This window comes from Macrobrachium rosenbergii, chromosome 48, assembly GCF_040412425.1.
Source record: "Macrobrachium rosenbergii isolate ZJJX-2024 chromosome 48, ASM4041242v1, whole genome shotgun sequence".
NCBI classification, from domain to species: domain Eukaryota; kingdom Metazoa; phylum Arthropoda; class Malacostraca; order Decapoda; family Palaemonidae; genus Macrobrachium; species Macrobrachium rosenbergii.
In genome coordinates, this window is record NC_089788.1 from 59502909 (window position 1) to 59574997 (window position 72089).

Genomic DNA, 72089 nt, shown 5'->3' on the forward strand with positions numbered 1-72089 from the left:
GGTGGAAAAATATTTACTAGTTTTTAAGAGATCTTTCACTTCTGATATGGGTGAAAATTGTGATTTTCCCGTTTTGGTTATGAAGACAACAGGTGCAGCGTGTGCTCGTAAGATTTAGCTATTATCAGAAAAATGAGGCGCAGAAAACGTTGTATATGAAGTACACAGACGTATACAGATAGACGGCTGCTCAATATCTCTACCTTTATGAATGGCGTGACTCGTGAATTCACGAGAAGGAAAGTAAGAAGAAGGAGCAAAGTTGTGGGATAAGATAGCTGTGAATGAGGTGTGGAATGTTTGCAGGTGATACAGAGCTGGGATCTTTCCTAGATAGTGACCCCCAAGGGTTTTAATCCGGTATGTATCCACCTTCGCGGCGTGTTTAGTACGAGCCCGTTGGGGATTACCGTAAAAACATAAATAAAAGACTGTAAATATCATAAAGATAATGATCCCCAAGAAACATTAGTCCTAGATAACGACCCACAAACTTTGTTGGGGTCACTATCTAGGAAAGATCCCAGAGGTGACTGGGGATAGTGAAGACAAGCTGCAGTGACTAGAAAAAGGAGTTTTAAAGTGTTTGCAAAAAAAGGGGAAGTTGAGAGTAAATGTGAGTAAATGAAAACCAGGAAATTGGGGCAGTGACTTTTACGGATGATGGGATAACGGAAGCAGTTGATTTTTACAAGTATTTGGTATTAAATATAACGGATGATGGTAGGATAACAGAAAAGGTGTATCACAAACTAGGTGAAGCAAGAAAGGCAGCTGTGTGCAAGGGATTAGGAAGACCTTGAATTTGTGGGAGCAAAGGTTGGAATGTGTGAGAGGACTATTGAATCAATTCTTTGTAGAACCGAAGTATGGACGTTCGATGCAAATAAAAGAAAGAAATTAAAGCTGTTAGGATGCAGTGTTTGCATAGTATATATGGCATCAGAAGAACTAAAAAAATATGCAGAAGGAGGGATCAGGGAGTTTTGAGATGGTATGGCCATGTGGAAGGAATAAAGGATAACAGGCTGCTAAAATGTGTGTATACTTCGGAAGCGTTAGGTGATGGACAGGAAGACCTAGCTATGGTTAGACACAGCGTGAAAGAGGTACTAGAACAGAAGGGTCTTAATATCTAGAACGCGTGAGTGTGCAAGAGAGGAATGAATGACGCATTGTAGTGGGGTTAGATGCACTGCTGATGAGCCTTCTGCGTAGAGAAATGAATCGATTGTTATGGAAGTTTTACTGGGCACGGGTTTATATATATTTGGTAATCGTTGCCTTACACACCAAAGAATCAGGCTTCTATACAGATTAGTGGAAACAACTTGCAAAATCCATTTTGCTTCTATTGACTTATCAGTAAATTAGGTGCCTGGTAGTCATTAGGTTATCGTGGGTCGCAGCCATGGTGGGAAAGGACAAAGGGCTAGCAACCTAATAAAAAAAGAACTGCTAAAAACCGAAAGATTTTAACTTCTAAGTCACCGTTTGCAAAGGGAAAAGACCTATAATTATAGAATATATTACATAACGAATGAAATACCAGTCTTCAATGAACATAAATGAACCATATAAGGAGAGAGAGAGAGAGAGAGAGAGAGAGAGAGAGAGAGAGAGAGAGAGAGAGAGAGAGAGAGCTACAACAGTGGCAACTTACAATCTCTTCAAGCTACGCAAGGAAGCTAATTATTTAACCCCTGGCAGCAAGGTCTGAAACGCCGTTTATTTTCGGAGAGGGAGAGAGTAGGGAGTCATAGATCATTTACCGAATGCCCCATTCACCCTTTTCATGCTCCAGCGGCTGCAACAGACATTACCAATAACGTCGAAGGCAAAGTATGCTCCGATTCCCTTCTCCATCCAAACCCCCTTTTCCCGTCTGTTCGCTGGAAGCCTCCAGCCCCTATCGTTGTCTCAACCACTTCAACCAATGAAATTTAGGCCAGGGGTAAGGGGTAGGTGACGGAGGGGGACCTTGGGGGTAGGGGAACGGTATGAGGACCACCATGATCGTCGTGCATTGTGTATACACATTTGGTTCATTAAAGAAGGTTCCTGTTTCACACGAGAAATTTAAAGCATTTCGCCGCTGAGGGCAATCGCTTTCCGATGGAGGTCGTGAGTTGCCAGTGCGTCTTATTTTCTGTTTTGCTCTTTCCCCTTCCCATCGGTAAATTTGTCAATGAAACTTGATTAATATTAGCAAATGGTGTGAGCTAAATATATTGCTTGACTTTTCTTTGTTAAAAAATAACGTGTAAATCACTGGAATGTTTGAATGAACTGACAAAACAAAATGTGGGTCGAACCGTTTCCTTTGCGGTAGAATGAGTGAGGCCAGATTCCGCTTTCTGTGATTGTTTCCTAAAGGAAATTACATCTCGAAAGCTATTCAGTAAAACTCAGCTGACTAAAAGTATTTAGCATGCTAAAAAAAATTATTTGTAGCCGAAATTTACATGAAAAATGTGTGCATCTCCATGATTTACATATATGTACTTACGTGCATACATAAGTACATACACAGTACACACACACACACACGCACGCACATACACACACCCACACACACATTATATATATATATATATATATATATATATATATATATATATATATATATATATATATATATATATATATATATATATATATATAATGGTAGCTGTTAGCGATGTGTTAATGGAGAATTGAATTTCATTCATTGCAAAAATAAAACTAATTAGAAATACCAGTTATTAACGCTATCAATAACCGATAAAATCGAATCATCAGAAAATCAGATACAACGAAATTCTTCCAGCAAAAGTAAATATTATTATCGTTATTATTATTGCTAGTATTAGTATTATCATTATTGTTGTTACATTCCATGTGTAACTACTGCATAAACTTTTAGCTCTGGTATAGAAGGTTAAATAAGTATACCTTAGTTTAACCAGACCACTGAGCTGATTAACACCTCTCCTAGGGCTGGCCCGAAGGATTAGACTTATTTTACGTGGCTAAGAACCAATTGGTTACCTAGCAACGGGACTTACAGCTTACTGTGGAATCCGAACCACATTATAGTGAGAAATGAATTTCTGTCACCAGAAATAAATTCCTTTAATTCTTCATTGGCTGGCCGGAGACTCGAACGCGGGCCCAGCAGAGTGCTAGCCGACGACGATATCGACCCATCCAATGAGGAACTGGTATAGAAGGTATTTATACATTTATACAAACGGATACAGTATAGAAGGTATTTATACATACGGATAGGCTGAGTTTGCATTGGTCTCTAAGAGCACATTCCATTTTCAATTAGTACTTTAATCGTTCAATTAAAAGAAATAAAATACAAATATAAGACTTTCGGGATCATGTCAAGATTAGCGAACCCACTCGCAGCAGGGTTCGCTCTTCTTCACAAGAAGATTATTGGGTTTGTGATTCTTTACATGGCGTAAGGGCGACAAATCGCGCCTCTCCTTTCTTGTGTTGCTCCCTTCAGATGTACATTAATCATGTCATGTATATTACCTATCTTTATTTCAGTTTCTTTATGTACCTCATCTTATGCATCATTGTACGGCCTTTCCGCCGATATGTATATCTACCTTTTACATGCCATGTAACGAATATTGTACGTATTTTTATGCTTGTCAGAAAGCACAAATTCTGTATGGACGCAGCGGGGGCCCTTGGGTCGCCCGCTACCTTTCAGTCCGCTTTTTGTTTTATAAACACCTGTCGAGAATAATAAAGAATCAGTCTCTTTTGACATTTCTCTTGAACCTCACACTGGTGACCCTGGGTCAGGGACAGGTAGCGTGGTTTTGGCCCAGCCATTAACGGACTAACTACGGCCGCACCCTACCATCTGAAAACCTTCAGCGGACTAACTACGGCGTAAAGTTTAGGCCTCTAATAGCACCCTCCCTGGCGGAAACTGCCATTAATGGACTAAATATGGCATACCCAAAAGGGCACGTTTTGGCACTTGTTTGACCTCTAGAACAAATCGGCACCATTAATGGACTCAATACGGCACATTTTCCCGTGTTGTGGTGTGTGAGAAGTAAAGATGTCAGAAGCAGAGCCTCAATGCGAACCTGGGAGCATCGTCTGTATGCCTCTCTCACCAACAAAGCCAGACACAGTCAAACTTGCCCCATTCTCACAGCAAAACATGGCATCATGGTTCCGGCGCGCAGATACACAGTTTCGCATGGCGTGCATCTCAGATGATGCTACCAAATCAGACATAGTCAAGATGGCGCTCCCGGGAGAAGTATTCAAAACACTTCAAGCACCTGCTGGAGGGAACTGAATTCACAATCCTAACAGACCACAAACCCTTGGTTCATGCATTTGCAAAGCAGGGGGATGCGTGGTCTGCAAGGCAACAGTGGCACCTGACCACCATCTCTGAATACGGTTGCACCATCAACTACGTTCCTGGCAAAAAAAAACCCAGTGGCCGATGCTCTGTCAAGAGTAGAAATCAATTCCCTTCACCTCGGCATCGACTACGGAGACCTCGCAAGGGAACAACAGCGGACCCAGAGATGTCGGACTACAGGATGGCAGTGACGGCTTTCAAATGGGAAGACATGCCCTTAGCAAGCTCAGACACAACTCTCCTCTGCGACACCAGCACAGGCCGCCCACGCCCCCTGGTGCCTGCCTCGAGGAGAAAGCGAGTCTTCGACATGGTCCACGGTCACTCCCATCCATCAGGGCACACAACAGTGCACCTCATGACTGACAAGTTTGTCTGGCACGGCACCAACAAGGACGTCCGCCGGTGGGCAAGGAGCTGCATCCCGTGCCAGACGAGCAAAACATCTTGGCACACAGAGTCCGGGATCAGCAATTTCCCCAGCCTTGTCGGCAGTTCGGCCACATCCACATCGACGTCGTTGGGCCCCTTCCGCAGTCGGGGTGAGCCAAGTACCTCCTGACAGTCACAGACCGCTCCACTCGCTGGCCCGAAGCAACTCCCATGGGTGCAACATCAACAACATCATGCGCAGAGGCCCTCCTCTCCAGTTGGATAAGCTGCTTCGGAGTGCCAGACAGCATCACTATGGACAGGGGTCCTGCCTTCCTGCCAGAGCTCTGGGTCTCCTTGGCATGCCTGATGGGTACAACTCTACACAGCACAATGGCATACAACCCCGCAGGGAGTGGCATGGTCGAGAGGCCGCACCACTCTCTTAAAGTAGTTCTCATGGCATGCTGTACCGACAAGAGGTGGAAGGAACAGCTGCCCTGTGTCCTGCTGGGTCTCTGCATTGCACTGAAAGCAAATGGCGACGCCTCCCCTGCTGAGAAAGTCTACGGGGAAACACTGGCCGTCCTCAGAGAATTCTTCCCGCCATCGGCTGACAGTGCTGACACCCCGCTCCCAAGGTTGAGGGAACTCACACAAAAGTTCACGCCCTGCCACAAGACTTTTACCGACAGAACCATCACCTACAGCCCACCCGCCTTAGACTCCTGCACCTACGTCTTCGTCAGAGGGATGCCTGCCGGCTGCCCTTAACCAGGCCCTACAGGGGGCCCCACCGAGTCATCAGGCGAGCCAGGAAAGCATTCCTCCTCGACATCCACGGGCGGGAGGACTGGATCACCATCGACAGGCTGAAACTCGCATTCCTGTTGGACAGCGAAGTATGCGAAGAAGAAGGCAGGCACCCCAGAGTCCCCCCTCAATACCTGGCTCCAGATGCACCCGCTTCCCTACCAAGGCAGGGCCTGGGGCGGTCCAGAAAACTCATCCAGCCAGCCCCAGGTGTCAGCTCCACCCCGCACCCACAGTTCTCCAGAAGCAGGGGCCCACTCCGACTGCCCCAGCACCTCCGTGATTAATGTTATTTCATTCAATAATTACTCCTCTAATTACTGTCTTGGGGGTGGAGTATTTGTAAGGGCGACAAATCGCGCCTCTCCTTTCTTGTGTTTCTCTCTTCAGATGTATATTAATCAAGTCATGTATATTACCTGTCTTTATTTCAGATTCTTTATGTACCTCACCTTATGCATCATTGTATGGCCTTTCTGCTGATATGTATATCTACCTTTTACATGCCACGTAACGAATATTGTACGTATTTTTATGCTTGTCAGAAAACACAAATTCTGTATGGATGCAGCGGGGGCCCTCGGGTCACCCATTACCTTTCCGTCTGCTTTTTGTTTTAGAAACACCTGTCGAAAATAATAGTGAATCAGTCTCTCTTGAACCTCACAATGGGAATAATCGGGTTCGCTGTTCTAGACATGAGCACTTCAGTACCAGACACTTGATCCCCAGGGGATAGTACTAAAGAAGGCGAAATACATTTGACCGCCCCAGTGGCTGGTACTAAAACACGGCGAAACAGTGTAGATGAATCACTGTTTCGCCGTGTTTAGTACTAGCCCTTATGTGGAATTGGAGTTCGGACCGGAAAGGGTTGGCCATTCTTTACATAGCCATCATTGGGTTGGCTGTTCTTGACATGGAGATGTTGGGTTCGCTAATCTTGACATGATCCGATTTTCGGAAGATCCACGACGTCATCAGTCACCATCGGAAAAATGGTAGGTAATTATGTATCTTGTCTCTCACGAATGGCGAATGTTTGGCGTTACTTCTTTTAAGCAAAACTGGCAAAAACAACTAGGACATTTTCTGTTTCACAAGACTGTCGGTCCGAATAAACCGTCTCTAATTAATTACATACTATTTTCGCTTCGCCACCTGCAAGATTACAACGAATTATGCCCGAATACCAGTGATAACGTAGGGATTACACAGGAGGAACTGTACTATCGGAGCTTATGTGATAATTTTCGAAATGAGATTATATACTCTTTATCTTTTCATGAATGTGTCAAGTTTTACTCTTTGTGACTTCTTAAGTATAGATATTTGGCAAATTATAAGTAAAGGTACACATTACAGTATGCCAAAACATATTACATCAAAATTTATATCCTCATTTGCACCTCATATCACGGTTTAAATGATATTACCGTTACATCCGGAATTATATTACATTCCAGATTATATTTTATAAATTCATTCTCAAGTCACCGGTCATTTTGTTTGCGCCGAACGCTCAAGGCTCTCAATAACTGAATGGTCCCAGTGTTATGTTTCTAAAACTAATTTTATAGAAACAGTCAATCAACACACCAAACAAATGTCATCCATAACGCGCTAATTATTGTTTTCCAAACAACGAGAACTGAGGCGGGCTAAATGCAAAACAAAAGTGCATTGATCCCTTAAGACTAAGACTAATTGGTATCTATTGACAATTTTTTTTTCGTGGGATATGGGTCAAGGAAATTTAATTAGTCGCGTACATGAATCCAGGTCCAATTGCGAACACTGGACTTTTTTTTAAATTTGATTATCCCAACACTAAAATAATACCAATCTTACGAATCACAGTAAAGTTTAGTGACTAATTTTCATCATGATTTCAGCCTCCAAAATTCGACTTGCGGTTAATTTGTTCCAGCCAGCAAGTTTTGGGAATTGATTCAAGCGTTTCTTAAGACTCGTTAGCCATTTGGCACTTATTTATGAACTTCATTACCTCGGTATTTGAGGATATGCACTTCAGTTCCACCATCTTCAAGTGACATTCATCGGCGAACTTTTGTAGAATTTTAGTTTTCTGTAAAAGAAAATTATTGTGCCCGTTTTGTTCGTCCGTCAGCACTTTTCCTGTCCGCCCTGAGATCTTAAAAACTACTGAGGCTAGAGGGCTGTAAATTGGTGCGTTGATCATCCAGTCTCCAATCGTCAGACATGTCAAATTGCAGCCCTCTAACCTGAGTAGTTTTTATTTTATTTAAGGTTAAAGTTAGCCATAATCGTGCGTCTGGTAACGCTATAAGACAGGCCACCACTGGGCCGTGATTAAAGTTTCATGAACCGCGGCTCATACAGCATTATACCGAGACCAACAAAAGATAGATCTATATTCGGTGGCCTTGATTACACGCTGTACAGAAAACTTGTTTTTTTAATTAGCCTAGATGTCTTCCCTGGAGCAAAATAAGCAGCTTTCAGTCTTCACAAAGGTCAGGACTCTAGACTCATCAGCGTGGGGAACGAGGCCAAAGAGTGGCCAAATAAAGACTCGGGTAAGTAGCCGATCTCACACCATGCTCCTATCCCATAGTACTCAATGTGCACATGCAATACTGTAAATGACAGCAGACGATACTTGATATTTTCGACCGTAAGCCTTCTATTTTGATTATATACACATATATATATAATTTATATATATATATATATAATTTATATATAATAATTTATACCAGCTTTCTTTGTAAACTTATTGTTATATTTCTATCAGTCTGCTCAATAAAGGATGATAAGTCGAAAGGCCTAGCACCACTCCGTCGTTTCTCTTTCCTTCGTGGCGTTGCCTTTATTTATATATTCATCACAGTCCATACTTTCGTGAGTCAGTTATACATACATACATATATATATACTGTATATATATGTGTGTGTGTATATATATATATATATATATATATATATATATATATATATATATGTATATATGTATGTATTTATATACAAACAAACACTGCCTCTGAACCACTGATATACTGTAACGTTTTATATATTTATGAAAAGATGATAACACGGCTGCCAACTGCTTCAGATCTTGTATTCCAAAACGAAAGAATCTCACATCACTCTTCTGTCTTGACGTCAGGAACACCCCATGACCTTCACCTTTTAGACGGAATGGCTCAAAGTGGTGGCTTCCTTTTCCCCATAGTGATTGTCATCTGAAGATTTCCTGCTTGGCTATCGTACGTATAGGCTTTATTTGGAGAGGGTACTTCTATTGCTAATGGCCTGGTTATCAGTCCTTGAGTTAGTGCGTGCTACTCGTCTGGCAGTTTCATCAACACTGATGCTTGTAAGGCTATGAAAGAAGCATAAAATTATGTCCATATGATCAACATCAGAGAGAGAGAGAGAGAGAGAGAGAGAGAGAGAGAGAGAGAGAGAGAGAGAGAGAGAGAGAGAGAGAGATTTGGTTTGTACTACTCCCTGAATCTCCTGGCAACTTTAACCTTTTCTGCTATTCATTATTTATGAATGAAGTGACATTTTACAGGCCTATATATGTGTTCTCTCTCTCTCTCTCTCTCTCTCTCTCTCTCTCTCTCTCTCTCTCTCTCTCTCTCTCTCTCTCTCTCTATATATATATATATATATATATATATATATATATATATATATATATATATATATATATGTATATATATGTGTGTGTATAGATATATTCTTTCTTATTCAGAGGGATAATTAGAAAAATTAGAAAAAGGAACATTTTTAATAATTGAATGAGTTAATGGTGTGATAAAGTAAGTCGTGGATAGAAGCATATATAGCCAATCAGACAAAATAAACAAAATAACCAAATTCAAAGAAAATTAAATACAATTAACGCCAGAGGGATTTCTGTCAGTAACAAACTATAAAGGCTTCGTCAAATTTCGAAAGAATCAGTTGATATTAACTGATAAATAGGCTGAAGTAGCATCAAACAGGGCCTTAAAAGAGCCTACGGTTACATTCTCTGGAAAATTTGGTAGACCACTTGAAAGAAATCATGTAAATGGGGAAAGTGTAGCTGGCAGACCTTTATATTGGTTACCTACCAAGGCTACCTCATAGCTAGAGGTAGCCGGTTGCGGTAAGGCCTACCAAGGAAAGACGTCACGTTTTTTCTCTTTCCCTCTCTCTCGTAGCTCTAAAAATCCGAAAATATTTTTTGCCTCTGTGTAAAAGCAGAAGGCAGACTGTTAATGAGTGTACCAAGGAATGACTGATGCCATTTGCTGGTGTCTGAGATTATCCAGAAGTCCTATAGATATTCGAAGACTCCACCACTTCCTAAAAGGCTATATATAAACATCATCAGATTTCTGTTGGTATGGCATAAAAATAAAATGAATATGCTATGACCTAATATGAGTATAATGAATAAAGGTTACAGGTCAGGTGGCAAGCAAGGCCCGGATGTCTGTTCCGCACCAGTCAACCATTTGTAAGTGTTACTTCTCATGTTGTGCAATTACTGTCTGGCCATTCTGGTAGTTTGATATCTGGGTAGGCCCACCAGGGGAACAACAAAAAACTACAAACTACGACCCTAAGTCCTTGTGAGCTAGGGATGAGGGTTTTTGGGACACCAAAAGGTCTACCTGCTGAGTCGTCAGCAGCTATGCTTGGTTTTCCCCGACCTAACTTAGTATCACATGTGTATGGTAGAGAGGAGGCTTGGGAACTCAGTGTATGTGTATGGCAGAGAGGTGAAAGGAACTTGGGCGCTGATCTTATCTGTCAGATAGGGAAGGGCTTAGGTGCTGATCTTTTTTGCATGAGTTCGGTTTCTAGTACAGTTTGCCAGTGCAACATCCTGTCTCATTTCTCTGCGGCTCAAGAACAACGTTGAAAACGGGTGCACTTTTTTTTTATTAGTCATCCTTTAACGATTTCACTTCCATAAAGGAGAGCTGGATTAACCAGCAAACTCTTCTTACAGTCTCATTCAAATCTCTTCCCAATCATTTTTATACACCCTGCTACATTCCTAACAATACTGTAGCATCTGAAAACATCAATCATTCCTCATTCCCTTCATGACAGACACACAAACACAAACATACATACACACACTAAGTATAAGTGTGTGTGTGTTCTCCAGGATTAAACTGCATCCCACACAAGATGTTGGTTCCAGAGAAAAAACAACATAATGGTCACTGCCACATTCATACTTTAGCTGCTGAACTGCCAAGTCAGTGAATTAAAACTGAGTGCAACTGTTCTGGTAATGAAGAGAGAAGCAACAGAGGGGTCCCTAGTGCATAGGGCTCCCTATCTTAAGACAAATACCAACCACACATGGTAAGAAGTACCAGTAGTCTCACGTACAGATATAATGCATCTCAAGTAAGAGGAGCGACTAGAAACAGACTGTGGACCCAATGGCGCAAGAAAACTCCCCCCTATTTTACATACGAGCCTTTTGTCCTAAGGCCAACGGCAGTAACTTTTTCCACGCCTGTGGGATACCTGAAAAAGAAAATAATTCACGTCTTGCTACTTTGGAAAGTGTGAAAGCCATTAGGTTGGCAGGAACATCGGGTTTACAACCATGGATCCTGTATCCAAATTGCAAAACTACATGGTAACCAAAAATAGCTTTAACCAACATTTTGTTTTTAATGAATGGCTGTAATCCGTCTAAAAAGAATTAAATAAGACACGGGTGAAAAGGATGTAAACAGAAAATTGAAAACAGAAATAAAATGAATGGATAATCGCAATGATTCCAAATATTTTTTGACAGTCAAAGAGAAGAAGAAGAAGAAGCGAGTCAAAGATCCTGTAGCTTTAAGAGTAAAATGAAGAAAACAACGAGAACCCTTCACTAAAGGAGACTATTCATATGCAGTATGGAAATGTCGATTAACTAGCAAGGCTGACTGACTAGCCCATTATTCTCTGGCGTTTAAATAGTTATTTTAAACATTATCTACGATTGTCTCTTTTGGTCGAAAGAGAAATGAACCGACAAAATATAAAATTTGACTTAATGTGGAAATATATTTTAGTCGAAGCCGAGTTGGTCTGCTGGAATATATACGGGAAGAGAGAGAGAGAGAGAGAGAGAGAGAGAGAGAGAGAGAGAGAGAGAGAGAGAGAGACTGCAAGTAACCTTGAATACAAGAATTGGGAGCCATGAAATGCGTACGGCAACACTGTTCCCCCCAAGTATTCCTGACTGTCAAGAGACAAGAATGACGACTTTCGAATTATTTAGGGGATGAAAAACTTAATTTCAGATTAGTAAGAATTTTATCTTTTCTTATTTCCTAAGATACGATCTGGTTTATTTGCGAAGCTGAGGAATTCGTCTGAAAATAAACAAAAAAGTATATGAAAGTAGATATTTCAATAAAAAAAAAAAAAAAAATATATATATATATATATATATATATATATATATATATATATATATACTGGTCTGCCACCCGCCCACCAGTCCAATGGTTATCAACTACTACTGTGAGTTAAGCAAAAATTGCATGGGGCTAGCAACCCCACCTTACATCTGTAGATTCGTTGAGAAACCTGTGGGTTGTATTTTCCCAGCACCACCCCATCCACCTGTAAGGACATGAGGCATTACACACACACACACACACACACACACATATATATATATATATATATATATATATATATATATATATATATATATATATGTGTGTGTGTGTGTGTGTGTGTGTATAACTGAATCACGAAGATATGGAACGTGATGAATATATAAATAAAAGCAATGCCATTAAGGAAAGTGAAACGACAGAGTAGTACTAGGCCTTTCGACTTGCTGTCCTTTACTTAGCAGGCATTGCCTTTATATATATATATATATATATATATATATATATATATATATATATGTATATATATATATATATATATATTGTGTCTTTTGTGTAATGGAAAACACACACACACACACACACACACACACACACACATACATATATATATATATATATATATATATATATATATATATATATATATATATATATATATATATATATATATATATATATATGTCTTTTTCTTTACACACCACACACACACACACACACACACACACATATATATATATATATATATATATATATATATATATATATATATATATTTTCCCTCATATATATATATACACACACACACACACACACACACACACACATATATATATATATATATATATATATATATATATATATATATATATATATAAAGGCAATGCCTGCAAGGTAAAGGATTAGCATTACACACACACATATAATATATATGTATATATATAATTATATATATATGTGTGTGTGTATGTGTATGCGCGCGCGCGCCAATGTTATTTTTATGACGTCTGTGCGTTGTCGAAATCACTTCTAATCTCTGGTAATTCCGAACAGAGGAAAAAGAACCCTCCAATCCGGTTTCCATTGTGTGGTACATCCTATGATCCGTTATGGCCGAGTCGATTTTGGGTACGAAGGAAATTCTGACCTTGACAGCTATTTCCTCTTTGCATTTTGCTCTTTGTGTCCGGACAAAAATAAATCCCCACTTTTTATTGGATTTTCTCTCTTTAAAATGCCTCACATATTTCTCGTGGTGTGAAAGGCAGATTCGACCCTGCACACGTGTTGGTAAATCTTAACAATGTCTTGTGATCGTTTTCGTTGAGACTCGCACATTTCTGTTATGTTTTCGCAGTTCTTCGATCACAGAAGTGATCAGCTTTTCCTTAAAAAGTGGTAGCTATGCGTTGGGACTTGACATTTACGGGAGGCGTGATTATCGAACTAATTTTACAAAATTCATTCCTGGCTGACTCAAGACGGAAACAAAGGAAATCAATCATTACCGGCAGAATCAATTTCATATAAGATGTGAGTCATTGCCAACTTGTTCAAAAACTGATTTCAGATAACAACGCCTACTACCCAAGCATACCAACAATATCTAAGCAAGGATTAGTTTAATATAAGTGTAATTTCTCTAGCCATTTTCTTGGGCGAGAGCGGTTTAACGCAGACAACATAAAGGATTTTTATGATCATGGGCTGGCAACGCTATCGAAGTGCCCTTGAAGAAGAGGCTGACGTTTACGCATTTTGCATAACTAAGATCAAATGCCGTTCGGTCATGTGAGAGACGTGGAATCCTGCTGAATTATTTCCGTATCTCTTTATGCTTCATCACAAGAACGTATTTCCTTTGTGCGATTAATAAAAATCGCCTAAAGATAAGGAATGATCCGAGTGGTTTGAACTGAGCGGGTGGTTGTAGGTGGTTGGATGCCGCTGCCCCCAGATGGCAGCAGCTGTGGCTGTAGTAGGCATACAGCGTGGGCCACAGCGACGTACACTCTGTTTCAATGAGCAAATCTCGTCCCTCCGGTTGAAACGCCACTTCCAATGGGACAACTCCATTGAAATATGAGTCTGGAAGGATGCGTTCATCTTTCCGAGTTCAAGTCGTCGAGAGGGACGCAGCCATTTCGTGTGATTTACAGTTTCTTTGTCTTTTGCACGAGTAAAGCGGCGAGGCGGCAGAAGGTGAGGAAAGAGAGAGAGAGATCTCTCTCTCACTCCGTCAGCTGATCGGCGGCACCCCCGCTAGCGGGGCCTGTCCTGAGACGCCGCCTTCCCCTATTTTCATGCGAATTGTGAAACAAGTATGCCCTGTGGCCTCGCTCCCTGCCTTTCCGCCCTTCGCGGGGGTGTGTGAGAAGGCGGAGGCGGTGGTTTGATGTTTGTCAAACAAATCGTTTGTGTGTGAGAGAGTGGAATTGGCGTTTGACAAGATGCTTTGTTTTGGGGTGTTGGTTTGACCCGATCAGCTGAGTGTGTGTGTGTGTGTATGCGAGGGGGAGGAGGAGGAGGAGAGCGAGGAAATGTTGCCATGTACCGAATTTCCCTTCTGTCCCGTGTTTGTCTTTTAAATTAGGACTACCCTTTTTCATTTTGACCCATCTCAATTGTTGCTAGGTTATGTAATGACCAGCTTGCTGTGACAACTAGCCTGAAGGCGTAATTATGACGGCCGATGTCACTCGTCGTCCATGTGTTTTGCGAAAAGGCCACGGTTTTTTTTAAAGAAATTTAATGTTTTGTACTGAGGCTACTTTATGGCCATTCATTCGTGTTTTATTCTCTTAGGAAATTCTTTCGAGTGACATAAATGAAAAGTGTACTCTCACGCCCTCTGTCAGGAATTTGGCGGAAGTTTGAAAGTGTATGTTAGGACATAGACAGTCTTATTATGGAAGTAAAACGGCGTGTTTAGTTTTTTGTTCACGCATACCTTATCAAACTAGTGTAATTTATCGACATCGAAATTCACTTGAATGGTACTTGGTGAAATGGCCGTCATTGTCTTTGTCTGCTGTTCACTAGGCCAGGTTATTTGTGGTATTTGGTCCCGGGTCTTAGGTGCAGCCTAACTAGACTGCCGGGAATCTACCTTAACCTATGAAAGGTAGACAACTGAGGCTATTGGTTAACACAGTAGGATCTGTGTTTGTGTTACCGTGGAATAGTATATTTTATGGGGATGCTAATATCAACATGGAGTACTGGAATAATCCAATATTGCATACAGTGTATACTCCACACTGTGAGCGAAATGTTAGTTCTCTCCCGTTTTTCACAGTAAATTAATTTTGGCTTTGCTGCTCTTAAACTAGTAGATAAAGCCTACTCTGACTGCAGTAAGTCCTTTGTTCCCCTGTGTTTATTATATTGTATGCAGCAAAATATTTAGGTGAATTTATAAACTAAGCTATTTGCAGATTTAACAAGAGCCTAGAATGTAGGTAGTTTTATACTGGATTGTAAATTTGTTTGCAAAATGTTTATCAGGAAATGTGTTTTTTTTTGCAAAAAAATTACAGGATTAGAAAAGTGCAGACAAAGACTTTAAGGCAGTCTAATTACCACATACATTTTCTACGAGAGGCTTATGAGTAACTGAGGCCCGCGTTTGTGCCGAGCACTGAAAGACTGAAAAAGGCTCATGTTATGTATGGTATATTATGAAGACAGGATGTGCCCATTTTTATCACAAGTTTGTACAGACTTAGACCATTTCCTTTGTCTTACTATAGCTTGTTTGCATATACATAATTTCAAGAGTGCAGGGAAGTGAATGAACTTGAAATTAATCTTTTCCTTTTTTTCCAGGCAAAATGGTGTGTGTGTTCAATATGTGGATCCCCTGGCCCCCGCGTTCACGCCTGTTTGCACTGCATCCATTTTGCATGTTACCAGGATCACGTTCATGATCATTCCTCTTCGATGCAACATAATTTGGGTGAGATGGTCATTGCTGGTTACATTGCATAGTAACTTGAGTTATTGTGTATCGTACAGCCAAGGCTATATTTGTCTGCCGGCATAGCCTACTTTACTTTATTAGTATGTAATGTTGAGAATTGTGTACAGTGTTCTGTATTAATTTCTTGCTAGCACTGAATTTAACACTGCTGATGATCATTTTGGATATTTTTCTTTATGGAACATGAGGGTCATGTAATTAATGAGTACTATGTTTATTGATTATTGCAGCAAGGTTGGACTTTTGCTAATCCCTAATTTAATGTGTATGCATTCTTACTGACCCTCTACTACTACTTGAGAGTTGAACAGAGTTGCATGGTTTTTTCAGTTTTTATCCCTGGAGATAGTAATTCTGTTATGCTTAAAAGGTCTGTCGCTTTTTATTATCCAGTTAAAGTTAAATTTGCATGGGTAAGTCCCTGAATGTTTTCAGACTCCCTAGTTTTCACTACCTGTTACATTCAGTTTAACAGTGACTGCAAGTGTAATAGCTCCCAAGTTTATTAATTGAAGTTAGTATTTAAAATAATTTGTTCCCACAGGAATACGAACATATGCTTTCTTAATGAAGTTGCGCTTGCAAGGCGCGCTTCGGCTGTTAGTGATTTGACTAGAAAAACAATAACCTATTGAGTAGGTCTATGAGTCACTTGTCACATGAGCCAGCCTATTCTTCCATTTTGTCTCGGCTCTTTATGCATGTACTCGCCACTGTGTTCATCTCCCGTTTATGTAGCTGAGATTTGTCTCTGTGTCACATGTTCATGCCCTTTTGTGTTTTCCTCTGCAGGGTTTTGCTCTCCTAGTGTCCTGTGTGACTCCAGTAGCCCAATGTGTTATTCCTCGAAGTTTTACCAAGGTTTTTGTTTCAGTTGGAAGCATTTCTGTTATTTCTTTGTGCTTTTGTGAGTCATGCAGTCAACTTCCTTTGTGTGACCTAGTGCATAGTGTGGCACCCACGTGTGTGTGTTTTCCACGGTTACCATGGAGGACATGAAACTCGATTTCTGTCGTTTTGTGGGGAAGGCCAAGCCCCTAGTAAGTTTATGTCCCAGATAGCAGTAGATCCACACACTGTATTTAGTGTCAGGGATGAGAATGCATGAGAGAGGCCACTTGTGAAGATTGTGTGGGTGGTAATCACCCCAGTGGTTGATGAGCTAAATCTTGTAGAAAGCAAAATGAAAATTTATATACAGTACTGTACAGTATATGTAACATGGCAGGGGTTGGACTAAGATGATTAGGAAGGCCCAGAAAAATTACGGAGAAACAGCTTACATGAAGGCCTTCGAGATGAGAGACTGGAGAAAACTCTCTTCATGTTTAATCCTCTATAAGATGATTTATTAAATAGCTTTAGTTGATGGTGAAGAATGCAGATAAATGCAAAACATTCTTTTGCATTTTAAATGATCTTAGAGCTCTTAATATGGTAGCAGCATAAGGCTGACTAAATCTATAACTAAAAGAGAATTGAACAATTCAACAGATTCTGTTCTATATATGAGTCTGACCAACAAAGTTATTGAACTTGTTTCCCCCAAATTGAATTCTTACCCATGTTAGCCTGGCCTGTTGTGGCTTAACCTCAAGGAAGGCATGTCACCAAAGCCCAAAGCTTGTGTCATAATACTGTGTGATACTGAATTGTACAAGATTGTGGACTAGCAGTCTTTTTATGCAATACTTTTTGAAGCCATCAGCTTGTGTAGAACAAGCCTTCATAAAATACAGTATACAAGTCATTGAGAGGGCTGTCTTGCCTGAATGATTGAGTAACGGTATTAATAACAAAGAGGCCAGGTGAAACACGGACTGATTATTATGATGAAAAGTACAGATGGCATGAAAGAAAAGGTTTTCACTTTTTTTTTTTTTACGAGGTGATCCTTGCCTAACACAACATACTTGAGGTTTCTGCAAGAAACTTTTAACAGAGGAACACAAGGATGAAGAAGGGCCGGTCGAGAATACAAAAACAAGGAGAATGAAAGTGAAGTAAAAAAAAAAAATTAAGAACAAGCGACAGCAAAAACCACTGCAAGAAGGCTTACAAAAGGCAGAATAAATAGTGATACCAGGGAGGGATACAGAGAGAGAGACCAGAAGAATGTAAAATAGCCCTGCAATAATTGTATTCAAAGGAAAGAGTGATACACTACAATGTTGAAATTATAGAAGAATAAGATTACTTTAGCATGCTTTGAGAAGGTTGGAAAATGTGCTGGAGGAAATGCTGTGAAAAATTTTCATGAGTTTGGCACCATGCCAGGGATTTCAAAAACAGAAACAGTCTTTTTAATGAGAGAGACAAGAAAAGTACCACGGGAGAGGAAGAGGTAGCACATTTGTTGATCTTAGAGGGCATTTGGCAGAGTACCTAGACAGATAATTGAATGGTCATTAGGAATGCAGTTGGTACCAAAAGAGAGGCATTTTATAATGATGTTACTTTACCTTAACACCAGATTTAGTGATGAGAGTGGTATATGCACCAGAAGAATATGAGATCAGTGTTAGTGTCAATCAAGGATCAGCTCTGAACCTTTTGCTGTTTATCATAGTAATGGAAGAAGCTGCTATGGAATGGAGATACAGAGTTCTCTGGGAGTTGCTTTGTGCAAATGATCTACTGCAAACAGATCATGAAAAAAAAAACAGGTTGAAATGTTTAAAAGGTGGAAGAGTGGAATGGAGATATAACTGAAAATCAGCATAAACAAAACAAAGCTTGGTGACTGGAAAGGAGTTAAAGGAAAATGTACAATCATCAAAGTAACCATGTCATTGTTGTGGGAAGGTTCTGTAGGGTAAATTCTTCACTTTGTACAGAATGTAAGAAAATATACTTGGAGTAAGAGAGATTTTTCATGGTTAAAATGCATTACAAAAGCATAAGGGGAAGAGAGGGGAGTTCAGAACACTGTTGTGATAGTCTGTTACCTTGGGGGGACACTGGATGTGAAAACAGTAAGAGCATAGCTGCAGCATGGATGGAATAAGGAGGGAGAACTAGATTGCTGGAAAAAGCAAGCTTTCCATTAGTAGAGAGCAAAGGCTTATACTGCTATTTGCAGTACAATTATAATCGCACGGGGAAGGAATTGGGGGGGAATTTCAACATTCTAAGTTCATGCATTTTGAAAATGTATGACCCTAGAATGTTAAAATTTACGGCCTGAATACAATGGGGAATTGCATTATGAAAAGAATTGGTGGAGAGAGATGTTATTAAGAGGCAAAAAAAAATGACAGATCTCAAAGAATGAGTTGGTTTAGACATGTTAAGAAGGGATCAGGAACATTTGGTCAGAAAAAGCAGGGAATATCAAATCAGCAGTCCAAGAAATCATGGAGAGAGAGAGAATGTTTATGACTGTAATTTAGTTAGGGTATGTGGAACATGAAGGGTGATGTCTGCTGATTGACTAAGAGTGGACATATCTTAGATATGGGTAATATTCCTCTGTATACATTCCAGATGACTGTCAGAAAAACTTGTTCATGATGGTGCCTTACAGAAGCTCTATTTCAGCTAGGAATTTTGCTGCTGACATATTCCCTTGAGGTACCTGTATGTCTCTGTGCTTAGTAGCAGTTTTTTTTAACTATAAAACTAATTAAACTATTGAACATTGTTCATTTCATTGTTATCGCAAGTAAATTTGATAGGTTGTTAATGTTACTGTTAAACATTACAGTAATTTGTTGTAATTCTTAAAATTTGTCAGCAGTGGTTCATTGTCATTTTTTTTTTCTACTTCCAGCTGTTTAAGAGTTTTACAGTTCATTACATCTTTTGTATGTTTTCCTAATTTTTATTTGGAAACAATAGTTTATGAAAACTTCCCATGACTGCTATATGAATTGGATCCTTACATACTGTATTTAAAATTCAAGGTGCATAATTATGTTGCAAGTCACCAAAAGGGAAAACACTGGAAATGAGGAAATGTATGTGCATTAAGCACCTCCTAAGGCACAAAGTGTACATATAAAAGGTTTGTGATTGACCAAGTCAAAGTAACTGGTAAACTAAAATTTACACAAGTCTGTACTTGCCCATACTCCGATTCAAGAGGTAGTCTTAAGTGTAGCAATGTACCCAATTTGTTATTGATGGATACTTGTTTATGCCCTTCTGAGTGTAACTAGTTTGAAAATGGTTGTGAGGCTTTGTGATCAATTGTATTGTCTCAAATGGTTAACCATTACATACAGTACACTTCATGATGTAGATATTGTTGGCTAAGTACAGGTAGTGGTGGTTTTAGCTAGACTGATGTTCCACAGGTTACTGACCTGGGACTTCTGTTGTCTTCTGGACTAGCAAAATTGGAGATGAAGTGGCTGCTGACCTTCATGAGATCTGAAGCTAATCAGTATGTTGTATCATTAGGCTGAGACTGCATTAGTCTGTCATCTGCTTTGGTTAGCATTTACAGTACATGATTTTAATATTGGACAATACTTTCATTTTTGCTGTATCCAGCAATAATGGTATTAATACTTTTTTTTATTGTTTGACAGCTGCATCAGTGAATCTTACATTCCAGGAAACAAATTGCACAAATAGGTAGTTTATAAAATTAATTTAAACATCTTTAACCTGAAATTATGTTTTGTCACCTTCCATAAGAGTCATTATGATAGGGAACATCTACTCTTACCAGCATCTGCATTCTGTAGAGTTGCCACTTTCTTTTATTGCTTTGAGGTTGACTCATTTTTAAGAGGCCCTCAGATCTTAAACTGTCATGTTATTTTACATGAAATTTGTATGATTTTCCAACATCCTGATAACCACCAAACATGAAATAATACAGTATAATGAGACCACCAAGTTACATTTCCAAACTCACATATATATGGCATACCTTAATAATTGTCATTTGTTATTAAATGAGAGGTGAAAATTGAAGGGAGGTAACATTAAAGAATTAGACAACTTAGCAGGAAAAGACCAAAGGGGATAATTTATAAGTAAAAGGTAGAAACCACTCAAGAACCCTAGTGTCCTTCTGAGGCTGATTTTCCAGCTGCTGTGTTCTAAAGTTAATTTGTTGATATAACTTCTGTCATTATCATGACCATTTTTCTGTAAGTGTCTCTGTGCAGTTTCTCCTCTTTCCCTCATGGTCATTCTAGTCTTTGACAGCTTTTTTGGGTAGTCAATGGACCTTTTGGCCTGTTATGTATGAATGTTTGCACATTCAGTGTTGCATGATAAAACAGGCCAGTACATTCCATGTTATGGCATGTTGCATAAATGCAGGTACATTTTGCATAACAACTGCCAGGTTAATGGGTTTGTTTCAGTGAAATTTTTATCCATTTTGAAAAATCATTGATAGTAATGGTGGTTCTATTTCAGCTAGACCATAGTTTTTTTTTCTAATTTATTAACATGGATGGTATTCTTGTGACATACTTCTTTTATTTTTTGTGGCTCCTAAGTGTTTCAGTTTAAGTGACACTGAACTGAATAACTACAGTAAATCCTACTAACATAACTGAAATGTTGGAACAGCGTCCAGTCTGAGCTTAAATGATTCCTATCTCAAAACACTTAAATTAGACTAGAGAGGCCATAGCTAAGTGTGCAAATAGGGTAAGAGAGAATGATTATGTTTAAGGCAGAAAAGGAGTAAACATTCCTCTTTGGATCATTAGCATATGTTTGAAAGAAAAGCCTGATATACTTTACAATATTACTGATGATGAAAAGGGATGATGTTTGTGTTAGCACTGCCCCCCCTCCATTGCCCATTACTAGTTAGGTAGAGGTAGTCATTCTTACTTGTGGGTCATGGGAAAGTATGAAGAAAAGCATTTATTTCTTCACACTTTCATGCCAGTAATTTTAAAATATGAGAAGAGACAGTCCTCAGACAAAGTTAGACCATTGTTTAGACTTATGTTAATTAGCAACACAAATAAATTTCAATACATATACTATAAATTGTGATCTACAAACTAAAAATCATGAGATGACAAGAAAATAGTTTACTTGAAAGTATCCTGATATTTTCCACAATTGCATCATTTTATATTCATGTAAACTATAATGATTAAAATCAAGTATTTTATAAACAGTGGTGTACAGTTGTACAATTAGTTTTTTATTATGTTAATGGGATTACCACAACCTAAGTGATGTGCAGTTGTAGAATTTGTTTTAAAATACCATGTCAGAATGGTAAGGTTACTGCAAATTTTGATGTTAATGTAGATGGATTTTGCAGCTGCTGATGTTGAACAAGGCCAGATATTGTGCATGGCTTGTGGAGATTATGTCTATGACTCGGAGGTTGGGAGGATTGCCAAGGCTTGCCGTGAAAAATCCCGCCGATCGCTTGGTCTTGACACTGAATACAGGTCATGGCAGCCAGATGAAATGGAAATGACACTCTTGCAGACCCATCCGAAAAGGAGGAGACCAACTGCAAATTCAACTATTGGTATGATTTTTTACAGTGTATGGACACTGGTTTTTTTCAGATGACATGTGCATGTTAGATTACATATGACATTTAAATTTATAAGAGGGAGTTTTACATCATTTGCATTGAAAGACTTGCATTCTTTGCTTTTACAAGATTTTTCTTATAAACTTGAATTCTCTATTTGTATTATGAACCAGTCTTTTATATACTGTTTAGTAATTGTACACAGTGTGAGTTTTAAAAAGTTGATGCTTTATTTTTCATTGCAAAACTGAAGGGAAATACTATATAGAAAATACTGGTCATTGGAAAGAACTAATTGTAACCAATAAGATATTGAATTTTTCCTTTATCATTTGGCACAAATAGTGGCAAACTTCCTTCTTTACAGGTCTTCGAGGTTTAATCAATTTAGGAAATACTTGCTTTATGAGCTGCATAGTGCAGGCATTGACGCACACCCCTTTACTTAGAGACTATTTTCTCTCGGACAAGCATGTTTGCCAGTTCAACAATGATGCTTCACGTTGCTTGGTTTGCGAAATCTCCAGATTATTTCAAGAGGTATGTGTTTAACCAGTTTTTATATTTGATGCTGCCTGGTTTTTATTTCATTAAGCAGTGGTCTAGTAGTATATCAGTATTATCATTATTGAAAACAGTTACTCTTTCAATGGGATTGAGATGATACAAATTTTTCTAAATTTTGTGTTGTGTTACTCTCTTCAACAGGTAGATGATAACTAAAGAACATAGTAAAATATACTGGTGCTGCTGTTTATTAACTCTTATTACATACAATGCACACACAGGCAGTCATCTACAGAGGGAGTGAATAGAATACAAAGTTGTACAGGTATACATAGCAGTGAGGAGGTTTTAAGGTTAGCAGAAGTCTGGGCAGGTCAAATTGTCATTTGTCAGTTGTGGTACCATATTTTCTCAGTTTATAGCTCATATCTCAAGGCAGTGGGACCCTCTTGGTTATATTGATCAGGGAAGTTGGCAGGTTTCTGCTGGTGTGTCCTTCTCTGGTGTACTGTGGTGGTTATTTGTTTTATATCTCCATTTTTCTGGTTGGGCATTTGGTGCTGTTTGTTACAAACATTTCTTTCTTGTCTGTCTGTAGTTGGTGTTTGGCATCACTTCTATGTTCCTTCTTATATTATTTTATTTTTACTATGGGAATGGCACACTGTTCAAGTAATGGTATTTTGTTGCAGAATTCTTCAAGGATATGCAAGGCTTCGAGAATAAGCAGGTGTCGATGGTCTGGTGCCATGTTTATAATTTTCATGGCCTTAACTCTATCTCTTTCTGGTTGTCTTCAGTGCACATAATTGAAGTTATGGAATTTGGCATCTTTTACTAGATGACATTGGTAGGAACTTAGTGGATGTCATCCCAATGTATAAGTGGTGGTGTCCATCCATCAGGCATGTAAATTCATAATGACTGTAAGTTTCTACACCAAGTTTTTTATGATGATGTGGCTGGTTTTCATATTTTTATAGTTGATGATCAGCTGGATTTTTAACTTTTGGTTCCAGAGTGAAATTTGATTCTTTTCGTGGCCTTTTCATCTTCCAGGTGTTTTGATTGTACCATTTTTGCCCTTTGTTAGTTTTCACTGGTATGCCATTTACTGTAATTCTGCTTGCTGTTCTGCTGTTTAACTATTTTATTCAAGAAGCTGTAATTACTGAGTGTGTGAGCTGATGTCTTGATCTCCTTAGTACCGTCCCTCCAAGTGGAACAGTGCATAAAGCCCCTGCCTTAGTGGATTAAGCAAGTTCTCACACATACAAAAATCTGGCTCGGTGGATACTCTGTCTGTTGCACACTTGCTCACTACACTTGGAGTGACAGTACTAGAGAGATTGAGGTGACAACCCAAATATTCATCAATAATGGCTTCTTAAACAAAATGTATGAACAGCCAGCCAGATTTGCAATAATAACAAGAGACAAGAAGGAACATGGAAAATTGGTTGACACCACTCACCAACAAAAGAGAGGGTGAAATTGGGCAAATAACCATGCCCACACTGGAGTGAGCCATTACACCAGTGGGGCAACAACAGCAGAAACCCCCACCCTTCCCAATCAGTGCAACCGAGCCACTGAGAAGGCTTCAGTGCCTTTGGATGTGAGGCTTACAGCAAAAATATCCAACATCACAACTGAACAAAGACAATTCAACCTGCCTGGAATTTTACTAACCTTAAACCTGCTGTTCTGTTATATTCTATTCATTCTCTCTGTAGATAACCACCTGTGTGTGTGCGTCAAAATACAAGCATTAATAAATCAGAAATGACAGCAGTATATTTTCTCATGTCTGATGAGGAAAATACAGTTAGAATAGTATAGAAGACCTTGTAAGCTGAATGCTGTGGAAACCAATTGTTTTCACTGACATTGTCCTTAAAGAGGGACTTCTCTATTATTATTATTATTATTATTATTATTATTATTATTATTATATTATATTATATTATTATTATTATTATTATTATTATTACAATGTTAAATCAGTTCACTAAGGTAATGATTTAATGTGTTTTCATTTTTCTATTGGGTGTTTGTTATGCATATTCTGTTATGTCCAATCTGTCTGCTTAGTAGGGTTTTCCTCTGTTCCATATCTGGATTGCGTGAAGAAACCTGTTAGGAGAGTAATCATGAGTTTTTTCATGTACAGCAGTACTAATTTTCTGCAGTGAGATGTCTCAAATTATGTTGAACTTTCTTACAGTGTTTATCAGATATTGGTTGACATAACCTGCCAACATGACTGAATGAAAACTAAACATTTGAGAAATCTAATATTTGCCAGAATTAATGATAATTTCTTTTTTCATAGTTTTACAGTGGTAACAAAGCGCCTTTAATTCTCCATAAACTACTTCACCTTATCTGGACGCATGCAAGACACTTGGCAGGTTACGAGCAGCAGGATGCACACGAGTTTTTTATTGCTGCCCTTGATGTGTTACATCGTCATTGTCAGGTAATCTTTTTATTTTTCTTGTGAACACAAATGTTGTGGTCATCTGTTTGAATTGGATACTGCATTATGGCAGATCATTTCAGGTTTCATAACTTTTTGTAGTGAATGTGTTATTGTTATGATTATTTCGACTTGGTTGCATAAGACCATCGAGTTTTATTTCATATTTTTTTAAGTTGGAGGATGAGTGTTTCGCCTTTTATCATGTCTTCTTGCTATTGCTTCAGTCATTTAAATCCTTATTTTATTATGCGTTACACTACAGTTGACAAAAAAATGATTATATTTTTTTTACTGAAATTCATTTTCATTTAGATACCAATCTAGCACTTCACTTATTACCATTTTTTTTTACTGAAATTCATTTAAATTTAGATACCAATACAACACTTTAGTTATTACAGTTATTTTTTTTTTTACTGAAATTCATTTTCATTTAGATACCAATCCAACACTTTACTTATTACCATTTTTTTTTTTTTTACTGATATTCATTTATGTTTAGAGACCAATCCAACACTTTACTTATTACAGTTATTTTTTTTACTGAAATTCATTTTCATTTAGTTACCAATCCAACACTTTACTTATTACAGTTATTTTTTTTTACTGAAATTCATTTTCATTTAGATACCAATCCAACACTTTACTTACTACCATACTGCTCTCGAGACATTATTCATGCTAACTCTTAATTCTGTGGTAAACTGTTGTTGATAAATGTGTTTTCTAACAAGTTGTTATCATGTTGTCTTTGTATGATTGTTGCTTATTCACAGAATTTAAATTTATTTTTATCTTTTCTCTGGAAAGAAGACAAGGAGAAAATTTATTGCAAAGCAAATTACTTTTGCCTGATGGTCTCACTTTTTTTTTTTTTTTTCAGGGTAATCCTCCATCCAATGGAGATTCCACACACACATGTTCCTGTATTATAGACCAAATTTTTACTGGCGGATTGCAGTCTGATGTTGTATGCCAAGCATGCAAGTGAGTACTTAATTAGCTCGATCTCTAAATCTTTTGTACTTTGATAAGATGGTACTTTAAGAAAGGCCATCATATTACGAGATTGTGACAAAGATTGTGACAAAAGTTTAGTATTGCAATGAGTAGGATAACACCAGACTTTGCCATTTTTATAGTGTATTAAGTATGCAAAAGCCAAAGGGACTGCTAACCTTCGGTACCATTTACTTTATTCCACATGAGACACACTTGCAGTGATATCTCCATATTTGTTCTGTGGAGTTAAGAATAAAACTAGATCATATAGGTGATGTAATTGTTTTGGTTTTTTTAATGGCTCAACCTGACTGATGCCATAAGCATGGCTGATTATGAAAACTGCAGTAGTATGACAGTCAAATTACACTCTATTGCTTAAAGTTACTGGGTAAGAAAATAAACCATCGCCAGCATTGCTTATGATTTTGGAAGTTGCTAAAAAACTTATATAACCATGAGAACCTTTCCCCAAATGAAACACAATAAACCTAAAGAGTCACAAATAAGTTCATTTGATGCTAGATATATAATTCAGATGTGTACACTAAATTCAGATATATACGCTACAGTAGTCCTGTAATACTGTATACCAGATTACTTCATGCCAATCATCTGCATCCCATTAACCTTGAGATTAAAGTCGATACAAAATATGAATGCCCAAGCAAGAGTTAATTTTGGGGAAGGATGAAATTAAATTGCAATACAGTACTATAAAATCCAAACACAACCTGAATTATTGCGTACTTGTGAAAGAAACTCCACAAGTCCACCTGCTGGATATTGGTATCTCTCAGCCACAAGAACTAAATAGTGAATAAGCCCATATTGTTTTTAACATATACTGCTCTGCTAGACCAGAGGTGTATATCTGACTCAAAGGCTGGCATGATGTATTTGTTTTTAAGTGCTGTAAAAATTGGTCCAAACAATTGTGTAAGTTGGATATCTTGGTAGCAAAACGTGAAACGGGACACAAGAAGTAAACAAATGAAAAGCAATGTAATTTCAGTACACCATACCAGGCCTAATGTTGGCAATTGCAACCCTCCTATCCCTATGGATCAGTACTTACTGTTCATCAGTGCAGCAAACTGGCAAATATTTCTGTGTCTGCTGAAGACAGCAAAATTACAGGTTTCTTGTGAAGTACATGCCAGTTTTATAAGAATGAAAGGAATAGTCTTATCAGCCTTGCAAGTATTGTAAGAATGAATAGTAGTAATTAATCACCCTTCAAGTTTGGAATAGGGAAATTTGTTCTTTTGCAAATCTCCTTTAGATTTATATACCAAACTGATAGCTAATTCTTGAGGTTTACTAATAACTGATGCTTGATTTATCAGGTTAAGAACCTCAAGAGCTATTGGTACTATATTTGGCAGTACTGTACTATTTGATGTGAATAAAAAATGTTAAAAAATTGTTTCTAGTAAAAACTGATATTTTTATGAAATACAACAGAACTCAGGACCTCGACGCTAATCTGTTTAGAAGAAGCGTCAAGATGCGATGCAGTCAAGATCCGAATAAATTTTTCCCATAAGAAATAGCTGAAAATGGATTAATCTGTTCTGGATTGCCAGGTTATTACCCTAACCTTGCCTATTTATACAAAACATTACACAAAAATTACAGTTAAATAAGTTCAGAGTTAAATAACATAATTTAAACAAGAAACAAAATATTAAAAAGTTTTTAACATTGATGACGATCTGGACCTGTGGACATGGATGTGGGGAGGATGTATGGAGAGAGTCTTTGTTAGGAAGGGGAATCCCCTTCCATAAAAACAACTGTTTTCTATATGGGTTAACTAAATTACCATCAACAATATCAGTAACACTGTTAACCAGTTCCTTATCACGATGATTCTTTTCAAAATACTCTTGGACTTTCTCCCAGTGAAGAAGCATTTCTAAGATTTCTGAAGAAGTTCACTCCCTCTTGCTTTCCTCCTCTTCAGACATCTCCTCAGCCAAAATCTTCTGCTGCTGCTCTTGAAGTTCTTGGAGTTCCTCTGTTGTGAGTTCAGTGCTGTGTTCTTCAACCAATTCCTCAACGTCATCAGCACTGACCTCCAGCCCATGGACTTGGCCACAGAATCAATTTCGTCAACATCTGGGTCAGGGAGAAGAAAGGCCTCGGCTTCAGGCCAAAGGTTTCTCTAAGCTGCTCTTAGAGTCCTCTTAGAGGCATCAGCCCATGCTTTGTTTATTAGCCTAACACAACTCAAAATATGGAAATGTTCCTTCCAGAATTTGGCCAAGATTAGGCTGGTTTTACTGGTCACTTCGAAATGCGTATGGAACAGTGCCTTAGAAAACAGTTTTTTGAAATTAGAAATGACCTGCTGGTCCATGGGCTGTGTTAGTGAGGTGGTTCTGGTTGACAAAAATTTTATTTTTAGCCAGCTAAATTCGTCTGCTAATTCATATTCCACGTCTTGGGGGTGGGCAGGGGCATTGTCTAAAATGAGAATTGCCTTGAGTGGCAAATGTTTTCCTCAGGGTATTTTTTTTACACTGGAGGGCAGACACTTCACAAATCCACTCCCTAAAAATTTGCCTTGTTACCCAAGCTTTAGCATTTGATTTCCACAAAGCATTGAACTTGGCTTTATTTTTAAATCACCACTAGCATTTGCACACAGTAACAAAGTTAGTGTATCATTTATTGGTTTGTTGTGTGGCAGTTTCTTTAACTCTTCAGTAACATAGGCCCTGTGTGGCATTTTCTTCCAAAAGTGTCCTGTCTCATCACAAAGATTTGATTTGGCATAAAGCCACTTTCATCAACAAATTGCTGAAACTCTTTCACATACTTTTTGGCAACATTTTGATCAGCACTCGCTGCCTCCCCATGCCTTACAACACTATGAATGTCACTTCTTTTCTTAAACATATCAAACCATCCCCTACCAGCCACAAACTCATGCTTGGTACTACTTGATCCAGGTTTGTTTTTCATAAGATCAGCATGCAAGGTTCAAGCCTAAGCGCAGATCATAGTCAAACACTGTCACCAGCAATCTTGTTTTTCGTTTATCCACACTAACAACAATTTTTCTAATTCATCTATTATGGGAGGCCTCTGTTTTGTCAAACTCTTAACCCCCTTAGCAACACTAGCAGTTTTTATTGCCTCTTTATGCTTTAATAATGTACTTGTGGTGGATCTCGGCAGGCTAAACTGAGACACTAAAGCAGTCACTTGAATGCCTCTTTCATACTTTTCAATAATCTCTTTTTAAGTTCAGTTGTGTTTCTTACCATTTTTCTTTTCTGCTTGTCTGCAATGGCTTTCTTGGGACCCATGTTTTTATATAAAAAAAAAAAAAAAAACTATACAAAAACAATCGGAGAACAGCTGAGCGAGGTTTAAACAATGCATAGGAACAACGCCAACTGGCGCCGACTGACTGAGACACAAAACACTTTTACAAAAATCACATGGTTTATTGGGTCGGATTTCATTTTTTGTTCAGGCTCCGATGAAAAATGTACCTGACATTTTGTGTCAAAATCCGGTTACGTTGAGTTCTGATACAGTCGAGGACTGGGGTTCTACTGTATAGAGACTATGGCAAATTAAAACTGATATTTTGTGGAAGCTCTGTTGGATGATACTGTAGGTGGTAAAGTTAAGCACATCAGGTTTTATCAGGTGGCGGGGAAACTTTTGTAAATAGGTGAAATGCTTTTCCTGACATTTGATACATAATGCTGTTGTTGCTCATAATAACATATTTGTCTGTTACGAACTCAGAGATATAACTGCAAAATAAACTGGCTCTACAAATACATGTAATAAATAGTGTATAGTATAGCCTAGCTAAAATGTAGCCTATCACAGAATTTGTGCCTGATTCTTCCTGAGATGTAAAAACACAAAACTCATTTACTATAAAAAAAAATACTACAAATAAACATCAGAATGTTTCTTTTTCAGCATAAATCTGGAACAGTTTCTATTGATATTTATGTAATACAGTTCTGTATTGGACTTAATACGGTAATCTAGAAGTCTGGAACAGTTTCTATTGATATTTATTTAATACAGTTCTGTATTGGACTTAATACAGTAATCTAGTGTTATATATATGTAAGTGTAGTACAGATATTTTACAGTCTATATATGTACAGTATGTGTGTATATGTACAGAGATACATTGTGTTAGTGTAATACAGATACATTATGTTTGGGTAAACAATGCACACACTGTGCCCCCCTCCCCTCCATCAGGAAGGTTTAGTCTTCTCTGCAATGGAAGTTGGGAGCCATGTTGTCTGTTGCCATTGCCTTCTAGGCAACATCACTGATTTTACCTTCACTGAAATTATTTGATGATGAGAAGGAAAAGTTTAGGAGGTTGTAGGTTTGGGAAAGAAAGCACTGACTTTTCGTCCTCTCTCGGAAAGTCAATGCTACAAGTCAACTTGTAGTCAGTTGTTGTTTTGAGGCGACAGGACATAACATTTTACTTTTCTCAAGACAAGTTTCATCTGAGAGACTTCAGCTCTAGAATAGTCCAGTTACAGATACCTATTTACTCTTTTTGAATAGAAGGGTAGTGGTGGTGGTAGGAAGGAAATGAATCGACAGTCAGGAGACTTTAATCACCTTTGCAGTCTCCTTCAACCCCCCTGTGGGTTCAAAAGGAATTGTGGCCAAGCCTTTTGGGGCAGCCACACCATCTGTGGTGTTGGGAGACACCCTCCTCCAGGCAAACTGAGTCAAGGTGCTCAGATTACTTCCTGTAGGAAGGGCAGGGGGGTCTTCCAGCCTTTAGTCCTACCACCCCAGCCTTGGCTAGGAAGGTAGGTAAGCGGGAAGAAAAAATGAGGGGGTTGCTGTGGTTGGCAACACCCCTCTCCAGGTGCAAAGAGTAGGGGATTGCTTGTTATGCCATTAGGCAGTGTGGCAGAGACATGGGGCAGAGCCCTAGTTTGTCTGTGTCCTTCAGGATGGGTACAGGATACCCTTCAAGGACCATGCCACTCTTCCTCCCCAGTCTCAGGTATTGGTATTGATTCCGGTCTGTCAGCAGAGGTGAAAAGAATTTTGGGTAAGAACATGTTGGAAGTCATAGATGACTAGTCTCCATGGTTTTACATTAGCCTTTTCTCTGGTAAAGGCAACTGGTGGCTGAAGACTGATCATCATTCTCTATCTGTTGATCAAGTTTCTTCCAGCTTTAAGTTGGAAACAACTTAAAGCTCATCAAAAAGGGCAGCTTCATGCTTTCTGTAGATTCAAAGGACTCATTGGAAGAACCTCCACTTTATCTCCCATGGAACTCTTTACCAGTTCAAAGCTCTGTGCCCCAGACTGGCATCAACCTACCTGTAGGGGGACAGTGCTGTCAGTCCACCTCACATGGTGCAATGGACCTTTGACTGGGAGCTCACACTCTTTGTGCTAGCCTTAGCTCAGTGAAGTGTATTGGCAAGTTCACAGAGTTTTATGTGGTCTGACACTTGGAGGGTTAGGAATCTCTTGATCTTGTTTGTTTGTGGCAAAAAATCAGAACATGTTTGTTTCTGACAGATATAAGAGCATCTAAGTTCCCTTTTAAGACTCTGTTGGTGGTCACCAGGACAAGGTGCTTTTATGCTTAGTGCAAGCCATAAGGTACTATCTAGGAAGGACCCAACCTCTTTGGCCAGTGTGGGTGCTCCATGCAGTAATCAGACAAGTTTTCAACTATTGTGAAGTCTACATTTGTAGTTTGGGTGAAAGCTCACAAAGTCAAGGGGTGGGACCACCCCTGGCATTTTGGGTCAATGTTGTGGTGTCACACATAATGAGGACCAGTTCTTAGAAACATCAGACTTCCTTTACCTTACTTTACCAGAGGGATGTTGCACACAAGTCCCTGCACCACATCTCCATGTAGTTATCCAAGCTCTTCTCAGACAAAAAAAGTACAGCAGCATGCCTGAATACGTGGTGAGCTTAAGTCTGGGGTGAATGGTAGAGTGGCTGGTCTTCTGTCCTGCTAGGGCTCAGGGCCGTATAAGCCCTGTCATCCCTATGCCAGATCAAGTAGGTGGTTACTGGAGTCATTGATCCCCTGCTCAGTATCATGAAATTCCTGTGTGGAGATTCAACTTGCCAGTCAGTTGAGAGACAACCTCTCACTTGAGGGGTGAGTCTCATATTAAATGTGATGGTTGGTATTCCCATAGGAAGGAAATATAATTTTTAAATAGTTTGTATTTTTCCCCGAGTAAACAAACCAGAGCCTTTTATTATCTCACCTCAACCAACCCACTTAGTCCCTGATGCCAAAGGAAAAGTGCTTGGTGACAGCAGGCGATTGGTAATTCCACCATCCTACCAGTAGTTAACTATCTTGTTTCTAGATATCAAAGACCACTTCCAGCTCAGGATAAGGAAAATACTTACTTTATAAAAGTCTCTGGTTTGGATACCTAGGAAAAATACAAATTACTTTTAAAAATATATTTTTACTGTTTTATTATAGTTGCTATAATACTTGATACAAGCCATGTTTTGGGTGAAGGTTTCAATATTTTTAATTCAAACCTGGCAATTTGCTGCTTACATTTCAAAGAAATGGCAAGGTTCAACCTTCCAACTAAAGAGGAATACAGGTAACAAGTGATTAAAGGAGTTGTGATCAAACAAACCCATTGTTTATAACAGGAAAATATTTTTGTACAGACCTATTAATCTTATGGTGAGTGCCCTCCCAGCCCCATGAATACACTCTTTCATGCCATGAAAAGTGAGGCTAAAGCATCTACAATAATAGTAAGGCACCAGTACCAGTAAGTATGGATATTGGAGGATTATTTCATCTTGATTTATGCAAGCAGGGTGTGACTGGGGGTTTCCATGACCATAGATTATCACTAGTATTATCAAGTTTAACAAGTTTAACAAAACCACTTTGTTGCAATTCAAGAATCTCAAGGCTCGCCAGAAGGAAATTTTTTTTAAATGGTGTGAAAAGTGGAAATTGGAACATTAGGTGGGAAGGGAGCAAAGGGATTGGATGAAAAGTTAAAGGCAGAACGGGAGATTATAGCTGGGACAGGGATTGTTACAGGGTCATTCCCCTTATGGTGAACTCATATCGCAGCCATAGAAACAAGGTAGTATATGATCAGTGTCTTTTTATGAAAAAACTTTTTTTTATAAAAACTGTTTTAGTGATGCTAAAAATGGAATGGCTGTGTTGAAATGCACCCTTAGTTGATATTAATCAAGTCCTTTTAGTAACATTTAAGAACTCATTGATATTATTTCTCTTACAGCGGAGTTTCAACTACAATTGATCCTTTTTGGGATATATCTCTGGACCTTGGGCCATGTCCATACAGCAGCAGTAAATCAGAGAAGAGTGTTCCAACCTCTCTTACGGACTGCTTAGAACGGTTCACTAGGCCGGAACATCTAGGTAATTCCAAATTCCTAGAGTTGGTTTAATATAATCAGTGGTTTCCTTGATGCTCAAATAATAGTCTAATTATAAAGTAGCTAATCATCCATTTCCTTCTACTTGCTAGTCATAAACACAAACAATTTCATTAACAGCAAATTGTATAAAGGTTGTTAATTTTCTACAGTGACTCCTATGGATGATGTGTTGTAATTTTAGTGCTGTATTTAGGCTATGAACTATAAGTTGTACTGTTTAATGGAGATTGTTAGGTTAGAACTGAGTGTAAATGCTCTGGGATAATAGTTTTTATATTCAGCTGACAAATTTCTCTCTCTGAGCTGGCCCAAAGAATTTGATATTAATAATAATGTTTAGATTTTACATATTAAATAACTATTATTTTAATGGGGTCAGTTGAAATGATGCAGATTCTGATGAAATTTCTTTGATGTTTCCAAAACTTGACATTTGTTTGTTGGTTTTATTTTGGGTGTTTATATAAATGTTTGACTGTTAGTGTTACTCTAGTCTGTACATAAAAGGATTAGGTTTTGTGGACCCTTCATCAAATAACCATGGCTCAAACAAAGTGACCAATTCTAAAAGGCATCAAAATTATGTGTACAGTATACCATTCATTATTGTATGAATAATTCCACATTCTAACATTGGGCTTGATCTGTTTTAATTTGTTACTCATGCTCATTATCCATTATATTCTGCCATTCATTGATTATAATGGGTTTTAGAGATGTTATTTAATTACTGAAAATATGTGTGTGATCTTAATGCATAGGAAATGCTATACGCAATCCAATAGATATGATGCAGGCCAATTTTATAAATATCACACTGAATTAAATCACTACTTCATTGGCTGAAGAACAGCATTACAACCAATTATTTTATTTATTTTTATAGTACTGTAATAATATTCATTCAGTAAAGAATTAATTTTATTTCCTCTGTTATACATCTTAGTTTAGGTGGGGGGGGGATTGTAAAAAATTCCTTATGTTTTGAGATATTTAGGATTATGATCTTTAGAACATTATGCAGATTAGCAGATTTTTTATCCAGGTATTAGGTCTCTTGATAACACTGCATAAATTTGATGAGTTGCATTTTAAATTGTGCTCTTCTCTCCTCTCTCCAGGAAGTAGCGCAAAAATAAAATGTAGCAGTTGTCAAAGCTATCAGGAATCAACAAAGCAGTTAACAATGAAAAAACTTCCAATAGTTTGTAGTTTCCATTTAAAGGTAAGTGTATTGGACAATCTGAATGTTGTCAGTGATTCATAGTTTATGTTGATATCTTCGTTATGAAAATGGCAGATGCCATTTGAAAACTGTTGAATGTGTTGAATGTTGTACTGTTAATTGATGGATATGAAACTGTCAAGAGATTACTTTGAATTTAAAAAAAAATGGTTTTAGATGTAACTGTAGGCTCCTTTCTTGTAGCCAACCCTTCAGATGGAGTTTCAAGAGGTAGCCAGGTGTCGATGATGTAGATAGGCTTATATGAGGCACGTTTACTACTTCAAAGAATTTTTGTAATACTGAACATATGAAAACCCTTTTAAAAAAAGGAAATGAAAAGAAAACCTTGTTTTGAAACGGTTTTTTTTTTGGCTAACAAGAATTCATGCCATTGAAATAATTGTCTTTTAAAAACTCCACATCCCATCCTTTATTTGGAAGATGTGCAGCAACAATTAGTGTGTACATATTATAATTAATGTAAACTTTTCTTTGTATTTTCAGAGGTTTGAGCATAGCAACAGGTTACATAAGAAAATTTCAACATTTATATCTTTCCCAGAACATTTAGATATGACTCCTTTTATGTCAAATAGAAGAAATAACAACAACAATCACAATGGAGTCACAACACATCCTACTGACATAAATAATAGGTGAGTAAACATCTTTCTTGCTGCTGAGTTACTATTGATAATAATGGAATAAATTTCCTTTTTGTTGATTGGAGTATCTATACTAATAGTTTTAGGGTATATCTCTCATAACAGTTGAGTAATTGGACATTGGTATTTTGTCATTAAACTTGGAAATTCACAATTTTGGATTTGATCAGCTGGTTTAATTAACTGGGAGTTTAAATTCAAGATGCCTTTTAGGTAATTTGTTAACCATGATTTAAGGTCTCATTGTATGTCACTACTTCATACATATTTGTTCCAGGTACTCACTTTTTGCAGTTGTTAATCACGTAGGCAATTTAGATGCTGGGCATTACACAGCGTATGTCCGGCAGCATCGCGATCAGTGGTACAAGTGTGATGACCACATGATAACCCGAGCCACTATCCAGGATGTTTTGCAGAGTGAGGGGTAAGATTACCAGTTTATTTATGACCTTAAATTCGTTTATGTTACAGACAAGATTATTTTATCTTGAAAGGTATATCAAGTAAAGGTGAAGATCAAGGTATAGAACATGTCACTGTAATAAAGCCTCAGCAATTTTAAGGATGGCCTTGCCCACCAACCAACAGAGTTCACTATGACCAAAAGATAATCTCTGGAACTATTCCACTGTCTGACTGTTTGCATTTAGATCACAGTATTCCTTCATTAATCCTGTTGTAAATGTATCCTGCCAAGCCAGGAAGAAACATCAGCCTTACTTATGTGAACATTTTCCTGTATATTTTACATTTACATGTACAGTATACTCTATTTAGCAAAGGAAAAGGATACCCAAATGTGTCTCCACCCTACAGAAGTAAGAATTACAGGGTAAATATCAGGCAACACTAAAATGACCTATGCACTGCATGAGAAAGTACTAAGAAATTGAGGTGGTGAAATAAAAATTAAGCTTATGGAGCCATAGTATATGAAGCTGGCACGAAGAGGGTCTTCTCCATTTTTGTTTGTACTATGCATAAAGCTTATAGAAGGGTCTTGGATTTCTGAGCATTTAATGTAGGTCAAGCTTTGATGTTCTGTGGCATGGAGTTTCTATTATGCCTTAAAAGATTTTCCATTTACTGTGAGTTTTTCTGAACATATCCCCATAGTGAGTAGAGGAGCATCTTTATTAAATTTACAAAAACTGTAGTTTATTAGGAATGGAATGAAATATAAAATTTAGGCTAAGTGCTGGGATCTGTGAGGTCATTCAGTGTTAAAGAAAATTTAGAGTAAAAAGGTTTTAGCGTTTAAAGGAAATTGAGAGTAAAAAGGTTTTAATGTGTAACAGGAGGAAAACCTCGCAGTTGCACTATGAAACAGTTGTTAGGTGGACAGCAAGGTGGAAGGAAGATGATGTGAGTGGAAGTATAGTACTTAAAAGGAGTGAAAGGGACGCTGCAAAGACCCTTAAGTAATGACTACAGTGCAACGCATGAGGTGCACTGATGGTACTAACCCCCAGTGGGTTGCAGTTCTTTAGATAAAATTTAAATTTTACTATTAAAGACAAACCCTATGGGCCAGCCCTATGTGAGCATTTTAACTCTGTGGCATCATTAAACTTCCTAGAGTTAATAATGGGAAGTGAGTGTTATCAAGTCTTAACCAACATATTAAATGACAGACAGTATAGTGCACCAGTGACAATGGCATTTGTGTTGCCAATATTAATTGGCTATCAGTAAATTAATATGTTTAAAGTTTGGACATGTATTAATTAATCCATCTAAGAATTAGATACCAATTTAAAATAGGATTACTTGATAGCCACCTTTCAAGGTCCTGCTTCTGCTTGGAAAGGTAGTGCAAAATTGACAGATAAAATATTTTGTGATGATCTTAGTTGTAACCAACAGCATATCATAGTATGAAGAGCCACATCGCTGGGTGAATTTCTGCATAATTTCCAGCATTTCTGGGAGTGCCATAAAAGCACTTGAAAATTACTGTCCAGAAATTTCCTTGTCTGTCAGTTAAACTCTCCATACAAATACAGGCAGTCCCCGGTTAGTGGCGATCTGGTTTTATGGCGCTTGTCTAGTGACAAAAATCGGCAATTTTTGGCGCCAAAAGTCATCGATTTCTGCTTAACAGCGTTGATAATTGGGTATTGGCGCTGATACACATCTAACAGAGGTGCCAATACCCAATTATCGATAAACCCCGAAAATTGCCGACAAAGCGCCGAAATTATTGCCTAATTTCGGTTAGTGGCGATTTTCAGTTATCACATTATTAGAACGGAACCCTGCCGTTAACCGGGGACTGCCTGTATGTGAAACTTGTATGGATACTGAACTTTGTTGGATCCTTATGCATGTAGATACTAAAGGAGAAAGGTGATCTTTCAAATAAAACATGAAACTCTAAGAATATTTACTCTTTCTAGAAACTATTAAGCACCACAAGTAATTCTGTATAGGCACAATGCACTAACTTTTACTATTGGTGCCCTCTTCTCACCTTTTCTATTTGGTACAAATCTGGTGTGCAGACAGAATTAAGGAATTAAGCATTTGACAGAAGAAATGGAACATTCCAGGCAGACTGGGAACAATCCAAGCAGTTAGGTTGTCTTTCCCATTACTGACTATTGCTTTGCTGGCACTATTATTCACTTGTAACTTGGGATAGGAGCATGAATAAACAAAAATATGGTGTTTGTAGCTATGGAACATGAATTATTATTAGTTATTATCAAGTCCCTTTTCAGTAGACCAATAAGAAAGAATTAAGCTTCATTTAGTTTTTAAAATTGAGAATAGTAAGGTTTTTGCCACTGAAAGAAGGGAATGTTTAAAGCTGTGTTAATAAAGGATTCAGATATATCATTGTTAAAGTAATGTAAGTTTTTAAGACTGAAAATAAAAAAAAATGTTTTGTATGAAGAATTCCCATTTGCAAATTCAGATAATTTTATTTTATCAGGTACGTACTTTCAAATGTTTTGCTTGAAGAAAGAATTCCCATCTGCAAGTTCAAAAACAATTTTGTTTTTTTCAGGTACCTACTCTTTTATCACAAGCAGATTCTGGAGTATGATTGAAAAAATTTGTATCAGTTCCACATTGAGTTTCATGATTATTCTTTTCTGTAATCTCAACTGACTTTCAAAGCCTGATTATCATGCTCTGACAGAGAAAATAAAATGCCAGGAGTCAGTGTTCTGACAGAGCAGCTCACTCGGTCAAATTGACGTTTGGTGCAAACAGATGGGCAAGTCTGTTTATGACAAAGAAACTTCATCTACGTCTAGCAGTGGCTCATCATCCTTTGAATGACCGTAGCAGTTGTGTGGGAGTCTCAAGTGCATATTGAGAGTGAAATGTAATTGCAAAGAGCTAAACCTTTGCAGTAAGAAATAGCAGGGTTTTGCAGTGTCCGGTTACAGCTGATATTTATTATTTAGTGTAATTAGTGCTTTATACCCCATTTCATTTTGCCATTCATGCTCTGAAAGGTGAATAGGTGTGAATTTAATCTAGTCCGTTGCCTCTAATTTTACATTTGGGTCCAGAATCAGTGGAAAACAAGATAAAGTAAAATCTTTGAAATATTTACAGTAGTTAATGAAATGGTTCAGAATATTTTCATGTGGTAATTTACAGCAGAAATATTGAGGTCTGTGTGTACTTTTTCATTTAAGTAGCACTTGTCAGAGTATTATATCCATTTACTGAGTTTGACATAAAATTTAAAGTAAATGCAGTGGCTTATGTGGGGGTCAGATCATATGCATAACATAGAAAAGTGGATATTTGAGTTACCTTGGACGGGTATCTAACTGGGATGGAACACTTGTGGTTCCTGGTGTCGGTTGTGGGAACAGGATCTAATAATTAATAATTCTTCTTGGGGTCAAGAAGCTTCATACGTAGTAATATTCTCTCATTTAATTTTTCTACCAAACATTTTGTTTGTTTTTGAGCCTATGGCTTTTTCATTAGGAGAATATTGATTTCATAAGTTTCATTCATAGGGCTGTGTAATAATCATTTGATTCTTAATGGATTGAGATATTTAATACACAAACAGTATTATGGGCATTTTTTTTTTATTATTATAATTGTATGTATCTTTAATTGTCATGTCTAATGTTGGGAATATATTCTGCATGTTCATGTGTATGGGACTACTTAAAAAAGTGAAGTAAATCTTCAGGAACTAAGCCAAAGTTAAAAATTTTGGAGAGAGAGAGAGAAAAAAAGGATGGAGAATGTGTGTATACATGGATGGATGAATGCTGGCATGTTTGACAAGAGCACTCTTGAATTAAGCCCATTTTCAATCAAATGTACATCAATAGGGTAATCAATATATAGTATTCCTCTCTTCCTCTGCTGTGACTTGGTGGTTCATATGTTAGTCACTTGTCAAAAGTCGTCAGTGTGTGGATTGTCTGGCCTGATTTGTCCCTTGTAGTCTATTTTTTATTTTATTGATATTGAAAGGCCGAGACATTTTATAATTGGTTGTAAACAGTGGTCCATGTTTTTATTATGTTCATTACTTAAGGTTAAAGGAAGGTCATGAAGAATAGTTGCTATTTTACAACTTGATTTAAAAGTTTTGTTGATGCTGCAGAGTGAAAGTCGCAAGACTTAGTTGGTAATAGTCATGCTTCGGATGAACTTTGGCAAGTCAATAGACATTTCAGGCTAATTCTTGCTGTTGAAGAAGCATCACTTTCTGATAAAGTGGAGGGACTGCACCAGAGTTGCCTCCCCTAACATACCTCAAGTCCGCCACGTCATTATTTTGCCAATATATGGGTGCGAATAAATCTTGTAGATCTATAGGGTATCATATTGTGCAATTCTTTAGAAGTATAAGTAGGCTTTTGTACTCTTTTTGTAAATGCCTATAGTATCTTGTGCACAGGCAGATTTTAGACTGTTGGGTGCTGTTTAATGTCATTCAACATGGCAGAAATTCTTCTACAAGAACTTTAGACTTTGTATTTTTGGGAAAATGGATGTGAATTACACTCATTCTTACCTACGTTTTTGAAAGCTCCATTGCCATTATTTAGTAAGTTTGTCATAAATTAACAGTAGCAAGTATCATCGTGTAGCGTGAAAGTTACTTCAATAACCAGGTATGCAAGACATGCAGTGTGTGTTAGGATGTAGTTACGAAAAATTTTCTTCAGATTTTTACATTGCTGAGGTTTGTGTGTGTTAATCCTGGAGCAGATGTACGGAAATATTGTAGGGTACTTACTACTAGTTTTTTTTTACAGGATTCAAAGTTTTTAAATTTGTCATACCAGTTTTATATACTTTTGACCACAAAATTATAGAAATGGAAAAAAATATAGCCAACTAAGAAGCTGTTGCATATCTGTATGACATGGATTCTTTGTGTTTGCCACAGAAATGGTTATTTTGTAAATAACACAGGTGGTGTTAAGTGTATCTGGTTTTTAATCGTAAGGAATGGTTGGAGTTTTCCTAAAATTTTTATCAAAGCCGCTAAAGATGGTCTTGCTAATGAAATGGGAAAGTGTAAGTTTGGCATGGTACATGATGTGCCAAAAAGTATCAAGCCAGTCTTTGTTTTCTATTTATAATTTTTGTAATAGACATTGCAGATCTAAAAAGACCCAGTGTGTTGTCAGTATTAATGGTTTTGGAATAATATATCCATGTGCAATACAGATGTGTTCTTTGCAGATATTGTAAGAACATTCCACAACAAATGCAAGAGTTAGGTATTGTAATTAGTCCTTGCTTTTTTCAATATCATAATATCATCCAATCAGAAAGCTTTTATGTACATTCTTAAGATTGTGTTATTTATGACTACAGCTTCATCCTGCATGAACGGGTTAAGGTTTACTTTGATATGTTTATTTTCAGATCTTGCTTACACTATCACTGTTGTAAAGATGGTCGAGTTTGGCCTTGGGCAGCCTTTGCTGAATACCATGCATCTCAGGTGTTCTTTGTGTTTGTAGTTTGATAGATAGTTTTCAAGTGGATTATGGCATACTTAAGTACAAACCCTGTACTTTACATATTCTTTATATCCCAAAGGCAGTAAGTGTGTGTAGGATTCTAAATTGACGTATACTACTACTAATGTGCCAGTGGTGCTTAAAAGGTTAGGGCATGCTTCCAAAGAGGGATTGGGAAGCTACTTACTACTTTTCCAGTTTAACATTATGCTGCTGGTATCAGTGTAATGCAAGCATTGTTTGATATGCTGCTGGTATCAGTGTAATGCAAGCATTGTTTGACTGAGGTGGTATGAGATTTTTTTTATCATTCAGTTGAACCCCTCTCTTCCTTATTTCACTACCACAGTCAGTAATGAAATTTTGATATCAAAATACTAGTTTTCTTTGTGTACCTGTTGCCTGTTCTTTGCTTTCCTTATAATCATTGTCTAAAAATGTGAAGGCTATTTCACCTTTTACAAGGCTTCCCACATGTCTGAAAATGTGAAGGCTATCACACCTTTGACAAAAATAATCAGTAGTATAATTATATTTTATTATTTGGTGAAAATTAAATTTTTCTCCTTGTTCATCTGTGGCTGTTTCCTTGCCAGAAAGTGAAATGGTTTAGGTCATCCTCTCCTGCCCTGAAACTGAAGTGATTGGTGTCCTCTTGTCCATCCCTGAAGTTGGATAACATCAGTCCTCCTGTCCTGTTCTAGTGCAGAAAGGACCGGGGACCTCGTGTCTTGCTCTGAATTTCTGATCTGGAAGGTTTTCAAGCCTAATTTCCTGTCCTGAATTTGAAACTTCTGGGGCCTCATGGTCTATCCTGCAGCTGTTTGTTTCACTGTGAAACTGAAAAGACTAGGAGTAATGGTATCATGCCCTGAAATTATCTTTCTTGCCCATAACCTGATTTCATGTTCTGCTGTAATGCTACAAAGACTGGAGTCCTTGTATCTTTCCCTGGTTCTGCAATGAGCAATGTTAGGGGCCCTTGTATTCTGCCTTCTCTTGTGTTCTGATGCTGCAATGACAGTTGTCCCCATATTTTGCCCAGATGTCAAAATGACAGGGGTCCTCGTGTTCTGCCCTGATGGAAAAAACAAGTCTTGTGTTTTGCCCTGAATGGAAAAAACAAGTCGTGTTTTGCCCTGATGCTACAACAACAGGGGTCCTCATGTTTTGTTCTAATGCTGAAATGACAGGGGTTGTCATGTCACTCCCTGATGCTGCAGTGACGGGCCTTCACATTCTGCCATCATGTTACAATGAAGGAGGTCCTTGAGCCCTGTCTTGAGGCTGCAATACTGTCCTAAAACAGAAATGTTTGAGATCCTCTTTTTTTTCAATTTTGTGTTCTGCCACAAAGTTGGATGGGCTAGAAGTTCCACTGTTCTTTCATAAAAGTGGGAAAACTAGTGATATGATTATTATATCCTGCCATGAAGCTGATACAACATGGGCTATGAAAGACAAGGCCATAGATGTGGTTGTGAAACTGAAATTCCATTGTGGCTGTAAAGCCTGAAAGATGGAGTCACTAGTGGGATGACAATTGAGCTGAAACCAAGCAGGTCAGGATAACTGTCAAGCTTGAATGACAGTATTCCAAGTGGGATGACTGTCATACAGGAATTACAGAATCTTAAGAGAGTGACTACCAACCTGGAATCACAGGGGCTCTGGTGAGGTGACTGTCAGGCTGAAACAATGGAGTTTCTTTGAAGGGTGACTCAAGCTAGAGTGGCAGGGCTTCTAATCTGTCAGCTACCAAATAGCATGATGGAACCTTGTGTAGTGACTACCTTGGATGAATGAGTCTGCAAAGACTGTTGGTGTAGGCAACTGGAAAGATGAGGTGTCTCAGTGGTGGTTTTGAGGTTGGAGCAATGGAGCCTTCAGTCTGTTGTGGCATGAAAAGAAGAAACTCTTACATGCTCTTTGAAAAGAAGCAGCCTCCACATGCTCTTTGATGTTGGGATCACAGAAGGTGAAAAGAACCCCACATGCTCCGTGATGTTGGGATGATAGGTATGGAATGACACAGGGAGTAAAGTGCCATTATGAAACTTGAATAATGGAGTTTGTTGTATTTCTCATAGCTGGAATGAAAGGAGCTTCTTACTGTATTTCTTTCTTTAGAACCTTTAGGGCTATGACATATCTTAGCCATGAAACAATACTTTCTTGCACTCTTCCCTGAAGCTGGAACTTTGGGGGTCAAGGGTTCTGCCTTGAAGCTAGTTCATTAGAGTAGTCAGGCTTCAGTTGCAGTTCTGGGAAATCGGGTTTAGTTTACTCCTCTGGCAGGACCATGTTTATTGCACTGCCTTGAGTTTTGAACTAGGGACAGCGATGTGGCCTGAATGTGGAACAAAGATTTCATACCTATTCTGCTGCTGGAACAACCTGGCCTTGATTAGAGTTTTGAAGCAAGGACACTCTGGTCTCACTCTTACTCCTTTGTAGGAACATCCTTATCTTGTGTCCTACTGTTAAACTAGAAAGACCAACTGGTCTTTGGTTCATACCTGAAGGAACCAGAGTATTTTAGGATTTCTTATGATGGAAAAATCTGACAGAGTAGACTACCATTCATACCAAAATAACAGATGTGAGCATTGCCTACTTTCTTTGCAATTTTGGGAATTTATAAGTATGCAGTATACCACCAATGTTTGAACTTGTTGAACTAGAGGAAAAAATTAATTAGTACTAGTAAAAATATTTGTATATATTATATACAACTTACACAAGAACTCCAAAACAAAAGCTTAAAGGCAAAATTGTTTATAATTTTTTAGCATAAATTTACTTCAAGTGATGGATTTTGCCCTCACAGGAATGTCAAGTTTTTGGCTTCACAGGATCTTCTGCAAGAGGAAATGCTTGTAAGAAGGGCTGGTCACAGCCTACCTCACACTTTGCATAAAGGTTGGTAGTCATAATGATCATCAACTACAGGTAAATATTGAATAACCAAATTGTTCATGTCAGGTCAACAAAACAAACTTTCATAATTCACATTAAAACCCATTGCAGGGAAATAATGAAAAAAAATTCCATCATTTGGTTTAGTCACAGTGCTATCTCTTACTGCCACAGTTAGAAGATACCACCATTGCCAATGGTGTAATCATCTGTACACACCAGAAGTAAATTATTAGAGTGTATGTCACTACAGAAACACTATATTATATTAACTGTCCTACAATCCTTTATATCGTAAGCTTGCCCTCTATTCACTGCTGGTACTGTGTGTAGTAGGTCAATTTTGAAAGGTCTGCTTTCTCTGCCAGTAACAGATAAAGCTGAGGTTTGTACTTAGTTAAAATATAATATGCATAGATAAAAATAGGACATAACAATTTCTTTTTCTTGAATGTCCAAAAATTGAGTGGAGTTATCATAAAATTTTGCATATGAAAGAATAAATCTAAAGAAGTGTAGGAGGTGGCTATTGTGGTATCTGTACTTTTCTGTAAGTGTTCTTGCTTTTATTTTTCAACCTTTCATTTTGGATGGTTTGTGCTTCCTTTTTTTGTGACGAAAGTATCCCCAAATGAAGGTTTACATTGACATATCATTGGAAGGAAAGATATTGAATTATTTATGTGATAGATTGTATGTGTTCAGATGTTCACAAAGCTGTTCCTAGCGAGTGGCCAGAGCTTGTATGTATGTTCATATTGTCTGTCTGCAGTTGTGTTTCAAGTTGTAAAAGATTAGATTTTTTATGGAAGCAATGAGTGTAGGGAGTGAGTGTTGCCTTAGCTTGTATAACCACCTTGTGACCAGCCACTATCTGTGATACACGGCGGGGCGCCGCGCCCGGGCTTCATGTCAAGGCTCAGTCTCAGTAAACTTAAGTAACAGTCACGTTTCGTTTTTATAACCTGTCGTAGACTTATTAACTTCTTTTATTACAAACAAGGGTTGGATTAACTAATATTTATGGCTAGTTATAATAGGAATTGAATTAAACCACATAGTGGAAATTCTGAATTCTCAGAGGCCAGAGATATTGTTCTAAGAATGAAGTAAATAAATTATACTGTCTCATCTTCACTAGATTGGGTAAATAAGTGCAACTAAGTCAAAATAGCAAATTTTAAAAGTAATTTGGATTTTTCCTAACATAACCTGAAGTTCTTTATACCCTGTATAGGGATTTAGCTTGCAAAAATGAGCTGGATCATCTGTTTAACTTTCAGACAAGGTCATTAATTATTGAAAGGTAGGGGAAATCCCTACCCACCTGTCCATATGTACTCCAATTTGCCTTCCAGCCCAGGAATCAGAGTGAGGGGTGGCTGAGGTGGGCCATTAATGTAAAGAACTTCAGGTTTGTGTGTTAGGAAAAGAGCAAATTACTCTCAAAGCATGCAATCTGTTCCTATACTTACAAACTTTCACTCTATAAACAGGAGGCTTACCCATTGGTGGGAGAAATCTGGGTACTCTTAATCAACTGGTTGGTTCTTCCCACCCAGGAATACTGTCAAGTCCCCGCTCAATGCGTTCTCTGTGGAGAACATCCCGTTTTCTGTGGTGTCTTTCCTGACCTAAGGTCAAGCGGAATATATATTTATCATCAGAATTGTAAACTGTGTATTTGTTGTCTTTCAAAGCAGTCATGCATTATGTACAAGTAACAAGTTATTTATTTCATATGTCAGACGTTGTTTATCACTGTTCTCTGTATGAACCTGTCCTGTTTTTAAGGAACTAGTTTGACCTCAGGTCACCTGTAAATCTTTGTACCAGCGGTCTCTGCGAACTATGCAGATGGATGGATGGATGTATGATATTTAGGGCAAAAGCCCAGGCACTGGGGCCAAGAAGGCCATTCAGTGCCGTAATGGAGAGAAAATAAATTATGTTTAAGTTATGAATTCATGAAGGAAATGATTAATAAATAAAATTAAGTGATGTGACCAATACATAAGGGTATGAAGTTTAATGTACAGTATGATGTGATATATACATGAAAAATTTAATGTCATTAAAATTCTACGTGATGTAATAAATAATTAAAATTAAATATCGTTAAAAATTTTAACATTAAAAAGAGATGATAGCAGAAATATCTGCATCTCCCAAAATATCAGACAGGGATTTACCCTGAAAATATCTTTCTCTTTGGTTAAAATATCTGGGGCAGACCACCAGAATGTGCTTCACTGTTAGTGTCTCGTCACAGTAAGCACACTCTGGATGGCTGCTTCCTTCTAAAATAAACTGATGGGTTAGACAAGTGTGCCCAATCCTTAATCTGGTTAAAATAACCTCTGTTCGTCTGTCAAGCTGGAATGACGAAGACCACGGTAGTACTGTATATTATCCCTAATATTTGTATATTTCTTATTATTGGCAAGAAGAGAAGTCCACCTTTCTTGCCATTTATTTAAAACATAAGATCTAATGGGACCTTTTAGGTCTGTATGAGGCACTTTTCTGAGAGGCTTCTGATAAAATACTAGCAGCTTTCGCTTCCCTGTCTGCCATCTCGTTTCCGCGAATCCCCACGTGAGAAGGGGCCCAACAGAAAGACTGATTTACGTCGACAATATATACGAAAAAGCCACTCGTGAACTTTTTGAATTAATGGATGAAAGCTATTAAATTTTTTAACAGCTTCTAAGGTGCTTCTCGAGTCTGAGTATATGACAAAATTAGAGTCACTACTTTGAAAAACTAAATCTAGGGCAGAGACTACGGCTGTTAATTCAGCAGTAAATATTGATGCAGTCAGGTAATTTAGCTGTTTACGCTGTATCACCAAGGATAACAGCGCAACCAACACCACTATCTGACTTTGATCCATCTGTATAGATTTTTGTAAAATTAGTATGGGTAACATCGTGCTCTAAGAATTTTCCCCCAATCTCTTCTTCAGTGCAGTCCTTTTTGTTAAACAGTTTCTTACATACTGATGCTTCTGGGATAAGCCATGGAGGATTCACAGGATATTCTACTTCCAGGACTTTCTGGGATTTAAGATGATTATTCCTAACATCCTCATTCAGTCGAATTTGCAATGGTTTAGAAGCTCTTGTACCAGAAAAACTTCGAGTCTGTTTCCTTTAGTACTTGAAAGGAGGGATTTTTGGGAGCACTTTTCATTCTAGCCATGTATCGCAACCCTAGCTCTTGCCTTCTTAGATCAAGGGGAAAATGATCTGTGTCGACATATATGCTTTCAACAGGCGAAGTTCTAAAAGCCCCTGAACATATTCTCAACCCCATGTTGTGTACAACATCCAGTTCCTTTAGCTTGGTTTTACAGGCTGAGGAATAAATTTGACAGCCATAGTCTAGCTTAGATTGACATAGAGAGTCATATAGTCTCAGAAGGGATTTCTTATCAGCCCCCCAACTAAATCCAGAAACAACCTTTAAAATATTCATAGATTGTTTAACATTAAACTTAAGGGCATTTATGTGGCTAGCCCATGTCAATTTATGGTCAATAGTCATCCCCAGAAATTTAACTTAACTTTCGTAAGGAAGGATGGACCCTGTTAAACTAAATGTGGGAACCTCTTCCACACGCCAGCACCTGGTAAATCTTACTGCAACTGTTTTGGAAGAGGAGAATTTGAAACCATTCTCATCAGCCCACTTAGTAATGGCATTAATAGACCTTTGCAAATGTTTACATACAGACAAGGAATCATATCCTGTGCAGTATATTGCAAGGTCATCGACAAAAAGCGAGCATTTAACGGGGCGAGATTTTGTCAACCACACTATTTATTGCCAGTGAAAAGAGTGTTACACTTAAAACACTTCCTTGGGGAACTCCTTCCTCCTGCATATAAGTCTGTCTGTTAAAAAGGAATATATAAACCTGATTCTTCCACATATGCACATCTTGTGCAATTGTTTCATGATGCCAATTCTCCAGGTAGTGTCATATGCTTTCTCTAAGTCAAAAAATATGCCAATGGTCTGACACTGTTTGGCGAGTCCTTGCTGGATTTGGTTGATCAGCCTCAGCAAGGGATCAAAGGTGGAGCAGTTTTTTCTGAAACCAAATTGAAATGGCGATAGGAATCCTTTGGTTTCCAGGTGCCAAACTAGTCTTAGTATTTATCATTTTCTCCATCAGCTTACACACACAGCTGGTAAGAGCTATTGGTCTATAGCTGGTGGCTTGGGAAGCATCTTTATTAGGCTTTTTAATAGGAACAATTATGGATTTTTCCAGTCCTTGGGTAAAATTCCAGTTTCCCATATTTTGTTTATAATCTTGAGTATATGTTTTTTGGCACCATCTGGGAGGTGTTTCAGCATTTCATATATGATTGTATCCTCACCTGGAGCTGTGGATTCACTTGAGGAGAGCGCCTCACGAAGTTCTCTTAGGAAAAATTTGTAGTTGTATGGTTCGGATTTTCCCGAATCAAACTTCAGACACATTTCAGAATTCCTAATTCTTTGAAATTCTGGAGAATAATTGTTAGGGCTGGAAACTTAAGAAAAGTGCTTTCCTAGCTCATTAGTAACTTTAGTGGGCTCTGTGATTAGAATGTTATTTATTTTTGATGAGGGTAATGGTGACACAACAAATTTTCCACTCAGTTTCCTTACTTTGTGCCACACCACTCTAAGTGGGGTCTTGGAGTTTATTCCATTAATATAGTAAAGCCAACATTCTCTTTTGGCTTTCTTATAAAAGTGCCGCTGCTTGGCTAAAGCACGTTTGTAGATTAATTTAGACTGAGGGGAGCCACTAGTTTTGTAACGTCTGTAGCACTCCCTAGTCACTTTTCTCAGAATACCACGTCTTATTCCACCAGGGAACTGTAGGTCTACGAGGTTTGCCTTTTGTTTTTGGAATCGATCCTTCAGCACTCTCAAAGTAGATTCAATAAAGTAATCATAGGCATCTAGATGAGAATGAAAGGACTCAAACTCCCTATCTAGATTGACACCCCTACTGAATTTATCCCAGTCTGCATCCTCTACCTTCCACTTAGGTAAAACTTCAGATGGAGAATTCGCAGCATATTTCAAATGGATCGGGTAGTGATCACTTCCATTTAAATCTTCATTGACAGACCAATTAAAATCAAGGTGGATACTAGTTGAAGAAATACTAAGGTCCAGTGCAGAGAAATGATTATCGTGAATGTTGTGGAAAGTCATTGACCCATTATTATATAGGGTAACATCATTCCTGTCAATAAGGTCTTCGATTAATTTCCCTTTACTATCTAAAAACCAACTTCCCCAAAGGGGGTTGTGGGCATTAAAATCACCTAGGAGAAGTAAAGGAGCTGGAAGTTGGTCAATTAACGACTGAATATCTCCAATGTTAAAAGCAAGGTCTGGTGGAAGGTATAAGGAATAGATTGTTATCCTCTTTTCCAAAATGACTGAAATAGCGACAGCTTGTAGGGTTATATTTAATTGTATTGTGGAGTGCTGTAGGGATTTATTAATAATAATTGCAGCACCTCCATGGGCACGATCACTAGTTGGGGGACATGATTTAAATATTGAATAATTTGGTCCAGGATTATAAGCAGAGTTGCCTAACATTGTTCCCTGTAGGCATATAATCCCTGGATTGAATTCATGCATTAAAACTTTAAGGTCTTCTGTACGGGCTCTGAGACCTTTACAGTTCCACTGAAGGATATCGAGCATGAATGCTAAGGCGGTAAAATGTGCTACTTCCCACTCCTTGGAGGGGAAGTACTGTTCCTAAGGTGGAGCGGGAAATTCTCCTTTATAAGAGGTTGTTTTATTAATCCCTTTTCATCTGAATTGGAGTTCAGGGTCTTTGGTTGATCTTCATATTTTTTATTATTAACCTGATGTTCAGAATTATTACTGTGATTCTGTGCACCACTAATCCTATTTGTCTTAGGGCGGCAAGACTGAACTGAACTCAGATGTTTTTGTTCTGAATCTACTTTTGGAACCACCTTTCTAGGAGGAGAGATCTCCTCCAAAACACTGTACCCATTTGAAGTTTTTATTATAAAGTTATCATTATTTGGGGAAGTATTTCTTATGCGCTTCTTGGTGGTTGCAAGTGTAGCTTTATTATTATTTTTGTTTGTGGCTGTGACGATTGATGGCTCTGAACTAGCTCTATCTAACTGTGATTGTTCCTTTAGCTTATTTTTGTTTGAAGTATTTTCAGAACATTTTCCTGAATTATTAGTTGATTTTGGAACCCTTATTTTTGGAGATGAATCGACAGCTGCGGATGTGGAGGTGGAAGATAAATTTTCTGTGCTTTAGGAAGTACAATTTTTGGTACTGGACTCCAAAGCACTTGCCGACGAAATTTTCTGACCAGTTTGGAGATTTTCATTATTATTTATAGTTCGAGAAATAGCAGGTTTGTGATATCTTCTATCAGACACAGTTATTAGTGGCCTTACATTGCTGGAAGTTTTCATAAGTTTTATTGCAGAAGCATAGGTAGAGTTGGCACTTTTGTTTGCCGCCATTACCGTGTGCTTTGCTTCACTAATGCTGATATGTTCGTTATCTGCCACAGCCAACACTTCTTGTTCAAATTTATATCTGGGACAAGCCATAGAATTTGGAGTGTGATCACCCTTACAAAGAAAACAGTATCGGGCTGCTTCGCAATCATCAAAATTATCTTGCTCTGCAGAGCACATAGGACATCTTTTATTTTTATCTCAAGAGTTTTGTGACACTGTCTAGGACTTCTTTTATATTTTTTAACCTGCATCCTCTCATGGCCAACAATGATGGTATCAGGTAGGTAATTGGAGGAGAAGGTTAAAAGGATAGCTGCATCACCACCCAGTTTTTTTACGAGATACTGTACACAAGGAGGACATCGATGGAGAATCTCCTCCTCTTTAAAAACATGCAAATCTTTTGAGTAAACTACTCCTTTCAGTGTGTTAAAGAATCTGTGAGATGAAATAGATTCAATATTTCCACTTTCAGGAGGTTTAAAGTTAGATAGCAGAACTGCTTGAGTCTCGTTACCAGCTTTTATTAGAAGGTTCTTTCCATAGCGTTTTAAATTTCCAATGGGAATGGAACCAACCTTGCTCTCAATGCATTCAGTGGCTTTTATTAAATTTTTCCCTCCCTCCTTGTAGATAGCAACGTGCCATAAAGGGGGAGGAGGAGCTCTGGTACATGGGGCTGGTCCATGTTCTTCAGTCTTTGGAATAAAGTCAAATGGCTCATCATTTAAGTTTTTCACTGAAAACACTTTTGTGCTGAGAACCGAGTCATTTAGAATGTGGCCATGGAGTCTTTGTTGTGCCTCACGAGCTTCAAAGGGAGAGGAAAATTTAATAAAAGCAGAAAATGACTGCTTATCTTTTTCTAGGATTAATTTAATTCTTTCCACTTTGCCAAATTGTTTTACTACACTGTATAAACATTCATAATCTAATGACAAGCTTACATTAGTGCAATAAAGGACCCTATTATTTTGAATGAAATCCACCAGATTTATTAACACCCTGGTGTCTCAGTGTTTGGTTCTGTCCAACAGCCAAGCTCGTATCCATGCTCATGTCAGAAGTCGTTGCCAGTGCCGTTAAGTCGTCGAATCCAGGGGAGGGAGAACTAATAGCCAAATCCATAAATTTTAACCAGTCCACAAGCAAAAGTCCAAAAGGGTCACACCCGACACCCAAGAGCCCCCGCACAAACCCCGACAGCATATCAAAAAGGGCAAACTGGGCAGCTCTACTGCTCAGCTTCCCCACCCCAACACACTCCCAAAGCCTGCGAAGAGACCCCAAGATGCCAAGCATGCACACATCAGACCACCACACACAAACTGGTTTATCCACACCCAAAACTGCTTGGTTATATCAAGAAAGTATCGTAGATCAGTCAGGTATTCGCATTCTCCACCAATGGCACAAGTGAGAGTTGACTCCCAACAGTCCACCCCATACCCTACCCTTTCAGGATAGCACCAGTATGCTTGCAGTGGCCCAGGTATAAGCCAATCTACCTGCTGGGAGTTCTGCCTCCACTAATGGGGACTGACTCCCTGCTCCAACTGTAATGGTGGGCTTCTGGACAAAAGCCAGGAGTCCCACCTCCAAAAAACCAGCCCCCCCTGGATTCCAATGGGCTGATCCCCAGAAATGGTTCTGCCCTCAAGATAGCAATGGGAAAAATCCCATCACCATCTCTTAGGTCCAAACTATCTTGGGTGGTGACTCAACCACCACAACTCCCACAATCAGCTTTGAATGCGAACCCCTTCCAAAAAACGATCCCTTCTCAGACTCATCTAAGCAGTAAAATTTTGCGAATGTGGAAATGTCCATGCCATTTAAACCAAAAACTATGCAGGATGATTCGTCAGGACCCGGGCCCAAAGGCCAGGGTCCCTTAGCCCCTCACCTCGTCAAGGCGTCCTATTATTTTATAAGCAGCTAATTTTCATAAATAAATCAGCAGTACTTTTATCCCTACTCATTATTCGCACCTCTCTCACAATGCCTTCCTGGTCTGGAAGAGCAGAGGAGGGTGTCCTGTACCTCTAGCCTGTTGAACATATGGGATGTTGCAACTCCAAGACTTCTGGTCATAAAGTAATGAGCTTGCTTTCATGACTTGTTGAAGGCTGAAAGAACCAGTACGTGCCATTAAAACCAAGGGGTTTGTTTCATTGTCTATCCCTCGCTCCCCTTGCCTAGAGAGAGGGGGATTTAGTTAGTTATAAATGATTTGTTTAACCAGACCTCTGAACTCTTTTAGGGTTCTTCTTGGGCTGAAAAAGAGAAAGGGGGAAGACTTGCATCCTATCAGTCTACAAAATACAAAGATGATGCACAGGATACCCCAACCTGGCTCTGTCCCAAGTGAGAGAAGTGAAAAGAAAAGAGAAGAGACCAGTCACTCTCACACACTCTCTTGCTCACCGAATACCGTAGACAAGATGCTACTTGTCCCTTTAGGAGAGCTGGGTGAACTACACAATTTGTTGGGCAGCCACCACAGGATCCAATGCAAACATGTCCAAGAACTTGTGGGCAACGTCCTGAAGATAAAACAAGATGAATGTTGCCTAACAACCATACCCTAGCTCATAACGCCTTCTGAACCGACAGGTTCTTCTGGAATGCAAGGGAGGGGGCAATACCCTGACATGCGAGCTCTCGCCTGGACCATACTCCCGTCTTCCTCGCCAGACAAGACGCACACCTGCTTGATTGTCTCATGCAGCCAGAAAGAAATTGCGTTTCTTGGACAACTCTCTTGGCTGAGCCAGTACTAATGAAAAGGTGTCAACACTCAGGCCTGAGCTGTCGAGTGTCCTTAAGATAGTACCACACCACCCTAACTAGACACAGCACCATCTCATACTGATCACTACCAATGAAGTCCTCTGGGGAGGGGATCAAAAAGAACTCAAATCAGGTGTCAGCGACTGACAGATTCTGAATCTTTGCCACAAATTCCGGGACAAACTCGAGTGTAACTGATCCCCATCCCCTTGAGTGTTTAATATCAATGAAGAGGCCATGAAATTTGCCTACTCTCTTCACTGAAGCCAGGGCAAGCAAGTCTTAAGGGTCAGATCCCTGTTTGCCAACTCTAAACAGCTCGTAAGGAGTGCAAGTCAGGCTACTCATGCCAAGAGTCATAACTCATTCAGGGGCCTGAGTTCCCCGAGTGGGAAAGACTTTGAAGTTCCCCAGGAGCATGGAGATCACCAACGAGGAAGAGAGATAAAACTCCTTTCAACTTAGAACTTGGACAAGAGCACACCTGTAGCCCATAAGACCCAGACAGAGAGGAGGGTCTCATGGGGAAGAAAGACGAGAAAGCCCATTACCTGCTGAAGAGTTGCTCCGATTGGAGACTTACTCCGTTGACGACACCAACTACAGAAGATGGCCCATTTCCCCTGGTACAAAGTAGCTGAGGATTTCCAAATGTATCGAGACTTCCGTGCTGTGCAGCAAAGTAAGCCTCTCGCTTTTAGGAAACACTGGATAGTCTCCAGGCGTGAAGTGCCAGCATTTCTACAGCCTGACAATACCTCTCTATGTGCAGCTGACACAGAAGGTTGTGCAATGGGGGAATCTCTCTCAGGGCCTCAGATAATGGAGCTACCAGGTCCAGACACCACCCAGCATGTGGCCACTTGGGGTCCACCAGAGTCAACCTGAGATTCAGTGTGATAAGCACCCTCTTGATAAGGGAGGGTGTGGCAGAATTCTAACCCTCAAACAAAACAACACTCACCCTGATCTTCGGTTGCTGGAGATGGGTAAAGGTCCACGGTCGCCAATCACAGCACACAGAAACCACAAAACAAAATTTCAAACAAACCCTCCACCAACAACGAACAAAAAAAAGAGACACATGCACCATCAATATCGGTACCGAAAAAAACAAAAGCCAGACAAACTCTCCGTTCACTTTCAAGGTTGGACCTCAACTCCCAAGACCTCCCCAAAAAACGAAAAACTCCCGACAGACCGACAGACAGAGAGACAGCCGTAAAACCAACTCCAACAACTGAACCACTCACAACGACAATTACACTCTCTCTCTCTCTCTCTCTCCCTCTCTCTCTCTCTCTCTCTCTCTCTCTCTCTCTCTCTCTCTCTCTCTCTCTCTCTCTCTCAAAAACGTTGGGAAATGCTAAATAAAAACAAATTTCTTCATCCCTCTATATTTCTCCCCCTTTTAGCATTTCCCAACCAACACCTTTCACACCTCTTTCAAATCGCCTTACGCAACACCCACGGATGCTCACTAGCAGGTCCTCTAGATCGCGTTCATGGGCACGCAATCATTCTCTCAGACTCGCTCTCTCTTCCAGCAACATTCAGATTTACATTTTCTCCTCCATTCTCTCTCAGATTCACGCTATCTTCTTCACTATTACCACTCTCAATTTCATCCACAATCTCATCTATACCCTCTAACTCGTTCCCAAATACCTCCCCAATTCTTCAACTAACCCATCCCATTCGCTCATTGACCTTTCCAATTCTTTGCAACGATTCATTCATGCTTTCAATCACTCGTATATTACTGCTACGCTCTCTTACTCTTACACTTTCGCTCACCTCCAACCGCTCACTAACCCTACACGTTCAGTCAACTCAGTTATATCAAACCTGCATATGCTATACGTTCTATCCATACCATCACATTCATCCGTATTACACGCTTTATCACTCATTTCCACTTTGGCACTCACACCCCTATCACACAACTTACGACCATTCAGTTTACTTATGTTCTTCCCTTTCTTACGTTTCCTACCATACTCTATCAAAACAAATTGCTTCATGCACTCGTCAGTCTTTCCAGCAAAGCCTCCCTCATGCAACAACCCCTCACGTACATGCATCACACGAACCGCTTGCATCCCAGAGGATCCACCCATTTGAACCCCCTCCACACTCAGTTTCCCAATTCGCTGTCACAGTCACCCTCTTTCGTCTACATACACTTGATACATGCCCTTCCATTCCACATTCGACACACTTCGCTCTCGGTTCTGAACACATTCTCTCGCATAATGCCCATTCTTACCACAGTTGCCACATATTACATTCACTCAGGTACCCCTACAACCATTAGCAATATGACCCACCTGTCCGCACCTGTAGCATTTAACCCCCCCTATCTTTCGTACACTCCCTTTACAAATGTCCTGATTGCCCACACCTGAAACACGCTCCTAAAGCCCACCTACACTCATTCTTTGTATGTCCTTCCTTTCCACATCTAAAACACTTCGCTCAACTTCCACTCACCGACCTTCCCTTTGTACACTACTATCCCTAACCCGTCCAACCCGTTGTTCCTTACAAATCCACCATTCATCCTCACTGGCACCTCCACATTACTTGCTCTTACACTCCTATCTATTACACTATCTGCCATTCTCATTGTGCCCCTCAACACTGCATCCCTAAAGCTTCAAACTCTGGTACTCTCTCATCTACCCCCAGCCCTTACACTTACACTTCTGCTCTCTTTTATAACCCTGTCAAGCTCATAATCTTCTACAATTTCCAAAATTTCTCCCCAAGTCAACCTTTCATTCGTCCACCTTTTCTTCTCCTTCCGCTTCAAGTTCACAAATTCTCTAACTCCATCTGGCACTGTCCCTAACAACTTCCGTACTAACTCCTTACATTCATATATCTCATCATCCCCAAACTTCTTCCTTGCCAACGTCTCCAGCCTACAAGCATATAGTGACTAGGTTTCCCCAGCTTTCATTCTTGCCTCATCAAATTCATTCTTCCTCTTATACTTAACTCGCTTTCATACGCCTCGCTTGCTCAACTAGTCTAGCTTTCACCTTGTCATACTCAACATCCCCCACTCATAATAACCCTATACATATCAAGTAAAAACCAGTCAAATACTCTCCTAATTCTCATGCCCACACTCTCTCTTACTTTCCCCATACTTATCCTGACAAAACCTTTCATACTCCCTAAAGAAATCATGCACATCCCTACTTCCATACTCATTATACTTTTCACACCGGGGTACCTCCCTCACATACATAGCCTTTCTCACTTCTTTCTCACTTTCACTCTCACTTTCGCTACTTTCTGCTCTGTCCTTTCATACCCTCTTCCGAATACAAAGAGTCCACTTCTGCACTTACATTCATCTTACTCATTACACTCTTCTTCCCCTCTTTTATCCACTTTTATCCACTCACCTCCATCCACCTCACTATCACTACTGCCTTCACCCTCTCCCTTCTTTCCTGCCTTTCCCACTTCCTTACCCTTCTTACCAGTTTCCTTTCCCTTTCCCTTCTTCCCTTTTTCTTCCCCTGACTTATCCTTACTTTCCCTCTGTTCCTTCCCTTGCTTTTCATTCCCTTTTCCTTACCCTGCCTCTCATTCCCTCGTTTCTTACTTCCTATTCCCATATCACTTTCATCACTCACGCTTCCATTCACTTCTTCCTCCTTTCTTTCTCTCTTGCCCCTTCACACGTTCCAGAGAACCTGCCTCCAACAGCCCCTTCTCCAAAAAAACACCTTTGAACATACCTTTCATCATTCCCTCCAACTTTTTATCCATCCTCTTTCCATCCTCTCTTCCATTCTCTTCTGACTCTTTCATCTCCCCTTTCATTTCTTCTTTTGCACTTCTTAGCATTCCCTCCACCTCCTCCAACTGACTCCTCAATCTCTCATTCTCACCCCAACCCCGTATTCTCCTCTCTCAACCTTACCAGTTCCTCTTCCATCCTTCTCTTCAGTCACACTACCAGCCACCAATCTCACTTGCAGCTGCAATACCAGCTGCCCCACGTTGGGCGCCAAATATTATGTGGCGGAATTCTAACCCTCAAACAAAACAACACTCACCCTGATCTTCGGTTGCTGGAGATGGGTAAAGGTCCACGGTCGCCAATCACAGCACACAGAAACCACAAAACAAAATTTCAAGCAAACCCTCCACCAACAACGAACAAAAAGAGACACATGCACCATCAATATCGGTACCGAAAAAACAAAAGCCAGACAAACTCTCCGTTCACTTTCAAGGTTGGACCTCAACTCCCAAGACCTCCCCAAAAAAACGAAAAACTCCCGACAGACCGACAGACAGAGAGACAGCCGTAAAACCAACTCCAACAACCGAACCACTCACAGCGACAATTACACACTCTCTCTCTCTCTCTCTCTCTCTCTCTCTCTCTCTCTCTCTCTCTCTCTCTCTCTCTCTCTCTCTCTTTCACAAAACGTTGGGAAATGCTAAATAAAAACAAATTTCTTCATCCCTCTATAAGGGAAGGCATAGTCCAATAGGTTGTCCCACAAGTGCTGGATGGGGTCCTCCGTGGCAGCCCATGGGTCCAGCACCATGGAACAGAACACTAGAAGCTTCCTGTTGAGCCAGGTGGCAAACAGGTCTATATTCAGAGCCCCCAAAGCTTGAAGAGCCTCTTGCAATGCATGGGTATAGGGACCATTCCATTGCTATCACACTTGTCTGGCACTGCTGTCGGTACCTGGAATGTACCTGGTAAACAGCTCTCCCAAGTGAGCTACTGTCCACTCATGCACCTGCACTGCCAACCTGTGAAGCTGGAAGGACACCATTCCCTCTTGCTCAATGTATACCACCACTGTGGTGTTGTTTATTATCAACACCATGGAGTGCCCCATCACTCAATCCCGAACTGCTGAAGGGCCAACAACGCAGCTTTCAGTTCTAGGATACTGATGTGGAGGTGCTTGTCATTCTGGTCCCACACCTAACACCAACAACTTCTCCAGGGGGGGAGTGCTAAGTGGCACTCCGATCTTGAGGTTCCTGTCGTCTAACCATGAACTTAAGTCTCTTGACCTCCTCGGAGAGAACAAAAAAGAAAGGAGGGTCTCTTGCCGGAGACCAAAACTCCTTTAGCCTCCACTGCAGAGACTGTAGGTGAAGCCACCCATGAGGGACCAGCTTCTCCAACAACAACAGGTGACTTGGAACAACTTGTCACTGCTGAGCAGGTTGTCCGTTCAAGACAAGAATTCCCATGCTACCTCCCTGAACGTGCTGATGCAAGAGCCTAAAGGGAAAACTCACTGCTTCTGGGTCTACAACATGCCCAGGTACTTTACTCTTTGCTTGGGTGTAAAATCCGACTTCTCGAAGTTTATCACCACACCGATATTATGACAAAACTCGAGAAGGAAATCCCTGTTCCAAAGCAACTACAGCACCGAGCTTGCCAGGACCAGGTAATCGTCCAGGTACCTCAATAGACGAATCTTGTGAGAATGGGCCCTAGGAAAAATCAACGTGGACACATAGGGGATGGTTGGGAGCCCAAAACAGATTGCCCCGGACTGGAACATCATCCCCCTGAGGGTAAAGCGTTTGTACTTTTGAGAGGACTGATGGATGGGTATTTGAAAATATGCATCCTTTAGGTCTGTTGAAAGCATGAAGTCATCCTCCCTGATGGAATCCAGAACTGAGTAAACCATTTCTATCTCGAACCCGGTCTGGCAAACAAACTACTGTAGTTCAAAGAAGAGAGACCAACCACCAGTCTCCAACTGCCTGTGGCCTTCTCCATCTGGAACAAACACCTGTAAAAACCTGGAAACTGATCTTTCACGACTTTTATCACGCTTTTCTGAAGCATCACATTCACCTTGTCCCAAAGGGCGAGGTCCTGTGAGCCGGGAACATACGTCTGGAATCGGAAATGTTTGAGAGTGACGGGTGGCGGAAACACGAAGGGTAGCAGATACCCTTCCCAAAGGATATCCACTACCCAGGTCTCTGCTCCATGTCACTGCCAAGTTGCCCAATTGTTTGACAGGCAACCCCCACACCATTGGCAGCTAGCAGGAAGGAACACCACCCCTAGTGTCCTCCTCCCTTTTTCTTGCCCTTGCCCTTCTTCCTAGAACCAGTGGAGGGCTGAAAGGGATGTGGCTGTGTGTTTTGCAACTAGGGCAGAAGTCTGGGACTTTCTCTTTCCTGAAGAGGAAGAGTCAGCCTGACCCAAAGTTCGGGCTGCAGTGCCACATGAAGACCAAGAGGACTTAGGCACCGCCTGGTGGACAAGCTTGTCGTTCTCAACCCACAGCCTCTCCATTGCTGCTTCCACCTCACTCTGTAGAAAGAGAGAGGAGGATCCTAGTACCGGTCCATTCCTGAATGCCAATGCCAACTCGTCCAACAAATCTTATTTAAGGCAATGTTGTGTCTCTCCTTTAAAGCACCAGGTTTGACCTAAGTATGCTGTATGGTTGGCGAGGTAGGTAATAACCCTACCTCCAGAGAGCATCATTCTCTTGAAACACCAGCATCTTTGGACGTTCACCCTCCTGAAAAGGAAGCGATCCTGGCCACTGTGAGAGACCAGAGGTCCAACCAAGAGGCTGTCTGGAGCGCTGACAAGGCAGTCTACTCCAGGGCTGTCGCCTCCACCTGCGAGAGACTCGCCCCTCCACATGGAGACGATCGAGCGCCAACACAGACAAAGATGAGTAAAGTCCAGTTCCACCTGTTTGGTCAGCAAAGGGCTCTCCAAGGGAACATAGTATTTCCTTTTTCCTCTGATGAGCCAGAGGCAGAGGAAGTAACTTACCAGACTGGTTAGACCAAAGGGAATTGTCTTGCCCAGAAACAGGAGAATTCACCTGGGCCAAAACCCTATCTGCAAGTCTTGATCATGCCAGGCCAAATGGAGCCATGGGCTCCTTCTCCAGTCCCCTTAAAGACTCAATGGCCGAAGAATGGTCTGCAGGACAGGCCAAAGTCTCTTCCTCAAGATCATTAAAATGGCAGATCATTTGAATGATCTTTACAAAGTGCCTTTGCAACTCAGGGGTGTCTGAGTCCTGGGACATAAGACCCTAAGATCCCTCCAATTACTAGTCCTCCCAAGTTGCATCCTCTGCAGGAGAGGGAGACTTGCCAAAGCCACTCCAGCATACGACCTGTAAGGTCCAAGGACTGACCCAGGTACTTAAAACCTCCGTGGTGGGGCTGGGATGGGATCGAGAACAGTCCTGGTCCCAAACCCCAGCCCAGTCCTGGTCCCAAAAAACCCCGAGGAGGTGGAAGGGACTGGTGAGGGTTCGCAAGCACATACACTTGCCCACCTTGCCAAAGACCAAAGTCTTGCCAGGTTGAGGTTGTGGGTGGTCGCCAACCCACGATGATGACATCTGCGAGGGTCAGGATGAGCTCCCCCGCTGATGCAAACGTTGGCAGGGGCTGTCCCTCGACCATACTCCAGTCTTCCAAGAAGCAGGAACTTTTACAGGAAGGGAAGGGAAGACTATGAACAGGGAACATCCTCTTACTAGGTTGGGGTGACTGGCCCCAGATGGGCCAGGTCACTTTCCCAAGACCCCTGGGTCACTCTCGTTGAAGAGTGGGAGGGTGATGAAGGAGCACCTTCCTGCTCTTGCTTCACCCTCTCTCGCTGGGCTGTGCTGGCAGCCAGGCCTGGGGTCTGTAGACCAGGAACCCTTGCCAGCCTGAGTAGGGGTACTATCAGGCCTGATACCGGTACACTGGGGGTCCAGAGAACCCTAGGTAGTGGTTGCACGTTTGTGCTCAGCACCGGGTGCAGCAGCACTCGCAGTACTGCTAATAAGAGTCCTGTCAACACAATTGACAAGATTTCCTGCAGGGAGACTCAGCAGACTACTACTTCCTTTGCTTACTAGCCTTGGAAGAAGCAGGGAGGAGGTGACAGCACTTGACGAAGACGAGGACAACGACTCCCCCTTCTCCTCCTCCTCTTCAATTTCCTCTTCTTCCAAAGCAGCACCAAAGACAGTGAGTGGAGGAGACCTCCTCAAGAGACGAGGTCAAAGGCAATACCTGGGGACACACTAGCAACGATGCATGGGGAGTAACTATCCTGTGACTGCTTCTGCCATGACCAAGACAACTTCAATGGTCATGGTCTCCACTGGCTCTAAGACCACCCTTCATCGCCTTCAGTTGGTTGGCAAGAGATGAAACACTCGGCTGACCTGAGATGTCCAGAGAGGGCCACAGCTCCCTAAGCCCCTCAGCCTCCACAGCACCTATAATAAAGGTAGGAGGGAGCTCTTCCCTTCGCTCCGAAAAAGATCATCATCTTGAGGACCATTCCCCTTCAGAGTGAGAGAGGCTCCCTGCTAGACATTTTTCCCCCCATTTGATGGCTCTCCACCAAATAAACAGGAGTAGCTGTGAAGGGGAAACTACTCCCTTTGGAGTAGTAACAGCAGGTAGAAGGAAAGTAGTACTGAAAGTAGTACTTTTGGTGTCACTGGGGTATTATTGCAATCCAGTGACATTGGGGAGACCATCTCTCTTCCTTCTGGCAAACTTCACCCACTGTTCTGACGGCCAGACACAGTACATGGAACATGGGCTACTCCGACTGCAATCACGCCTCCTGCAAGAAGTGCAGGGGTATGAGGGTCTACCTGGATGGAGGAGAGGAACTTATTACAAGGCCTTTCCTTCCCGGGGCAGCACCTGAAAACCTGAGGTTTCCTCTCTGAGGCCGAAGGTTTAAATGATTGAGAGGTTTGCTGCATAATGAAACAAACAACTCAACAATCACACAATATATTCAAAACCAAAGCAAGCATGCAAAAAAGAAAGTAAACAGGAAGTTGGGTAAAGAGTCTGCAGAGATGTCTGCACACGTTGGTGGCTGGAAGAAAAGGAGTGCATACCAACAGGTGGGGCCGGCTTCCCCATACTTGTTGGTAGTTAAAGACCTTGTCTGAAAGTTAAAAAGCCATTCCAGCTCACGTTTGCAAGCTAAATCCTTATGTAAAGAACAAAGGTTTGTATTTGCATTAGAACAAACAAGTAAATAAGTTACCTTCTGAAGATCCACTTACTACATGGGTATGAAAGAATGCAAAATAGTTTTGGAAAACAAGACCACCCCAAACAGTCACATTACTGATTTGGAGAAAATAAAAAGTAATGGACCAGTTCCTTAGCACAGTCACAGTCTTGGGTATGTGATTGATACTTATTTTCAGCCATTCAAAGTTATGGTGAGTAATTTGTTAGGACAAGGATCAAAGTTCTTGATAATGATTCAAGTTCAGAAGTGACTTTGAAACTGTTCCAACTTTAAAGTCAACAAGGGTGCTGCAATGATGCAAGACTTTATCAAAGTCAGTCTTACGCTGTCAACTGTTTCATACATGACTTTACATCATGTTTGTCCAATTGCTTCCTCATATTCTAAAAACTACTTGCTAACCCTCCATTAAAATCTACTCTTAAAAATGGATACTAATTTTATGAACATTTTTTTAAAATCTGCCAAGTCTTACAAACCTTATACCCAATACCCTGTGTTTGTGGGGCTCACCCCTTTTACAATAAGGAATCTTAATATCATTACAGTATTAATATAAATTGATAAACTAAAACTAATATGCAACAAACTACAAAGTTTAAAAAAATAAGGGATGCAAAGAAGAATATCAACACGGGGACAATATGTATCAGACATCTCCAGCAAAACTCTAACAAAAAGCATAGCGAAAATTAAGGAAAATAAATCGGACTTTTCAAAGCATATAGATGCTATATTAGAAATTGAGGACATGGTGTGGTACCATTAAGTGATCACACCATGTCCTGTTATCTATACTTCGTATAAATAACCTGGTGTTTACAGATGCATGCTTTATCATTGCATATGGAATCTAGTAAGGGCCTGGAGCTGTATCATTACAAGTTGCCAGAGCTGAAGTTAACGATCTTTCTGTAAAGGGAAGATTGTAAGATTCCTCTCTTTCTGCTCCAAAATCTAGTAATTTCTGTTCTACATATCTATCCTGGTGTCTGGAACAACTCAGATTTACATGATATACCGAAAAAATTTTCAGCAAGGGAACAACACACTTTGGATGCACCTGTCATGTACTGACCATTCACTTAAAGTAGGAGGTGGATTGGGGGTACATCTGGCTGCTGTTTTCCTTACTTTCCTCCAGACAGCAGATAGTGGGGTTCTACTATTTACCCGTGAAACTAAGGATGGCCATGAATTATATCTAGCTGTATTCATTGCATGACAGAATTGTGCTCTGCATTTCTTACTGATAATTATATTCTCTTGTGTGTGGTGTCTATGGCATCGAGTCAGTCCCCTTCTTCCATCAGGCAACCATTGTGGAGATCTCTGAATAGGTGGGCTTTTATTGGTGTAATGATAATTGGCGCATGATCACTTGCATGTCAATAATCTAGTGTTTTCCACTCAAAATCGATAAGGCAATTAGAACTTACAACTGAAAATTCAATACATGACCGCATACCTGTCGGAATATGAAAGTCTGTGGGCTCTCCTGCATTAAGGAGTTCCACATCCTCACTTTCCATAAGTGGATGATATAACATTGCCCCTTGTGTTGGCTAAAATATCACCCCACAAAGGATGGCCACCATTCATATCTCCAAGTGGGAGGAATGGTTGAGAGAGCTGACGAATTACCACGATCATATCATTGTAGCGACCACGCGGAACACCTACGATCAAAATCTGCTTTCTCCTGCAATGAGTAACGCAAGAGGAAAAACCACGCAGTTGAGAGAAACAAATTCTCTCACACGTCTTTTATGCAAATATCTCAATCATCATATTGTCACCTTTCACGTATTTTTATCAATGTGTATGCTGTTATGCCAGCTTGCCAGTAATGTATGCATAACTGTCAATCAGATGTCTTATATTGTGAGAGGGTGTGAAAGAAAGAGCAGGTAGACAAGAACTGCTAATTTATTTTTGCAGTTTTGACGTAGGAAAAACTGGGTTCAGCTTCGCTGAAGATAAGGGAAAATGCCCTCTTATCTTAGAGTCCATTATACTCTATCACGTGTCATAGTGTTTTCATTACGACACAATACCCGGCTACAAGACCAGGCTAGAAAAATATTTCTTTGATACTAGTCTAGTCACCATGGGAGCGCTGGCACACCATTGGGGGTGACTCCTTGAGGACTCAACAGCGACTACCAAAAATAGGTTTTTCCTATGTCAAAACCTGTTATTTGTTGTTTAAGATTAAGCCAACCTTGTGCTGGCACGGCTCTTGCTCCTGGAGCAGCTCATAACTGGATTAGTTTATTTATGTTGTTTCAGATTTAGCTGGCCTTGTGCCAGCACGGGCTCTTGCTCCTAGATCTGCCCATAACAAGTTTATTTAATTTGTTTTAGATTTAGCTGGCCTTGTGCCAGCACGGGCTCTTGCTCCTAGAGCAGCCCGTAAAGTTTATTTAGGAAGCGGCCTGCTTATAAAGCAGCGTGTGGATGTCGGCGTATATGCGGACGTCAGTACAAAAATATACAAGTGACCAGAGGTCAAAACTATTCTCTACATAAAAGAGGACAGGTACATACAGATAACGTGATGATTAACAATAGTAGATTAGACACAAAAATACTCTGGCACATGCACTGTGTATAAGGGCAAAAATGAATAACTAATAAATGTACAATTACATAATGATAATAAGGCTGAGTACCATGACCTAGGGTCAGCTGTGAAGGTTTAAGGTGCTAAATAATGAGCAGGAGAAAAGTTACTGCTGATTTATTCAGGACACAGGTGGTTTATGAAGTGGCGGACTGACGTCACGCCGAGGAATACAATGAGAATCAGGGTGACCCGAGGTCAATTACTCTTGACAATAATTACAATGAATAAACACAATTTGAGTTACAAAAAATGGACAATGATGTAGCTAACAACATTCTGATACATGTGCAAAAGAAACATATGCAATATAAGTAAGTAACAGGTATAAATTTACATTGGTCAGTTTGGTTGATTCAGTATGGCTGCTCCTTTTTAACCCGCTACTATGGGAGCGGTATAGAAAATGGGTTGCCATCATAGAAGACCCGCTTAGCAGAGACTTTACAAATACTCCCCCCCCCAAAGACATGGGTAACGTCTGATCACTCCATGTATCTGCTGGGGCATTGAAGAGTGCCGCGGCTTCGCGAAGTAAGCTGGGGGGTGCGGTGTGGGTGGGAGCAGCTGGCTGCCGGTATGGGAGGATGTTTCCGGGGGCGGCCCCGTGGTCTCCTTTTGAGGCGGCCTGGCTGCGGAGGCGACTGCTCTGGCGGAGGTCACGGCGTGGTGACATCTGCTGTTTCCTCCAGGAGGGCGGGCTTGAGGCGGTCGATTGACACCCAGTCATCCCTTCCGTGCAGGGCGAGGCGGAAAGCCTTGTTGTTCCTCTCAAGCACACGGAAGGGCCCCCTGTAGGACCTGGTTAGCGGGGGACGAACGGCGTCGTCCCTGACGAAGACGTGGGTGGTGGAGGACAAGCCGGGAGGCGTGAAAGCTACTGACCTGTTGATGTACATCCGCTTACAGGGGGCGAACTTGCCGACTATGTTGCGAAGCCTCTGGACTGACGGGTTGTGCTGATCTTCCGTGACTAGTTCAACCGGGACTACGAGGGGCTCCCCGTAGATTTTCTCTGCTGCAGACAGGTCGCCGTTGGCTCTGGGGGCAGTTCTCAACCCGAGGAGGACCCAAGGCAGCTGGTACTTCCAGTCTTCGGTGGTTCAGCAGGCCATGAGGGATGCTTTCAGGGACGTGTGGAACCTCTCCACCAAACGTTGGCTGCAGGGTTGTAAGCGGTGGTGGTGTGGTGAGATGTCCCCAGCAGGCGTACCAGGGCGGACCACATCTCGGACAGGAAGGCAGGGCCCCTGTCGGTGGTTATGTGGTCCGGGACGCCAAACTGGCTGATCCAGCCGGAGAGGAGGGCCTCGGCGCACGCACTGGTGGTGGCTTCCTGCATGGGCTTCGCTTCAGGCCACCTGGTTGAGCAGTCGATGATTGTCAGGAGATATCTGGCCCCGCCTGACGTAGGAAGAGGGCCGACAACGTCAATGTTTATGTGACCAAACCGCCTACCAGGCTGTGGAAACTCGTCTACCCCGGACTCGGTGTGACGCCCTATCTTGCTGGTTTAGCACCAGATACACTGTCTCGCCCAGGTCCTCGCCTCCTTCTGCATCCTGTGCCAGATGAACTTCTCTGTCAGCAGCTTGGCCGTCATCCTGCTGGAGGGGTGGGACAGTCTGTGGATGACATCGAATACCAGATGGCGGTGGGAGGTGGGCACCAGGGGGCGAGGCTGGCCGGTGCCGACGTCGCACAGGAGTTTTGGTTCCCCAGGGGCGAGGGCCACGTCCTTCCACTTTAGGGACGTGATGGCGGTGCGGTAGGCTGGGGTCTCTGAGTTGGCGGCCTGCTCCTGGGTGAGGTCCCCGTGGTTGATCCCGAGCTGCACCACGTTAAGCTCGATTCTGGAGAGGGCGTCTGCTACAGGGTTCTTCCTGCCGGGTAGGTATTTGATTGAGCAGGTGAACTCTGCGATGGCCGCGAGGCGTCGCTGCTGCCTGGAAGACCATGAATCCCCCTGCTTGGTGAAGGCATGGACCAGCGGCTGGTGGTCCGTCCAGACTGTGAAGGGCGTATCCTCCAGGAGGAACTTGAAGTGCCGTACGCCCGATACACTGCACAGAGTTCCCTGTCAAAGGTGCTGTAGCGGGCCTCTGCGGGGGTGAACTTTTTGCTGAAGAAGGCGGTGGGCTGGAGGGCGCTGTCAACGATCTGCTCCAGGACGGCTCCGCAGGCGACGCTGCTGGCATCTGTCGTCAGTTGGAGGGGAGCACTGGGGTCCTGGTGGGCCAAGGTGGTTGCTTCAGCGAGGGCGGCCTTCGTCAGGGAGAAGGCCTGCTGCTGGCTGGGTCCCCACACTAAGGATTTTGGTTGGCCCTTCAGGATCTCCATCAGGGGGGACATGGTGTGTGTGATCCCAGGGATGAACCTCCTGTAGTTATTTACCATCCCGAGGAACTTCTGGACGGCCTTGACGAAGGTAGGGGTGGTGAACCTGGTGACGGCTGCGACCTTTGATGCAAGTGGGCGGATGCCATCCGGGGATATCTCGTGGCCCAGGAAGTCAGCTTTCTCGACGTCGAAGGTGCAATTGTCGAAGATGAAGACGAGGCCATTCTCCTGCAGGCACTGCAGGACTGCCCGGATGTGCCTCTGGTGCTCTTTGTGGGACCTGGAAAATATAAGGGTATCATCCACGTAGCAGACGCAGAAGTTCAGGTCCCCCAGGATGCTGTCCATCAGCCTCTGGAAAGTCGCCCCAGCGTTCCTCAGGCCGAAGGTGGAGAAGGTGAAGACGTAGGACCTGAAGGGTGTGATGATGGTGGTTTTCAGGATATCCTCTGGAGCAACTGGTACCTGAAAGTACAACTTTAAAAGGTCTAATTTAGAGAATACCTTGGCCCCATGAAAGGAGGCCGTGAGATCCTGCATGTTCGGCAGGGGGTAATGATCAGGTTCAGTTGCGAGGTTGAGCCGTCTGTAGTCGCAGCAGGGTCTCCAGGAGCCATCGGGTTTCTGCACCATGTGGAGGGGAGAGCCCCATGGGCTAGAGGCCTTCTTGCATATGCCCATCCGCTCCATCTCAGCGAAGGCGTCCTTGGCCTCCTGAAGGCGCCGAGGGGGAAGCCTCCGGAATTTTGCATGCAAAATGGGACCCTTCGTCTTGATGTGATGGTAGATACCATGTTTTGCTGGGGACCCAGGTACCTGACGGAGCTCGGGCTTGAACACGTTGGGGAACTTTTTCAGCAGCTGGGCGTACTGGTGGGGGGCAACGGAGCAGATGGTAGGCATGCTTGGTCCTGGTGCCAGTGGGAGGAACTGGCAGGAGTCGGTGTCGAGGAGACGCTTGCGACCAACATCGACTGCCAGCCTGAAGTGGGCGAGGAAATCCGCACCCAGGAGCGGGGTCCTTACGTCCGCAACAATGAATTTCCACATATACCTCCGGCCAGGGATGGAGATCGACAGGAGCCTGGTGCCATAGGAGAGGATGGGGGACCCGTTGGCGGCCGTCAGGAAGGCAGCTGGGTTCGGCAGGTGCTTGCGATCCTCCCTGGATGGTGGAAATACTGAACGAACGGCCCGGTGTCGACCAACATCATCCTGCCGGAGATGGTGTCATAGACATAGAAACCCTAATGGTTTTGGGCTCCTGGGTTCCTCTGCTGCCATGGCGGCCTGTTCTGCTGGCCGCCGCCTCCCGTTTTTGGATGGGCGAATGAGCAAGGGTTGGCAGTTCAGGCGCCTGCCATACCGGTAGTGCAAGAGCCCAGTGGGTTCTTGTGATGATATGGTGGCCCTTTTGGTGACGGCGCTTATCTCCTCCTCTTCCTCCTGCTGAATGGAACTGATGGGGTGTGGCTGATGCCCGCCGCTGCCCTTTGAGTCGGTCAGCTGCTGAACCGTCCTAATCAGGTCCTCGAGCAGCATGGTGTAGGGATCGAGGATCTGTGTTTGGACCTCCGGGAGGAGCTGACAGAGGAGGATCTCTCTTGACAGGCTGATCTCAGACTGCCTACCGCTGCTGTCGGTGCCAGGGAGGGTGAGGAGGTCCTGGATCACGCCCCACGACTCCATGATGGTCTGGTCATGCCGCGGGCTGGTGACGAGGTCGAGGGCGTGGGCGGCCCTCTCGGCGATCGGCAGGGAGCAGGTCTCGACGAGGGATGCTTTCAGGTGGCAGTAGGTGACGGGGCGTGCGGCAGACACCCACGGGATGAGTTTCCTGTAGACCTCCTCCGGCAGGGCATTGATTACGGCATCAGCTTGCAGCACCTCATCCGTGAGTCCTGCCAGCCTGAACTGACCCTCGACCCTGTAAAGCCATGATGATGGGTTTCCTTGTGTGATGGGCGGCAGCTTTATGGCGAGGGCGGCTTTTGTTTGTCCCGCTGGGCAGGGCAGCGTGCGGGGCGCGGGTAGCAGTGTGGAGGAGCGTGTAATTCTTGGTGCAGGGGAGGGCGCGGCTGATATGAGCGGGAGGTAAACGTCTGAGTCCACGAGGTTCGCAGTTAACTGAACGTGGGAGGGAATGTCTGCGTCCATGCTCACTGGGAGCCCACTTAATTGGAGTGGATACTTTGCGTCATGCGCACGCGCTCATGTGGATCCGAATGATGCTGGTGATTTGCCGACGAGAGTCAGCACGCCCAAACGCTGGTTACAGTGCCGTTTTTAGTCCATTAGGGGCGTGGGGTAGTTCATGGAGCCAAGACTAAGTCGCCGTATGAGTCTGCTAATGGCTCTGGGAACCACTCCGGAGTCACCACTTTAAGGTGCTAAATAATGAGCAGGAGAAAAGTTACTGCTGATTTATTCAGGACACAGGCGGTTTATATAGTGGCAGACTGACGTCACGCCGAGGAATACAATGAGGAATACAAGAGTAATTGACCTGAGGTCAATTACTCTTGACAATAATTACAATGAATAAACACAATTTGAGTTACAAAAAATGGACAATGATCTAGCTAACAACATTGATACATGTGCAAAAGAAACATATGCAATATAAGTAAGTAATAGGTATAATTTACATAGGTCAGTTTGGTTGATTCAGTATGGCTGCTCCTTCTTGACCCGCTACTATGGGAGCAGTATAGAAAACGGGTTGCCATCATAGAAGACCCGCTTAGCAGAGACTTTACAGAGGCACCGTAGAAAACGGGAGGTTCTTCTTAGAAAACCCGTTGAGCGGGGACTTTACAATACTCCCTCCAAGATGTAGGTAATGTCTGATTAAAGCAGGTATCTGCTGGGGCGGCGGAGAGGGCCGTCTCTTCTCGATGTCAGCTGGGGGGTGCATTTGACTTCTTCGGTGTCTTGTGTATGGGAGTGGTTGGTTGAACCCCTGCCTGGGCCCGGGGCCTTACGGGGGCGCCCACGAGATCTTCTTGGGGGCAGGGTGGGCTGAGGAGGTGCCGCTTCCTGTGGGGGGGCGCTTTGGGGAGTGCCACCAACTTCTTCCTCCAGGAGTGCAGGCTTGAGGCGGTCTATCGACACCCAGTTGTCCTTCCCGTGGATGGCCATCCGGAATGCCTTTTTGTTTCTCTCCAGCACGAAGAAAGGCCCCCTGTAGGGCCTGGTTAAGGGTGGGCGTACAGCATCATTCCTGACGAAGACGTGGGTGGTGGAGGATAGACCGGTAGGCATGAAGGGGGACGTCCTGTCGGTATATGTCTGCCGGCAGGTGGCAAACTTTCTGACGCTGTCACGGAGCCTCTGTGTTGTCAGGTTGTCTTGTCCTCCGTGATGAGTTCACTTGGGACCACAAGGGACTCTCCGTAAACTTTCTTGCTGCGGATTTGGTCGCTGTTGGCTCTGGGGCAGCTGGGTCGGCAGTGCAACGAGCCATGAGGACGCCTTCAGGGACCTGTGGAACCTTTCCACCAATCCATTGGCTGTGGGGTTGTAGGCTCAGCCCCTGTGGGACGTTAGGTCTGCAGCTCAGACAGGAATACTGGACCCCTGTCCGTGTTATATGGTCCTTCTGCAAACCAGCTGATCCAGCTGGAGAGGGCCTCAGCACATGCACTGGCAGTGACTTCTTCCATGGGCATCACTGGCCACCTGGTGGAGTGGTCCATGACTGTCAGATTGGGCTCTCCTGATGGGGAGGAGGACCCACTACATCGATGTTGGGTTGCGGTGGTGCTGTGGTGAGTGGTCCCCAGCAGGCGTGCCAGGGCGGTCCACAGCTCAGACAGGAATGCTGGGCCCCTGTCCGTGGTTATATGGTCCGGGACACCAAACCAGCTGATCCAGCTGGAGAGGAGGGCCTCAGCACATGCAATGGCGGTGACTTCTTCCATGGGCATCACTTCGGGCCACCTGGTGGAGTGGTCGATGACTGTCAGAAGGTACCTGGCTCCTCCTGATGGGGGAGGAGGCCCCACTACATCGACGTAGATGTGCCCGAAACATCTTCCCAGCTGAGGGAAGTCGCCCCCCCA

The 72089-nt window shown here is 41.2% G+C and overlaps 1 protein-coding gene across 2 annotated transcripts; it reads left to right on the forward strand.

Moving 5' to 3' along the window:
- Positions 1–13927: 13927 nt before the first annotated feature.
- On the forward strand, positions 13928–45617 carry not (non-stop). 2 transcript variants are annotated; one of them, XM_067091902.1, is made up of 11 exons: positions 13928–14184; positions 15811–15940; positions 22215–22430; positions 22807–22979; positions 25282–25428; positions 26315–26418; positions 33723–33865; positions 35007–35110; positions 35618–35769; positions 36056–36205; positions 38795–45617. In XM_067091902.1, exons 1-11 carry the CDS (start codon positions 14065–14067, stop codon positions 38835–38837), a joined length of 1482 nt encoding a protein of 493 aa, XP_066948003.1. In that variant the 5' UTR covers positions 13928–14064; the 3' UTR covers positions 38838–45617. The 2 variants fall into 2 exon arrangements, with proteins under 2 accessions (XP_066948003.1, XP_066948004.1); XM_067091903.1 differs by lacking the exon at positions 13928–14184 and adding an exon at positions 14186–14303.
- The last annotated feature ends 26472 nt before the right edge of the window (positions 45618–72089 follow it).

What these genes read in the sequence shown, in the direction of transcription:
- not (XM_067091902.1), top strand. Translation starts at nt 14,065, where the DNA reads ATGAGTCTGGAAGGATGCGTTCATCTTTCCGAGTTCAAGTCGTCGAGA. An exon ending in TGTTACATCGTCATTGTCAG is followed by an intron (nt 25,429 to 26,314) that starts GTAATCTTTTTA and finishes TTTTTTTTTCAG; the next exon opens with GGTAATCCTCCATCCAATGG. An exon ending in GATGTTTTGCAGAGTGAGGG is followed by an intron (nt 36,206 to 38,794) that starts GTAAGATTACCA and finishes TGTTTTTTTCAG; the next exon opens with GTACCTACTCTTTTATCACA.